Raw genomic sequence first — 59,096 nt, forward strand, 5'->3', positions numbered from 1 at the left:
GGCGACAAATTCACCTTTCAGTAGGATAATAACCTAAAACACAAGGCCAAATATACACTTGAGTTGCTTATCAAGTTGACATTGATTTGTGCCTCAGTGCCCTAGTTACAGTTACTTAAATCAGCTTGAAAATGGCTGTCTAGCAATGATCAATAACCAACTTCACAGATCTTGAATACTTTTTTTAAGAATAATGTGCAAATATTGTACAACCCAGGTGTGAAAAGCTCTTAGACTTACCCAGAAAGATTCTAAGCTGGAATCGCTGCCAAGGTGATTCTAACATGTATTGACTCAGGGGTGTGAATACTTATGTAAGGGATGGATTGACATTTAAAGAGTGGTTACCTGGAGGGAAATGGCGGAAGGTCATGCTTTTTCAATTTCCGTCAAGGGGAGGTTTAAGTAAAAAATAAAAAATATATAGTCCAGGGGAGGGTCATGTAATTTGTAATTGAAATGTTTCAAAATTCAATTTTCAATATTTCACAGTGTTTTAGAACGAGTTGCTTATTAGGCTATATATTGATGTGTGCCCAAAGGCATCTCTCATCTCTGATTCTCTGCTGCGCTCCCAATATCAAGTGGGCATAAGCTATTTAGTGTGGTTTCAATCAAATGATCCATAGCCTATATGCTACTGTATATAGCATGCGATGTGCATGCTCGAAGAATCACAGACCAAAGTTAGATTTCTAAGATAGCTGCTGGGATGTTCTAAATATAGGCTGCATTACACACTGCAATGGCTGTTCCAACCCTGAACCTCGGCCTGCTCTGCTCTTGCTGGTCAAATACATTTTGTGTGCTGCATAACCAATGGCTGTGCTGTGTTGGCCTACGGTGGCAGTTCAGAAGGAGAGTCAAAGGCTTCTTCCGAATATTTTTATTTATCAGGTCTAGTCCAAAAAATGCGAAACAAATATTGCGCACGGACTAGCCTGTAGGCTATAGCCTATGTTCTGTTCAGTTTGAGGAGAGCGCGATGATAAGGAGGACCGGAGGTCAACTTTGATAGCTTGCTACTACAATAATTGATTTAATTAAAAACAATATGTTTCTTGCCCATGATGTATTTATCAGAGTTATTGACCTCACAATAAGCCAGATTCGAGTGACTTACATTGTGGTGCTAAAACTTCAAGCAGCAGCCACGGCATGTACAATTGGAAATGGACAGCTTATGGTGCTGAAAGTAGGCACATTTAATTAGACTTTACTAACAACAAGAGGGCTTTGTGTTGGAGCCTATTTCTTCCTATTTAAAATAAGAGGTAGGCCTACCTGTTTGACAACCGAAATTAGGCTATAGGCTGCTATATCCATAGACGTGTCAATTCCTCCTTCCACCATGTACTCTTTAAAAAGCCCACTTCCGTGTCAGTGAAGGGCTGTTAAGACCAATACTTGAATATGAGATAGTATGAAATAGGTATACCATTTATCAAAGCAAATGACAAAAAGCAAAGGCCTTGTTAGCTTAAGATTTTGAGGAAAATAAAACGGGTCCGATTATATAAAGTGATCTACTGTATAACAACGTTTTGTTCCTCTATGCTTTATGCTAGAAATGAGCTGTAAAATACCCGGGAAAGACTTGACTCCAATGTATATGTGAATATCATTGTTACATTTCTTTGACAATCTGAAATACGACCTTCTATAGCCGAGTAGACAAAACATAGACTGTGCTTGGAAAGTAATTTAATTCTGTCACTATCAATTCATTTAAGCTTTTCATGTTCTGTACAATAGAAGATGTTTAAACCCAGACAGCTTTTAGGGAAACACCTCTCGCTGGGTTAAGGCACGGAAGAAGAGTAGCCAACAGTTAAACTTACATTTTTCTGTGTTGTCAGGGGTGTAAAGGTTGGCCTAACTTTTGAAAGTACCATGCTCAGATTCCTAATGACGTCTCATATTTAATTATTTGCGAACAGGGCCAGTTTCGTTGCAAACAAGACACACTGATTTTGCATTGGAGAAATATGAACACCTAGGCCTATCTCTTTGTCCTTTCTTAGCTTGTAATTTCGGTAATTTCTGTGGTATTAAAAAACATTCTGCTAATATGTTAAATTATATAGAATTGCATGAAATGTTTATAAAAGGCTTTTCTTTTCTCGGACCTGCAAATACAATAATAGATTCAAGCATTGCTTTTACTATAAAGGCAATATTTCCACCTCTACTCTTGTCCCCGGTGGTCTGCGAACCCACAACCTTCTGGCCCGCAGCCTTGTGCACTATCAAAATTAATACAAACCCATACAATGGTTTTATAATGAAGAACAGTATGTATAACTGCATATCTAAGGTTCTGGTCTGTCCAAGAAGTGAGGGTGAAAGGTAGACATGTTCTCTGCTATCCACTTTGTTTTAATCATTATTTTGAGTATAGGGGAGGGTCACATGTTTTTTTTTTTCAAGCGTTCAGGGAGGGTTCAGGGAAAATATATTTGCTGAAGGGAGGGCCATCCATTTTCATTTCAGAGAGGTCTGTTTTCTCCATGTAACCCTTATTATAAATAATGTTCACTCCCTAAATGAGATATCTGTATTTCATATTCAATAAATTTGCTAAACAAATCAAAAAATATAATTTGCCTTTTCATTGTGGGATATTGTGTGTGGATGGGAGAATGTATTTTTTTTTAAATACATTTTGAATTCAGGCTGTAATACAAAAACGTGCAATAAGTGAAAAGGTATGAATACTTTCTGAAAGCACTGTTTGCAAATTTGTTGAAAATGAAATACAGAAATACCTCAATACATGTTACAATCACTTTTGGCAGCTATTACAGCTGTGATTATTTCTGGGTAAGTCTCTAAGAGCTTTGCACACCTTGATTGTACAATATTTGCACATTATTATTTTTTAAATTATTCAAGCTCTGTCAAGTTGGTTGTTGATCATTTCTAGACAGCCATTTTCAATTTAAGTCAAAACTAGGCCACTCTAGAACATACAATATTATCTTGGTAAGCAACTCCAGTGTATATTTGGCCTTGTGTTTTAGGTTATTGTCCTGCTGAAAGGTGAATTTGTCTCCCAGTGTCTGTTGGAATGCAGACTGAACCATGTTTTCCTCTAGGACGTTGCCTGTACTTAGCTCTATTCCTAAAAAACTCCTTGGTCCTTACCGAGTGGCGCAGCGGTCTAAGGCACTGCATCTCGGTGCTAGAGGTGTCACTACAGACCGTGCTTCAATTCCAGGCTGATTGGGCGGCGCACAATTGTAGGCCGTCATTGTAAAAAATAATTTGTTCTTAACTGACTTTCCTAGTTAAATGAAGGTTAAATAAACACAAATTAGAATAAAAAATTACATGATGTAGCCACCACTGTGCTTGAAAATATGAAGAGTGGCACTCAGTGATGTGTTGTGTTGGATTTGCCCCAAACATAACACTTTGTACTCAGCACATATTTAATTAGGTTAGTATTGTGGAGTAACTACAATGTTGTTGATCCATCCTCAGTTTTCTCCTATCACAGCCATTAAACTCTGTAACTGCTTTAAAGTCACCATTGGCCTCATGGTGAAATCCCTGAATGGTTTCCTTCCTCTGCGGCAACTGAGTTAGGAAGGATGCCTGTATATTTATAGTGACTGGGTGTATTGATACATCATCCAAAGTGTAATTAATAATTTCACCGTGCTTAAAGGGATATTCAATGTCTGCATTTTTTATTTTCACCCATCTACCAATAGGTGCCCTTCTTTGAGAAGCATTGGAAAACCTCTCTGGTCTTTGTGGTTGAATCTGTATTTAAAATCTACTGCTCGACTGAGGGACCTTACAGATAACTATACGTGTGGGGTACAGAGATGCGGTAATCATTCAAAAATTATGTTAAACACTATTATTGCTCACAGAGTGAGTTCATGCAACTTATTATGTGACTTGTTAAGAACATTTTTACTCCTGAACTTATTTAGGCTTGCAATAACAAAGGGGTTGAATACTAATTGACAATTTAGCTTTTAATTTTTTATGAATATGTAAAAGTATTCTATGGTGTTTAGGCCAGTGACACAACATCTCAATTTAATCAATTTTAAATTGACTGTAACACAACAAAATGTGGAAAAAATAAAGGGGTGTGAGTACTTTCAGAATGCACTGTATACATTAACCCTAACATATTAAATTCATTGTTCTGTTATGTTATGTTATCTGTCAGTATTTCTCTGGTTGATAGTAAAGATATAAACATAAACACAGATTAAACCAATGTAACTCAATTACAATGCAATATTATATTGCTATATTGTTGCATATAAATTAGGAATAGAATGTGAGTGAGCAGCCCAATAGTAATACTTCCTCTAAATAGGCGAGGGTTGCCCCCGTGCACGTCCTGCCTGTTTGGTTGGGGAGGAGGACAGGTTTGCCTGTGTAGAAGGGTCCAGGGTAGACTGGGCCAGGGAGGAAGAAGCAGAGGGGGTGAAGTGCAGACACCCAGCCACCCAACACTTTGACAGGCAGCTCAGGTTTTGTTTACCAGCTGTATCCCCATCCATGCTGATGAGGACGGAAGACGGCAGAAATAATGCATAAGGAAGGCTACACACACACACACACACACACACACACACACACACACACACTTAGCTTTGCACACACACAGCTCCTCAGACAGGTATGACTGGGGTTAATGTAATACTTATGGAGGTGTTATGGGAGGGATGGGTACGTATGGGGGGATGATTTGGGTGTGTGTGGATGGAGGGATGGTGAATAGGGGGGAAGGATTTGGGTCTGTGCTGCCGCCTCCTGCCAACGAAGTCCCTGCTAACCGACTGAGCGCAGCTCCTCATCAGCCTGGATTAGCTGCATGTCAGGATGGAGGAGACATGAGAGTGGCACTGGGTTGATAAGACACTGCACCACCACTGGCAGCCAGACACATACAAACACTCACCTCCTATATATCCTCCTCCTCTTCCTCCTCTTCCACCACCACCTCCTCCTCCTCTCCCTGTTACAGGCTTTAGTCATGGGACTGCGTTAGGGGATTCCAGGAACGAGGAGACGCTAGGAAAATAATGATGGGATTAGATATCCTGGATGAGCTGTTGGAAGCCGTCATGTTATGAATGTGAATGATATGATGTTAGTGTCTGTGTCCCAAATGTTCCCCTATTCCCTATAGTGTACTACTTTTAACCGGCGCCTTATTGTCCATGGTCAAAAGTAGTGCACTTAATAGGGAATCGGTTTTAATTTGGGATAAAGCCTATGTGTGTGTTATTATCATGTCACCTTAGATGAAGAGCAGGTTATGTTGTAGCCGCTGGGTCACACTTATCCATTGTCCTTTATGTACAAATCCCTATCTTCGATATCAAATTAGGAGAAGCCAGGTATGTTTTTTCCGGGTACTGTAGGTTGTTAGTAACAAGTATGAGAGGTCTACAGTAATAGAGTTAGGCCAGGATGTCCTCTCTGAACAACTTGTCCAGTGAAAGCTGTCATCATTTTTCAATAGAGCAAAAAAATAAACATAATAGTAAAACCTAGAATTTATTGTGGCTTTTGGTAGCTAGAACATTGTAGCTACGCCCGAGGCTAAAGCTTACCTGTGCTTTTATACATACTTTATTCTTACCTGTTCTCTTGCTATGTCTTGGACCCTGTATGATAGCTTTCTGCTTCAATTCCCCAGCCACAGCAAGCTGTTTGAATTCACAAGGTTGTGAATAAAACAAGCCTGGCCTGTTTCTTCTGCTCGAGTAGCTTAGTGTATAATTCAGGATCTTGCCATTGGTTATAAATTGCCAAAGCCCACATAGAGAGCAACAATATCCCACCTCTCAGGTCTGATATGATGGCTAAAACAACACAAACAACAGACAACTAACTGTCCATCAGGCAAACAGCTAATAAAAAATGAATTAAAGAAAAGATAGGAAAAGTGGTAGTTATCCAATAAAGTGGAAGCATTTGGTGTGGTGATAACCAGATAATGAAGGTTGGTGTGAACGGTGGTGTGGGTGAGTTTGGAGTGGACTAACACCATGGCAGAGCTTAGCAATAGTCAATGGTTTGTGGTGCTAAGGAGAGGTCTGAGGAAGCTTGATGTAGACAGCAGTATGCAGCTAGCTGGCTTTCTGTAGCGAATGAAGGTTAGTGTGTATGGTGGTGTGGGTGTGTTGGGAGTGAACACCACACCACAGTTTGTCAGTAATCAGTAGTTTGTAGTTAAAAGGAGCACTGAGGACTCCTAGCATGGACAGCAGTATGCAGATAGACTCGCTGTGTCTCACCACAGCGAGCTATCTAGCTGCATACTGTTGTCCACACCACGCATCCTCTTTACCAATACCACAACAATTCACAAACCCCTGATTATTGCCAAGGTGTGCTGTTATGGAGAATGTAGCATGGACAGCAGCAAACAGTAAGCTACCCTTTCCATAGCGAGATAGAGCTGAGAGAGCAGCCTGGCTAACAAAGCCACCGCCACCAGCCTGGTCTGAGGGAAACATGGAGCCTGAATATTTTATGACTCCTCCGAGCACAGAGAGACTACAGAACTGGACTGGCTATGATTGGAGAGGTGTTGCTCAGTGCTCACCAAAGGTCAAGACAAGAACCAACATAGAGAAACAGAAGCAAAAGGCTTGTTTGAGGAACACCAAAACAATACATCTTCCTGATAAGTACTGTATACAATGCTGTAAAGCGCCACATATGTGGTTTTTCTGTACATTACTACTGCTCTATCTCTGTTACAACCAAACACATACCGGTAACTGCTAAAATAAAGGGAACACTTGAGTAAATGAGGGCGACAAAGTATATTGAAAGCAGGTGCTTCCACACAGGTGTGGTTCCTGAGTTAATTAAGCAATTAACAATCCAGCATGCTGAGAAACATGCATTACAATGGGACAGCTGGAAATTTCATTTGAATATTGAAACAATTTTGCAAATGTCAGAGAGACAGACAGCAAGGTTTATAGAGATCTCCGATGTTGAAAACTAATTGTTAGTCTAAAAGAAATGTGAGATAATGTCTAAATGCTTTTTATAGTGGAGATCATATTTATAAATTGCCTGGTTGGGCTGATGAGACAGTGGATTGCACAGTCAGATGGAATAGAGTAAATAGGCATTTTAACGTCATAGATTTAGCCGGTGGTAACTTGTGGAATAGACACCGGCTGGAATGCGGTTTTAACCAATCAGCATTCAGGATTATACCCACCCGTTGTATAATTGTTTGATATGTAATGACATGCTTTGACTATAAGTATATGTTCTTGATATGCTTAGACTTTGTGTCCCAAAATAGCAATGTGAATGCAATGTCATTCCTCACTGAGACCTCTTGCAATGTGAGCAGAAGGATATCGAGTCCTTTTCCAAATCAGTTCTCTAAAAGTGGACTAAATGTGCACCAACCTGCATCCATTACTGTCCGTCTCACAATTCTTCCATCACCGTATAGTTAAGAATAGATGGAGAAGACTATGGAGGTCCTGCAGAAATTTGATTTATATATTTTATTGTCGTAATCCCATCCAGTAAAACAAGAGAATTTATGGAGAATTGGTCAGTTTGCACACTCAAACAAACCACTATCCACAGACCCATGCCAGACAATTAGCTAGACTACTCCTCTCAAACCCATTACTGGCTACCAGTTTGCCTGTATGCTATCCAGCAGTGTTTCAGAGCAGCCTGCTGCCTATATGCCTGGCTGCCGACTGAGACTTGGTACTGGTCCAGTCCTGACCAGATGTAAGCCTGAGGGGAGATCTGTCCATGGTCATGCTATAGGTCAGGGTTAATGGTTGTTCCGAGGATCCATGTTAAGCACTGTTGAAGTCCAGCCTCTACAGTATGTCACCCTGCGAGAGCCCTGCCAGGTCCTAGTTCCCATCCCCGGGAGAGGTCAGAGGGCAGAGGGACCATTAGTCTCAGTCCTGCACTTCATTAGCCCTGGTTAAATACGGGTTTCCTCTACAGGGATGGTAGCAGCGTAATGGCTGGAACCTGCATTGGCTCTGTCTAGCTTTTCTCTAGTGCCATGGTCTGTCTCTGTGCTGTATGTGACCGTAATAACTGCCATATGTTTCATGTGGTCTGAGTGTCTCTCCTGTGAGAGGAGGCTATATCAGGTCATATACAGTAGCTTTGAAGGTGGCTGAGTTTTGTCAAGTAAACATATCCACAGTTACTTATATATCCAGTGACGTACGTATACAGCTTTCCTATCAAACTCTGGATGCACGTCCGTGTATGAACTTTCCCCTCAGATATGTTTGTCAGTTATAGACTGACAAGGAGGCCTAGAGTGTTACACATTGACAGGCCCTATTTTTCTGCTTTGAGAAAACACTCTTATGGGTCTTTTATACTGCCATCGATGGAACAGTGGCCTGCCACTATCCTTTTGGCCTTTCTCTCCACTGGAGAAGGACATCTCTCCAAAGTGCTACCAACCACTGATGGGCGACGCTGGCCGCTAGCTGCTGGGCTAGCTGTCTGCTAGGTGTCAGAGCTGTGATTGCTTTCTGACCTAGGCTGCCTCTATTATGTCCATAATAAAACCTCCTCTTCCTCTGCAGCTGAACTTTAAGTGGGAGAAGCCGCCTGCCTCGCCGCACGCCTTTCCCTTTGATTTCACACGGCCGCTGGCATTTGATCCATAACGTGTCTCTTCTTCAGCGACCATGCGTCGTGATACCTCCGGGACCCCCGGGACCCCCGGGAACTGCCATCATGGTACAGTAGCCTTGCTGGAAGGCTTTGGTCTCACCAACACTCATCCCTGGCCTTTATTACAACTCTTTGATGAAGGGCCTTTTGACCAGATACAGGAGGCCATTTTAAGGACCTTTAAGGACAATCTCATCTCTCTTGACAGAAGAACATGACCTTGATGATGGAAAACTAGCCTAACTACCGTTCAAAGTTTCCGTTCCGTTTCGCAAGGAGCGACAAGGTATTTGATATGACAAAAATGTCAGATGGGAAAAATGTCAGATGCCAAAAATGTCAGTTTATCAAAGTAATTACCAGAAGTTAGAGAGAAACAAATCACTGTCTTCAAATGGACATAACGTCTCTGGTGGAGGAATATTCCTGTGGATGGGCAGTCTTCTGTACCACTGTTATCTCCTTATTGTTTTGACAGTCTTTGGTCCTGATGTTAGCTCAGCAGCACGTCTATCAGAAAATGCAGCTGACTGGTGCAGTGCTGTAGGAGACGAACTAGACGGCAGGCCGATATCTCTCTTTACTGGGGGTATGGATTTGTCATCGGATGCTTTTGGAGGTGGAAGAAAGAGAGAAAGAGAAAGGGATGGTCACAGTGAGAGATGGGGGGGAGTTGTGGGGTAGGAGAAGGGGAGAGGGGTGAGAAAGGAGAGTTAGGGGGGGTCTTTTTGAAGAGCATGGATGCATCATCCTATAACTTGGCGAGTTGGCTGCACAGGCCTGTCTGTCTGAAAGGACCCATTGATCAGCCCTGAGTCTCGTGTTCAACTCTAACCACCATCCTTCATCCCAACTGTCACTAAGCCATCAACATCAAATCTAGCCGCTTTCACATTAATTCGGCAGGCCTAAGAGCAGAGGAGATTGGAACTAGCTTTCTCTCAGATTCTCCTACAACCCCAATGGGCATGGGAGCGATAGAAAAAGAGCCCACTAGACTAGAAACACCCTGAACTGCTGCCTGCTGCCACGTCTCTGGCAGCCATTACCGCCTTTCTTGTGATTTTGTGACAGTTTTGGATATGTCACCTTCTGATCTGATGCGGTCGAGGGCTCGAGGGTGTGGGCTGGAGTAGAGAAGATGGAGTAGAAAACGAGCACTTTGCATTCAATTACTCCCTTTTTGGTCATTGTTCCTCTGCCATGTGAAGAACAAAGACACACAAACAGACATCCAGAGGTGCTTTCTCCCATTTTTCATCCCTGTTGTCAAATTAATTTGGGTCTGTACAGTGTTTTCCTGGTTGCTGGATGGATGGCATGTGATTTATTGATTTATTTTTTCCTCTCTTCCATCTCTCCCTCCTTCCATTTGGAGGCTTGATGGAACAACAGGGAGGGTTTGTGTCCCAGAGGAGGGCTGTGTAGTGTACAACTCTGTACACGCCACTTTACACCAGCAGTCACTGTCGGGAACATACAGGAGAATTCAATTTACACTGCTTTTAGACAAATGTAAACATACCGCATGCAGCTGCAAATCTCCAGAGCACAGGGTCGTCAACCCCAAGCACGCTGGAATGTGATTTTGTGAATATGATTCCACAAAGGAAGTGTAAATTAGACCAGGTATATATTATATGAAAAATCTTGCATTATCTCTCCAAAGCCCCTTTGCTGTGAAAACACTTTATTTCACTGGTCGCCTTTAAAGTTCAAATTATGCCCGCGGAAAGTACTGTCAAACTCCTTTTGAAAACCCAACCTAATTATACAGATATATAACTGAAGAGAAAAGAAACGGTCACACATTCTGGGTTTGAAAATGCATGGATATAAGGATGTTTCCAGTCCTACTGATGTTACTGATATTTCCATGGCTGATGGTGTCTTCAATTAAAACGGTAGTTGTTTGAATTAATTTCTCTCCCCATGGAGAGAGACAGAGGGGGGTTGGAGGGGGGTCGTCAGACTGCGGCAGGCAGACAGACAGACTCAAGGTTTCTGGAGGAAAGTGATGTCTTGAAGAGGAGTGATCCCCTGGCGCAGAGCAGTGTCAGAAAACCTCCCTGACGCCACTAATCCAGCATACGGACTGGAAAAATAGTAGAAGCCTCTCCTGTGATTAGCTTCCTAATGAACATGCCCAAAATGGAGGGAGAGCAGGAAATAGGTCAGAGGAACCGCTCGTTAGCCAGTCTGAGGATGTATCCTAAATGGCACCCTATTCCCTATATCGTGCACTACTTTTGACCATGACCCATAGGGCTCTGGTCAAAATTAGTGTACTATATATGGAATAGGGTGTTATTTGGGATGCGACCACTTTTGTCCTCTAATGTTATGCAAATTATAAATTCTTTGGCAAGCAACTCCCCGAAGAAGATTAGGCCCAATAAAACAACATGGCCACCCAGCCCTAACTGGTGTAATAATCACTCCAATGTGTATCTCTGCCTTTTTTTTACAGGCTTGACAACACTTCAGTGTGCTTTAGATTGCTTAATTAACAGATGAATAAATCTCAACAGGACATCAGAAGAGAGGGGTGGAAATCAAGCTTCACTACGTCAACACAGGCATAGACAACATTATATCTTATGTCTTAATGGGAATTTGCAGAACCCACGGATACAATATACACTGCTCCAAAAAATAAAGGGAACACTTAAGCAACACAATGTAACTCCAAGTCAATCACACTTCTGTGAAATCAAACTGTTCACTTAGGAAGCAACACTGATTGACAGTGAATTTCACATGCTGTTGTGCAAATGGAATAGACAACAGGTGGAAATTATAGGCAATTAGCAAGACACCCCCAATAAAGGAGTGGTTCTGCAGGTGGGGACCACAGACCACTTCTCAGTTCCTATGCTTCCTGGCTGATGTTTTGGTCACTTTTGAATGCTGGTGGTGCTTTCACTCTAGTGGTAGCATGAGACGGAGTCTACAACCCACACAAGTGGCTCAGGTAGTGCAGCTCATCCAGGATGGCACATCAATGCGAGCTGTGGCAAGAAGGTTTGCTGTGTCTGTCAGCGTGGTGTCCAGAGCATGGAAGCGCTACCAGGAGACAGGCCAGTACATCAGGAGACGTGGAGGAGACCCAGCAGCAGGACCGCTACCTCCGCCTTTGTGCAAGGAGGAGCAGGAGGAGCACTGCCAGAGCCCTGCAAAATGACCTCCAGCAGGCCACAAATGTGCATGTGTCTGCTCAAACGGTCAGAAACAGACTCCATGAGGGTGGTATGAGGGCCCGAAGTCCACAGGTGGGGGTTGTGCTTACAGCCCAACACCGTGCAGGACGTTTGGCATTTGCCAGAGAACACCAAGATTGGCAAATTCGCCACTGGCGCCCTGTGCTCTTCACAGATGAAAGCAGGTTCACACTGAGCACGTGACAGACGTGACAGAGTCTGGAGACGCCGTGGAGAACGTTCTGCTGCCTGCAACATCCTCCAGCATGACCAGTTTGGCGGTGGGTCAGTCATGGTGTGGGGTGGCATTTCTTTGGGGGGCCGCACAGCCCTCCATGTGCTCGCCAGAGGTAGCCTGACTGCCATTAGATACCGAGATGAGATCCTCAGACCCCTTGTGAGACCATATGCTGGTGCGGTTGGTCCTGGGTTCCTCCTAATGCAAGATAATGCTAGACCTCATGTGGCTGGAGTGTGTCAGCAGTTCCTGCAAGAGGAAGGCATTGATGCTATGGACTGGCCCGCCCGTTCCCCAGACCTGAATCCAATTGAGCACATCTGGGACATCATGTCTCGCTCCATCCACCAACGCCACGTTGCACCACAGACTGTCCAGGAGTTGGCGGAGGCTTTAGTCCAGGTCTGGGAGGAGATCCCTCAGGAGACCATCCGCCACCTCATCAGGAGCATGCCCAGGCGTTTTAGGGAGGTCATACAGGCACGTGGAGGCCACACACACTACTGAGCCTCATTTTGACTTGTTTTAAGGACATTACATCAAAGTTGGATCAGCCTGTAGTGTGGTTTTCCACTTTAATTTTGAGTGTGACTCCAAATCCAGACCTCCATGGGTTGATACATTGGATTTCCATTGATTATTTTTGTGTGATTTTGTTGTCAGCACATTGAACTATGTAAAGAAAAAAGTATTTAATAAGATTATTTAATTCAATCAGATCTAGGATGTGTTATTTTAGTGTTCCCTTTATTTTTTTGAGCAGTATATATACAACAGTATGTGGACACCCCTTCAAATTAGTGGATTCATCTATTTCAGCCACATCCGTTGCTGACAGGTGTATAAAATCGAGCACACAGCCATGCAATCTCAATAGACAAACATTGGCAGTAGAATGGCCTTACTAAAGAGCTCAGTGACTTTTAATGTGGCACCGTCATAGGATGCCACCTTTCTAACAAGTCAGTTCATCAAATTTCTGCCTGGCTAGAGATGTCCCGGTCAACTCTAAGTGCTGTTATTGTGAAGTGGAAATGTCTAGGAGCAACAACGACACAGCCATGAAGTGGTAGGTCACACAAGCTCACAGAACGGGACCACCGAGTGCTAAAATGCCTAAATTCACCATGTGCAATGCCAAGCATCGGCTGGAGTGGTGTAACGCTCACTACCATTGGACTCTGGAGCAGTGGAAACACGTTCTCTGGAGTGATGAATCATGCTTCACCATCTGGCAGTCCGACGGACGAATCTGGGTTTAGCGGATGCCAAGAGAACGCTACCTAACCGAATGCATAGTGCCAACTGTGAAGTTTGGTGGAGGAGGAATAATGGTCTGGGGATGTTTTTCATGGTTCGGGCTAGGCCCCTTAGTTCTAGTGAAGCGAAATCTTAACACTACAGCATACAATGACATTCTAGATGATTCTGTTCTTCCAACTTTGTGGCAATAGTTTAGGGAAGGCCCTTTCCTGTTTCAGCATGACAATGCCCCCATGCACAAAGCGAGGTCCATACAGAAATGGTTTGTCGAGATCGTGTGGAATAACTTGACTGGCCTGCACAGAGCCCTGACCTCAACCCCATCGAACACCTTTGGGATGAATTGGAATGCCGACCTCACTAATTGAAGTGCCCGACCTCACTAATGCTCTTGTGGCTGAATGGAAGCAAGTCCCCACAGCAATGTTCCAACATCTAGTGGAAAGCCTTCCTAGAAGATTGGAGGCTGTTATAGCAACAAAGGGGGGGATCAACTCCATATTAATGCACATGATTTTGGAATGAGATGTTCGACGAACAGGTGTCCTCATACTTTTGGTCATGTAGTGTATGTGATTTTGTTGTTTTTAATGTGCATATAATTTAATGGAAACCGATTTTATACAAATATATATTTCTTGGCTTATATTGACTTTTGCTAATCTTTGTGTTGCTTAAGTTGTTTGTATCAACAGACTTTCCCAATTGAAGCCCAGTTGCAGTTAAGAAACCTTTTTTCTGGTTGCTTTTCTTAATCCTTTTCCACGGTGCTTTCCCCACAGCCTTCTTCCTCTTATCTACCAACCTCTCTGTTTGCTGACAATTGGCAGATCTGTTTTTATACTCTGTGTCATCAAAAGAAAATTAAACAGTGGGGTTGTTGCTTTTGATGTGAACAACTTAAACCATCAGAGATTTTAATTGTTGCTAAAACGCTTTCAGATCTTTGCTATTCCCTTTGCTGAGACTGGCTTCCATCTGTCTCCCAAACACTACACCAGGAAAGGAATATGGCACACACACACACACACACACACACACACACACACACACACACACACACACACACACACACACACACACACACACACACACACACACCACACACACACACACACACACACACACACACACACACACACACACACACACACACACACACACACACAGGCTAGGGGGTTTGAACATACTCTCAGATTGACTCAATGATGGAAAAACAGACAAGCAGTATTCAGTTGTGAGTTATAGAAACAGAGGAATGAGAGGACTTCTGTGTATCTGTGAGGGTCATGCTGTTACTGGCTGGCTAATTGAAGACGTGTATACTCTTTGCCTAAAGCCTGGGTAGGTGAATAGTTTACCTTACCCTAAAGAGTCTGTAGTAGCAGAGGGAGGCGAGAAGTGAGCTTCCCATGAGGTGTCAGGCTCCTATCTCTCTCTCTCTCTCTCTCTCTCTCTCTCTCTCTCTCTTTCCTACTACTACTACCACCACCACCCCTTCTACCTCCTTCCAAAATGAAAGTCAAAGTAGGATTTAAAATGGCAAAAGTTGCAGTAGTGGTTAGAAGTACCACAACTTCTCTTCTTCTCTACTCTGTGCCAGTAGTCTCTCTCTTTCGCTCGCTCTCTGCCCCAGTCAGCCTTGGCCCCGGCCTCAACCTCACCGCTTTTATATTTCCTTTGTTGGAGTGGCTGCACTGAGACAGTGGTTCTCCTACCCTCCATCCAACATCTTCCATAATCCTCACCCCTCCTTAACCATTCTTTACCCCTCCTCCTTTGTGCCTCTGAAAAAGATGACTGCCTATTAACAACCTGCCTCCCCCCTTCACCACCTCACCCCTTCCTTCCTCCCTCCATGCCTCCCTCTCTTTCTCTTTTTCTATCAGTCTTTCTCTCATACCCTGGCTTTATGCTTAGCAAACATCAAAGGGACCTATCATACCCCGATGGTTTAAATCTTTTAACAGGGAATAACAGCCAAAGAACATCCAGATCCCTGGCGTCCCACAGCCATGTCACTGTGTCGTCTTCCACCTACTCCCCCTGCTTCCCCCGCCACAACGCCACCATCTCCAGGGGAGGGCCTCCCACTCCCACCGACCAGGTGGAGATCTCTCCTCTCTCTAGTTGGTGCATGTCTCTCTACTCCAGCTCTGCAGGACCATGAGGGGCCCAGGCTCTCTATGTGCTTCACTGTGATCAGTGGCTGGGCCAAATTCTGTTTGAAATGAGAATGGGCTAATTTTGATCAGCCTCCCTACTTGTCCTCCGTGGCTCCGTGGCGGCTGGGGGAAGTCCCAGGTGTCTCAGCATGCCAAGGGTCATCATTAGAAAACGCATGCCGCCTTCAAAGAAAATGAAGAGAACAAGAGAAAAGCAAAGCAGACAGGCAGGCGCGCCCCCATTGCGTCTTGTGGCAATGTTTCTCTTTTATTTTTTTTCCCTTCAACTCCTCTCTCTTTGTTAAATGTATAAAAATTAATGAAGAAAATGTACACAACCCACGCAGGCTCTTTCCTTTCTCCCAGGCTCTCCCATGTCTCTAATTTTCTCTTTCTGTATCTCATGTTTTTTTTTTTCTTTCCTTCTCTTCTTCTGTTTAATTTCGCCCCCTTCTTCCTGGCTTTGGTTGGTGTGTGTATATAGTAAACAAACCAAATAGTTGCAGAAAAGGAGGAGACGACCTAGCAGAGGTATTTTGAGGGGGCTCATTTTTGAATTCTGAAGGATATGCCTGATCAAAGGGGGCTCAATATCTTTCAGCTGTTCAAAGGGACTGGTATAAAACAAATGTGATGTGACCAAGAATAGAGGAGCGATCATTAAGAGAACTGAAGCAGATAACAACAGGTAAGCAGAGGAAGACATAGCCACGTTCTAATTCTCTACCCTCACTGAACAGATGCACATTTGTTTGCTTTCGCCTAGCTGTCTTGTATGTCTTCCCATGTTGTTGATATCGATTAGGGAGGGAATATGTTATGTTGGAATCTCAGACAGAGACACCGCTATGCTATAGCCTGTCAGAGCCAACCGTTGAGTTGATTGTCATTCTGTGCAGTGCGGTGTAGTGTGTGAGCAGCACGGGAAATGGGGAAGGAAGGATACTTCTGCACACAGGAGTCGCTAGGATCTAAACGTCTCTTATGGGCTTGTTGAGTTTTATGTCATCTCTGTGTTGTTCTATAATGAGGATTACAGTATCCATGTGAATTTAACAATCTCTTATCCTGCGTGTGTGCATGTGTGTTTGCGTGTGCGTGTGTATATGTCATTATGTGTAGTCTAGGATATCACGATCCCAGAGCAGAAGAAGCTAACGTTATCAACACCTCCATAAACCTTCACCCGGCCTTAGCCAGGCAATCCTTTATATAATACATAATAACAATACATAATCGACTGTGTGTATGGTTCAGTGGAGGCTGCTGAGGGGAGGACGGCTCATAATAATGTCTGGAATGGAGTCATGGGAATGGTATCAAACACATGGAAACCACGTCTTTGATACCATTCCGTTGAATCCATTCCAGACATTATTATGAGCCGTCCTCCCCTCAGCAGCCTCCAGTGGTATGGTCACACTCTGAAGATAATCCAACCCCATAATCACATGTAAAGCATAATAAAAAGTCATACATCAGTATGGTGTATAAAAACACATGCTAGTCTGTGTATGGTCACACTCATAATCTCATGTAAAGCTGGAAAATATGCCAGTAATGTATAAAATCCATGGTAGTCTTTTGTGAGAAATTATTTGTACGATAAAGGACGCCTCTAGACTAACAGCAATTGTCCCACAGGAGAGAGCTGTATCTACTTCTGTGTGTAAATTAATTAATTAATTTATTGTATAATGCAACCAATGAAATTAATTAAGGGGTCCACAGCTGTTGTAGGTCAATGGAGGACATACATTTTCCAGTTCCACGAGTTCTCCCTGCTAAGATTTCCCGATAAATATTTCTGGAGGTCTTGGATTAATTTTTCATGTCTGAGTTGTGAAGATGAAAGGAGGGTGTCGGGTGGAGGGATTCAGGGGACGGGTAGAGCCGTTCCTCCGCTGCTCCACTCGGCTGCTTAGCCTGACACACACCACCGAGAGCTGCCTAGCTACCAATCTTTATCAATGACATCAACGCCATCCACCACCACATTATTGCTTTAATTACCCAACGCTTTGTTTGCGACCCAAATGGCACCCTATTCCCTACAGTATATAGTGCATTACTGTTGACCAGAAGCCTCTGGTCAAAAGTAGTGCACTGTAGAGAATAGGGTGCCATTTGGGAGGCACTCTTTGTCACGGGCCTCCACAGCGTCATTAGAGGCAGTGCAAGTAGGTAGTCTAGTGGTTAGCGTGTTGGGCCAGAAACCGAAAGGTTGCTAGATCGAATCCCTGAGCTGACAAGCTAAAAATCTGTTGTTCTTACATTTACATTTAAGTCATTTAGCAGACGCTCTTATCCAGAGCGACTTGAACAAGTTCCTGGGCTGTTGTTATACATAAGAATTTGTTCTTAACAGACTTGCCAAGTTAAATAAAAAAATATTTAAAAAAACAGAGAGGAAAGAAGCCATCCAGTTAGGTGATTAAGGTGCTTAGGGGGATCTTGTAAATTAGAAGCATTCACCTCCAATGTGATTTCCTGTCCACATCCTTTAAAAAATAAAATTATGTAATAGTGATCAAATAGAGCAGTAATCTATGGTACTGCTATTGGGCCCATTCTCCCTAAAGTCACAGCGGCAAATAACACTGGAAGCTCTGAGAGGATGATGTCATTCAGCATGAGGCTTGGAAAAACTCTATACTATATTGTGCCTTGAAAAAGTATTCACATCCCTCGACTTTTTCCACATGTTGTTGTGTTACAAATTGGGATTAAAGTGGATTTAATTTCAGTTGTTTGTCAAAGATCTACAAGCAAAATTATAACATTTGTAAAACATAATGAAAATAAAACACTAATATATATTGATTAGATAAGTATTCAACCCCCTGTGTCAATAGATGTTAGATTTACTTTTGGCAGTGATTACTGTCTTTCTGGGTAAGTCTCTAAGAGCTTTGCACACCTGGATTGTACAATATTTGCACATTATTATTTTATAAATTCTTCAAACTGTGAAGTTGGTTGTTGATCATTGCTAGACAGCAATTTTCAAGTCTTGCCATAGATTTTCAAACCGATTTAAGTTAAAACTGTAACTAAGCCACTCAGGAACATTCAATGTTGTCTTGGTAAGCAACTCCAGAGTATATCATGTTAAACACTCCTGAACTAATTTAACAAAGGGGTTGAATACTTATTGACTCAAGACATTTCAGCTTTTCATTTTTCATTCATTTGTAAAAAATTCTCAAAACATATTTCCACATTGACATCATGGGGTATTCGGTGTAGGCCAGTGACACAATATCTCAATTTAACCTGTTTAAAATTCAGACTTTAACACAAATAAAATGTGGAAAAAGTCAATAGGTCTGAATACTTTCTGAAGGCATTGTACATTCTGACTTTTCCAGACCGCCTTTCAAACACCTTGGTACATACAATTTACAGTATAACAGCACATTTATTTTCTTCTCTAACCGTGATCCATCAACTAGATTGATAGTGATCGATGGTCAAAACTGATCTATGTCAACATTATGATATCACCTTCTTTTATCTGCTCACAGATTTCACTCTAGTTCTGTATCGTTCCCTCCCCCACCCCATCCAGGGAAGAAGCAAAGCTAGCTAATTCAGGAGAAAACATCTGGCACAAGGGCAAGACAACAACAATATCCCACCTGGGATACATACATCCACCGTACAATCTTTCTAGAGCTCTAACCATCTCAAACAGCTTTTCACATGTCGAGGTTTGAAAACACCAACAATTAGCTTCATATTGAATCATTTTTCTCTATTCCCTGTTATTTTCAGTGGCACAACTTTCATGTTCTGCTTATGAATCCACTCCACAAGGCCAAACACTTACTAATTGAGATCAATCTGTGTGTAAATTGCAGGGTGTCCCAGTGTCCCACTCCCAGCACCTACACACAGACTCCCTGGAGAAGCAGCATATCAATTAACACTTAGTTCATGTTAATTGAATCCTCCTAAATAATAAGTAGAACAATATTTGACCTGCTTAAATGGAAGTCTGCCCCGAGAGAGAGAGGGATAGTCATGTGTAGTCCCTCCCTGTCACCTCAAGACAAACTAGGTTGAAACCAATTTGTTTAATCTTAATGGTGCTATTCTTCAAGGTCGCTCTGCCCTAATTTGGGTGATGATTTGTAGGTTTATTTGCTTGATCGTTTGTTTCGTGTGTGGTTTTTTGTGTTTGTGTTTTTTTTAAACTTCCGTAGTCACATGGAAAAGCAGCTTAACTTCACCAATAGCTCCAAACACTCAACACTTTGTTGGACCAATTGCTTAATTCCTTTGTATTCTGGCTGATCAATGCATTCACTTCAAAGAGATGGGAAGCGTCTGCATCCGCCATGGATTGATCAGTTCTAATACAAGTTATTAACATACAACTTGTTTAACAAGTCAGGCCTCTGTACTGTATCTGTGAATCAAGTGATGCATTGATGAAACCAGTCCAGGATTGTCAATGTTCTTAAACATTGAACAAACACTCCTTCTCTACTGCAGAATGGATGGGATTAACCACCATCCACCATATAATCGCTCTCTCTCGCTTGCTCTCTTCTTCCCTTTATATTCTATTCACTTCTCTCACTCTGACTCTCTCCCTCTCTCTTCTCTCTCTCTCACTCTCTCCATAGCTCTCTGTTTCTGTCTCTTTCTCCCACCCCCTCTTTGTCTCTCTGCCCCACTCTCTCTTCATCACTAGTATACTTTACTGAGGGGAACGGTATTAAACAACCTCATGAATAGCCGGGGGTTCCTACCCAGGCGGCATATCTTTTTCATCAACAAAAACAACTCTTCAGGTGCAGTAAAAACATGCTTAGAAACTAAAAGGCCATTTTTACCGATGAGGCTAAACACACACACAGGTGCACACACATACACACGCTCATGCATGCACACACCCACACACCACACAAAACACACACACACACACAAAGAGCTGGCATGTGGAAGCAATGCCAGGGAAACTAGACCAGGGCATGGATTGTTGTTATGCCTTGGTCTATGGACTGCTTACAGGGTAGGGAAACCAATATGTGATTCTGTAATTTACATGACCTATCCCTTTACACAGTGGACCATTTATTTTATACTGTTTTTCACACTGTGTATTCATATACTGTATTATACATATAGCTAATTTGAATATATCTACTACTGTACATTACATTTATTTTCACTGTTTATACACACCACATATTTATATACTGGATTCTTATTTACTGTATATACTGGATTCTGGAGAAATAAATTATGTTTATTTTTACCTTTATTTAACTAGGCAAGTCAGTTAAGAATAAATTCTTATTTTCAATGACGGCCTAGGAACAGTGCCTTGCCTTGTTCAGGGGCAGAACGACAGATTTGTACCTTGTCAGCTCAGGGATTCAATCTTGCTACCTTTTGGTTACTAGTCCAACGCTCTAACCACTAGGCTACCTGCCACCCCCATGTGAGGCAAAACACAGCTTTTTTTAAACATTATTTGAAGCTCCAATTACAATTTTGTAAGACACCTTTGTGGAATTGTTGTATAATTTTGTATAAAAACCATGGAATTTAAAAACAAAGAACAACATTTTAAGTGAGAAAAGAGATTGGCCTGAAGCCGAAAAAATAAAGGAAATTCACATGAGCACCACAAAGCCTACTCCACCAATGCTCTACCAAGGTTGTCCAGCACACACCTTTGACCTACTGTACTACAGTAGCTACTGTATGTTGGTATTGTACTTGGGTATGCAAACAATGGGAATGCAGGTTGCTTAGGATTCAAACCTTCTCAAACAGCCATATATCATATTTCCCAACATGCTTTATTGCAGGGTGATTTTCTAAATTGTTTTAATATCTGTGTTTTTGCATGTACATTAATTGGTTGATTATTTTATGCTACACAAGGATAAACGAATCCAATCTGTTAATAGTCGGACTTATTGCACCCATTACTGAGATGGTTGTTCCAGTTTAGATGGTTGAGGTAGTCTCAGTATTCAGTCTTCCCTACCCTGGCATTCATTCCGAATGCAGGTTGCTGGTGATAAAAAATTCCACTTGTTGGATATCTTAACTCTGTCTGGATTCCAATAGGAATTAAACATCACTTTGGAAGCCAGAATAATGTGAGTTGAAGGCCTGATGTGGCCAGGAGTTTCCTAACACCACTGTGTTAGGGTATTACGAGGCCCTCAAAGAAAGGCCTTATGGTATATGTCATGTATTGGGATAAATCATTTAATTTTAAAGGCTAATAAGGCTGGTGGAACCCTCCAAAGATAAAAGGGTTCTCAGTTAAATCCTTCATGGAGGGTTTTAGGCAGAATCCTTCATAGAGGGTCTACATAGAGGGTTTTAGGTAGAACACTGCAAAGAGTTCTAAGCACCAAAAAGGGTTTCCCAATGGGTACAAACCGAAGAACAGTATATGGTTCTTCTTAGCACTTATTTTTCTAAGAGTGCAGTGTTATTTGGGTTGTTAACTGGATTTGTTCTCACATTTGTGATTTCTAGTTTTTTCATTAGTATTTGTGTACTTGTTTGACATTTTTACTGCATTGTCAGGAGCTAGTAACACCAGCATTTCACTGCACCCACTACAATATTTTCGAAAATGTGTACGCAACCAATAAACTTTTTGAAAGCTAAACTATGCCTTGGAAAAACATACAGGGCTCTATTTTAACAAATCTAACGCAATAGTAAATCTTACAGCTGGCAGTAGAGGTATAGGTTCAGGGGTGTGTCAGAAATATTTTTGCTGCAACCAAAATGATGGGTGTAGTAGCTGGTGGTGGCGGGAAATGGCAGGGTTTTGATGAAGATATAAGTTGTGGGTGTGTCGAGACTTGGCCCCTCACTGGCCAATCAGAACGTGCACCATGGCTAAATATGTGGTTGCTTCAAGTTGTGTTGTGTACTTACAGTCTTTTATGTATTGCGTTGTCATCACCTCCAATTCAAATGTTAGCCCGTTAGAGCCTAGTTCATTAATAAATATCCCGCTCCATATTTGCTAAATATGTTCCAAAACATTTTTGCAGTCCACAGTCTTCTAATTGCATTGCTTCAATATGGAAATACATTGATAAACATAGGCTATTGCAGAGAGGAAGAGGTGAAGCGAAAGGTTTTACTCCCCCCAAAATCTGTCCAAGAAAATAATAATTTTTGTATGGAGGTAAATGAGTGTCGAATTCGGTCAACAACAAAAAATGTATTACTAATTTGCAACGTGAGGCTTATTTGTTCGAATGGAAATTCCGTAATGGTTAGGAAGTTACAAATACACTGATATGAGTGGACGCATGTGGTGTTTTGGCAACTTTGAAAAAAACTACTTTATATCGAAGTTGTGCCTGTTGTCATGAAGATAGACAGAGGACTCATCATGGATTTAACCCGTTTTAACATGGACATTGCCATTGATGGCTCCCCCATTTTAAAGTAGTCAACTGGGTGGGTATTCCTATGATTTGGGAGCAATCATCCAATGAAGAATTAGAAAATGTACTACTTTAAAATGGAGATAGCCTCAATGGCGCTGCCCATGTTGTCACAGATGATATAATGGCACAGATACAAAGATGAGTCCTTTATCTATCTCTATTGCCACTTGTTCATGCATGTATCTGCCCTCTCATTTGCTAGAAAGGTCCCACGTGATCTAACCTCCTCCATAGCCATGGGTAGTTGTTTGGGGGTTGGGGTGCTGCAATTTGCAGGAAAAAGATTGCCCACACTGAAGACGTCTATATCGGTCCGCTAATACAGGACTAGACTAGACAACTAAATGTATTTGACTGTTTACCAGCAATTCTAACTTGAGTCTGATAATTATCTATACAAAACTGTATGATAATACGATAATACTTGTGGAATATAAAAATACTTGATATATGTTTTCCAGTTTCTTGAAATACTTTGCACACAAAAAGTGGTTGTTTTCCATGTTATTTGATCAATATTTTATTTTTATTTGATGTGGATGTTTTGTGTCTTTGTCCATAACGTTGCACCTTTTGATGTAAATGTTTGAAGACAGGGTTTTGTTCTTTCTGGATTCCATAAGAATGACAATCGCAGAGAAAGGGACAGGGCAACAACTCTTACAATTCCAACTATTGAATCCTGCAAGATAATTAAGAACAGTATCTAACTACCTTTATTGCCAAAGTTGAGATGCTGAAGAAAAAAAAAATCCCCTCGTTACAGACATCTATATCGGTCCGCGAATACTAGTAAAGGCCCAGGGTACTGCTTTTGTGAAGAAAAGAAAATCCTACATATGTTTTGCCAGGGGGTGCTGCAGCACCATCAGCGACCCTACTTCCCACTGCTATGGGTAAATTGACAAACCTTGTGTTAGGGCTGGAGAATGCCAGTGCGACAGTTTTTACATGACGTAATTGCTAACCAACATGCGTTTGACACTTATGCCTACACCTCCTTAGCACCAGACGGAAATAGAGCCCAAAGTGTCTTAATTAATTCAGGCTTTAGTGGGTTTGAATAGCTTCTTTAGTTTAGAAATATGCAATCTCCTGATACAGGATCAGTCCCCAAGGGGTCTCCTCTTTATGGCCTGGACTGGTGTACATTTCCCGTTACATCAACAACCTGGGTTGTTCTTTTAGATGCACATACTGTACCTGCTGCATTATTACATCAAATGGACCTGGGCATCGTTCATTTGCATAGTTTAGTACTTTGAAAAATATCTAAATTGTTCTGGCCAAAACTTCTGTGTACACTGCAAACTACAAATCAATAAAATCAGTGCAAAGTTTTGCAGCATAGCAATTATTGCAGTTGACTAGCAGTTTTACTGGGGGTTTAGACTAACACAGAGTGTTTAATATTTAAATATCTATGCACCCTACACACATTTATATTTCATCGGGTTTCCAATGCAGTTTATACTCAAAGCAAAGTGTTGGACTGCGTAATTAGTTCAGTTTAGAACTTTTTCCAATCCATTACTTCCATAAATACAAGAATTTGAGATATAGCTCCACAGAGGGTTAATTTAAGAAAGGCATGTATTAATTAAAACAACCCTAGATGGAAAGCGGAGAAATCCCTAAATAAACTGTTGGTTGAATAAGATGATTTCTTTCCTTCAAAAGGAACAGGAACAATTATTGGAGGAAGCAGTGGTTATTTTTCTCCCTCTCGGCTGATTTAGTCTGCTACAAGCAGGTCTCTCTCTCTCTCTTTATTTCTCTCTGGACACCTCAAAAAATAAAGCTTCCATCAATCAGTGTGAACCCAGGCTGCCCATTCTCCTAGCTCAGAGCAGAGGGAGAGTAAGGAGACACACACACACACATACACACACACATGCACACACACACACACACACACATGCCCACACACACACACACACACACACACACACACACACACACACACACACACACACACACACACACACACACACACACACACACACACACACACACACACACACACACACTGGACAACTACACAGATGAGACCCCAATGTCATCTGTGGTCATTCGATGAAATTAATAGCAGTAATAGTCTAATAGTATTCTATCACATTAGATGAACAGTATTAGATAAATAGAATGTTGTATGTATATATTATAAAAGAGATGAATATTTGAATATTAATTTGTCTCTCTGTGTCTGTGTTATTAAATAATATGGTTTATAAGATTTTCAGTCATTTTTTGTTGTGTTGTGTCAATTCTTTTGTTGTGTTGTGTGTGCCCATTGTTGATCTCTGAATCCAGCATCTGGAATAATGAAATAAATATTGAGCTGTTTAATATTTTAGAGCCAACTAGGAGTAAAGTGGTAGTGTTTTTCTGCCAGACCTTGTGTTCCCCCCCCCCCCCCCCCCCTCTCTTCACAAATGCATTGTGTGCTGTGGCCAGGCTGATCCATCACTCTGTGTCTGGTGGGAAAAAAAGCACTTTCCCAGGGTGTGTTTTTTATTTCTGCCAGCGCTGCTGTTTCCGTGGCACCCGTGAGACCACGCTGATGGACACTGGTCATCACAGGGGGAGAGCTGGGGGACCCTTCACAACCTTCTATACACCCCTCTACCTTATCCCTATCCACAAACACAGAAACATGCACTTACACACACACACACACACACACACACACACACACACACACACACACACACACACACACACACACACACACACACACACACACACACACACACACACACACACACAAATAAACACATTGATATACACACACATTCCACACCTTTCCACCCAAGCCTCCAACATCACCCCTCCCTATCCCACCACTCACCTCATGTGTCCTGCCATCACCTTCTCCCATGTCCACCCTCTCCAGTCAAATCAAATCTTATTGGTTGCATACACATATTTAGCAGATGGTATTGCGGGTGTAATGAAATTCTTGTGTTCCTAGCTCCAACAGTGCAGTAATATCCTACAATACACACAAATCTAAAAAGTAAAATAATCTAATTCTATATATATATATGTATATATATATATATACTACATATATATACTACATATATATATATATATATATATATATATATATATATATATATATATATATATATATATATATATATATATATATATATATATATATATATATATATACATATATCTGAAGAATAGTATATGTACAGAAATTGTTAAATAGGACAGGCCTTGACTAGAATACAGTATATACAGGTACATATGAAGTGGGTAAAACAGTATGTAAACATTATTAAAGTGACCAGTGTTCCATAACTATGTAAATAGGGCAGTAGCCTCTAAGGTAGAGTAACCGGATAGTTGCCGGCTAGTGACAGTGACTAAAGTTCAGGACAGGGTACTGGGCGGAGGCTGGCTAGTGCTGACTATTTAACAGTCTGATGGCTTTTCACCTTCTCTATTGCGGCCCCGTCAATGTGGATGGGGGCGTGCCCCCTCTGCTTTCTCCTGAAGTCCACGATCAGCTCCTTAATTTGGTTGAAGTTGAGGGAGAGGTTATTTTCATGTCCTCTCTAGTCCTACCTAGTCCTCTCTTGTAGCCAACGTGACGAGGTCATCAGAGAAAAAGCATGTCATGATTAGCATGTCATCAAAACGTGACAGTAAGGATCATAATTAACAGGATTATTAACAGGCCATTATTAAGGCTGGAAGGTCACTGCAATTCCAGATAAAAGCAACAGTGAGGGTGAAATTGTAGTGAGGTAAGTAGCTTGTCTAATCATAGACAAGCTACTAAGGTGATTGTTTTTTCCATTCTGCAGTTATTCACATATTGGTTTGATATGGAGGAGGTGCATTGCAGGAGACATTACAGAAATTCATACAGTGTTTCATTTACCAACTGTGATGCCTGGTTTGCATTGTCGTTGGAGAGAAAGCTAGGTAGCTAGGGGAGGATGGGGGTTGTGTGTGTGTATATGTGCTTAGAACAATTATGTTGCAGTAAATATATTCAAATTGAAGTCTGCTCCAGTTTTACTCAGACAAACTGAGATTTGATTTCCAAAATGCTTGCTCGTCTCGTTCTACCCAAAGAAGCCAGCGGGGAGAGAGGGAGAGAGAGCAAGGGAGAGAGAGAGAGAGGGTGAGAGAGAATGAGAAAGTGAGAGCAAGTGAAAGTGAGAGTGAGAGTGAGAAAGGGAGAGCGAGAGAGAGAGAGAGAAAGAGGGAGCAATCACTGGAGAGAAGTGAAGAGAGCTGGAAGGCAAATCTAGGTGATGTGTATGTTCTCTGAGTGCCCCTGGGTCTATCCTGGATAGGTAGGATCTGACAAAGAGATCTGTACGGGGGGAGAAATCCTCCACTCTGCTAGAGCATGGGAAATTAAGCTCAGATAAAGATTCACTCTTAAACATATTCCCTTCTCTCTTTCTTTTTTCTTCCCATTCTTTTTTCTCTCCTCCGCAGTAGCAGGAGAAATTACTAATTGTACTATTTGATCAACCAAAACAGTCCTGGTTGATAAGACTTTGCCTGCATCCCAAATAGCACCCTATTCCCTTTATAGTGCAATACTTTTGACCAAGTCCCCATAGGGCTCTGGTCAAAAGTAGTGAAATATATAGGGAACAGGGTGCCATTTTGGACACATACGTGTAGTTGGTGTAGCAGTCCCAGCACTGGTTGTTAAGACCTCTAGGTGCTGGTTCAGTCCCAGTTTAGTCTCCCTGAGGTGTTTGTTCAAAGGGAACCTCTACTGAGCCTCCTGGGGATGTTTAACTCATTGCTATGTTAAGTATTTAGAGAGAAACTCCACAAGTTTGGTACTGTCTGCCAGATCCACAACTCAACTGTTACATCGCATTAGGTCACAAAGAATTCTGATTGGAAGGAATTACAATCTGACCAATCACATCATTTTGACAAACCCAGGCCACCACCAATGACAAGTGGGACATGGGGCTACTGTGTTTTTTTGGCACAGACATTTAATTAGAATATTAAACAACACGACACTAAGTGCATTAAATTAGATGATTAACTAAGATTATAGCTGCGATGGCTATCTGGTTCCCTGTTTTGATATCAAACAGATTTAGGCAGAGCAAACAGTGTTTTTTTTTGAGGGGTTGATTTATGAATAATTTAATAAAGTCAGCGGAGGATACATCAATAAAGTGGTACTGAATTGTGTGGAATTTCTAATTCAGAAATTGACACTCAGCAAGCATCTTAGCAAGTCTTGTGAGTAATAAGGCTCCCTGGTTCAAAATGCATATTATTATTATTTTCTGGGGACAATGATAGCAGTGAATCTCTTCTGACTAAGTGTAAAATATTGTGATGAATGTTGCTATTTTTTGGTAAAAGAACTCAATGCATACATTGCAGATATAGCAATGAGTGTTTGTAGTGACATCAAAGATGATAGGAATATGACTTTGAATTATTGTAATGAAATATCAAAATACATTTGATTCAAAACACATTATATATTCACTACAAGCAACAAAGATGATACAATTTGATGAAGCTCAAATTGACTGTAGGCTGTATGTTGATTGTTCAGTCAGTTAAATCAGGAGTCACTCTAATGTTAAGGTTTGAGCGCCCTCTAGCTGTAGATTTAGAACATAACATAAACACTGTTCACAAGTATTGTGAAAGGCCGGCTGACGGTTGACGGTGTACGAGGGAGTTGTGTACGTTGGTCGCATGAGGTTCCATGATTGGTGAAGCCTGTAGAGTTGATCCATTGTTCGGGGAATGGGAAATGGCGGAGAGCAGTGCGGACAAAATGGAGGAAAAGGAGAAAAAGTTGGTGAAGCAACAGCTGCGCTGGAATGCAAACAATATGGGTGTCAGTTATGACGGTATGGAGCGGGAGGATGAGGATCAAGGACCAGAATGGTCGGTAGTGGAAAGACATAGGAAGAAGAGAGATCATGATATAGAAAGCATTGGAGCATCTAGTAAAGGAACCATAAAGAGGGCCAAGGTAGGAAGCAAGAGAAGTGATGTGTTGGATTGGAAAGTGGTGATACTGTTTGATAGGACCACAGGGCCTCACTTACACCCTATCCGACTAACTAATGCGGTAGAGAAAAAGGTAGCTGAAGGGAAATTTGCCTGGTTTATTGGAAATGGTAGATTGTTAATATTGTGTGGTAGCCAGGCTCAGCAAGAGAAGATGTTGAATTCATTACGGTAAATGTGGAAGCAATGTGAAGGTTATGTGCTGTAATTGTGGGGGAGAACCCAATGCAGCATTTGGTGGATGCCAGGTACAAAGAGAGGCTAGAGAGGCTCAGAGATATTGGATCAGTCATGATGTATTGTATGCAGAGGCCGTAAAACAGAAGTTAGGGATTTATTTGGTTTTGAATTGTATTTTCATGGTTGTACAGAATTGGGCAGATCATGATTGATCGTACATTCCAGCAAAGTAGGTGGAGGCATGCACTTAAACGATTGTTTGCAGACCTCCATGATATCATAGAAGAAGAAGAAGAAGATTGTGAAAGGCCTGCTATCCACGCTAGAGAGCACCAGATTATTGTGATGATCTTAAGTAGGAAATGATTTCCCTTATTGTAAAATGTATGACTTAACTACCAAATATTTATCTCAGATTTAACACAGCAACAAGACAGAGAGAACAACAAGAAACAGTACTAGTCCAAAGAGAGCGGCCTGTAGACACTTACTTTTTCAAAAATAACTTTTGAAACGTGCTCTGCTGCTTCTTAAACGTTCACACTTTCAAAATGAATTATTCACACAGCGTTATTGAGTCATAGGGCCTGGTATTAAATCTGGTTATCTTGTTGCTCGAACACCTTTCCATAGTCCAATCTGTTTTCCTCACTGTTGCAGCTGATGTTGTGAGTGTCCATCCAGGCTTTTTCTGACCTTCTGTGAGGCAGCAGGCGTGTGGATAAGCTAGAGTACATTTTCAAGACCCGTAGCTCAAATCAAAACCTCATTATAGATTTTACCTCCAAGGGAACCCAGGTCTCACAAGGTCCTTGGCAATTTTACCTGTAGAGGAAGCTAAAAGGGTTAGAGTCTCTGAGGATGGGTGAAGGGGAAGGGGGAGGGTGTGAAAAGAGGGAGGATGGGGGTGGGAGACATAGCCTAGCCCAGGACCCCAACCCTCATCTATACTGTGCCAAGCAGGGGGGCAACACAGGTCCAGAATTGAGATTTATAAACGCTTCAACGTCAGTGAACCCCCGAACATCAGGGCCAGCACCACAGGGGAGAGAAGAGAGGAGAAAGCAGAGGAGAGGGGGATACATCTTCCAATCTAGGGCTATAGGTTGCGTCACAAATGGCGTACATAGTGCACTACTTATGGGCCCTAGTCAACAGGGGATAGGGTGCCATTTGGAACATAGAGATAGATATGAAGTGCTCTGAGTCGTTCACTATGTAAGGGGATCACCAGGGGAGTTATAGCTTCCTTCAACCCACCTTGCCATCCTGCCCTCCAAATAATATATTTAACAGTTATTAGAGAACCCTGGTCTCTCTGCGAGTCCCCACACCCTCCTAAACCATGAGTTCCCACACCCTCAGTAACCGTGTGTACTAACAAGAAAGACGGAGGCCAGGGAGGCAGCCAGATCGCATCAGGACATCTGTCACTTTATAGCCACGGTCTCCTTAATGAGGGACAAGGCTACCCATGATGCCCTGGGCACACGATCGGAAGAAGGGGAGGAGGAGAGGGTGGTTAGCAGTGGCTGGGGGCATTAACGGGGCGACACAGCCGTCAAAGTCATCCGATGCCCTTTTTCTAAAACAAGTTGTCCCAATTATAGCAAATCAGGGTGATCTGTGGCACTGAACTATCAGGCCGCTGTGGCCAGTATGCGGCAGACTGGAGACATCAAAGCTGCCAACCAATCAACCAACTGTGGGTGCCATGGTGGACTTCATAGAGCTTTCAATCAGTAGACTTCATAGGGGTAGTGTTCCAAATGCCACCCTATTCCCTTTTTAGTGCACTAAGTTGACTAGTGGCCATAGGGTTCTGGTAAAAAGTAGTGCACTACAAGGGGGAATAAAGTGCCATTTGGGATACACACAGAGAGTTTCAACACCAAATGTTTTCAAAATACTCTGTCTTAATTTGAAGTAGTAAGAGAGAGGGGTGGAGGGGGTAGGGGGTTTGCACAGAGGGGGGAGAAAGATGCCCTACAGAAATCATTAAAACATAATTACAGCTCATCAGCTATGCAAGTGCTTACAAAGTGCCATCACCGGAGATCTGTTCCTTATACCTCCGGGCAGAGAGGGAGCATCAGGCCACACACTCATCCAAATTCCCCTTCAAAACCAAGCCATGTCTCCATCCCAAATGGCACCCTAGCTATTCCCTTTATAGTGCATTACTAATGACTGCGGACCATTGTACAATAAAGGTAATATGGAGCTATTTGGGATGCATGCAGCAATGCAACCATACTTCCACAATTCCTGTGAAAGGTCTAGTCAAATAAAAGCATGCTCAATGGAGACTCTCCATAGAAATCTCAATCATTTTAGTCCAGGACTAAGTTTAGGCCTAGATTCAATCAGATCAAGCATTAACCAGCGATAACAGACACCCACATAGTGGATGTTTAGGTGGTGTTGGAGGTGGAATTGTGTTGCAGCTGCTCTTGCAATCATTGTCACACCTGCCCAACTCAAGTTAGAAGTTTAGACCAAGAAAGTGTAGACTGTATAGAAATAATTATGTTTATATTGGATTTGACAGCTCTAACCCAGTTCCACCTCAGACACCACCAAAACAACAGCTATGCGGATCTGATTGAATAGAGCCTTTAATCTATGCCCGGGAAACTGTCCCCATTTATTTGACATAAAACCCCTATATGTAGTATTGCTCAAGTTAGGGGCAAACAGGTGTGCAACCACAGACCTGGTCTTCCTTCCTATCTCTATGGTCAGAAGAAGTGCACTATAAACGGTTTAGGCTAAATGCACTACTATACTACCACACAGTGGCGGCCCGCCCATTAGGGCATTAGGGGCGGTGCCCCACTTGTGATTTGTTTGGGTTTAAAAACATTTTTTTATAGAAATTCATGGGTTATGATTTAAATGCTCATAAAAGTACGGTAAATGCGTACATTTTCCTGTTTCAAAAATATATTGTTCATAACAAGCTGTTCAGTTACTTACTACTCTGCCCCACAGTGACTGCCAGCAGAGGCAGCTCCGCCTCCGTGGGCGCATAGGCCATGCGAACATTGTTTGGATTGTTTTGCCAGCTATTTGCTATGAGGGGGAACTGCCCTAATGAAATTGCAGGATTTCATAGCATAAATTATAACAGTACAAGGTAAATGGACCGTCCTGGGGCTCTCAAATGTGCGTCCGTTCAATCAGAACTTCTGAGTCTCTTGTGCCAGAAGGCTTACTTCCGCACATGAGACTAGATCTACTCTATCAGGCACAGATAGCGCGAAAGCAAAAAGACAATTGCAATTAACTTGCAAATAAAAAATCATAACTCATAGGATCCTGGGACCTGACAAACCAGACAACTACTTCCAACAAGAGTTGAAGGACAGAGGGATACACTAGCTAAAACCTCCTCATCGCAGATCTGGTAGGATAAGAGAGCATGGCCAATTTTATTGTTTACCCCCATGTTGTTCATCAGGTTATACTGTAGGTGACAGGGTGATATGTGTGAACTAAAACAGCATAAATCTGGGTGTATCAAAAAGCATGATCAAATTAATTAGCTAGCTACAGTCAATTTGAGAAACATTGAGAAATACTGTAGTTTGGTCAATGACATTTTTTTGGTAAATATTTTTCACTCATATTGTAAGTAATTATCGGTCATATTTCATCAAAAGCTGGAAACACTGGACAGTTACTTTAACGTTCGCTACTTTGACTGCATTATTTGCTAATTATATCTGGAACATTACTTATTATACCAGAAAAAAGTATCTAAATAATGGGTCGCAGTAGTGCCAGTGTGAAGTAAGATCCATTGAATTATTAGAAAGTAAGTGGTTTTGCTATGTATGCAGGCTTATCTATGAGGAAATAAGCTATAGTAACACTATCTTCCCACACAATGGCACTCCAAGACCGTTCACCACTAGACCTACCATCTGGTCCTAAGGCTGTCAGGTGACATCACAGCCTCCAATAGGATATTAATACGTTTCATCCCCATTCCCAACAGAAAGCAGGGGGCGCGTTCAGCAAGACTCAATGTTTTGGAACGTTTAGATAGCATATTTCTATGTAGAACAAACATTGATCTCTGACATGTAGAATAAGGATTCACGTCGGCTCTATTTGTGGTATTTCTATCTGCAACGTTTAAGAACATTTTGCGTACTGAACATGGCCCAGAAGAGCACATCTGAGAACCACATTTAAACAGATACTAAAATAATAAAAAGTCAAGTTGGTAACTGTCAAAGATAAAACAGGTACAACATGGATATCATTGTCTTTATTGTTCATCAAAAAAAGATACCTTGCCTGTAATATATGATTTGAACATTTTATTTACAGGTAACCAAGGAATTTGATCTGGAGTTGTTTGAAAGTGCTGCAGGGATCACTGTTATCAACCGTCCTAATGGCATCAATCATTGTTAAGTAAACAGTGTGGTTTATATAATAACAATATTACACAATGCACAATTGTCAACACAAATAGGATTTGTGAATGCATAACCTGGGATGGTATGTCAGGAAGGAAGTACTGTGCCTATAGAAAGTCTACACCGCCTTGAACTTTTTATCACATTTTGTTGTGTTACAAAGTGGGACTGAAATAGATTTAATTGTAATTTTTTGTCATTGATCTATACAAAATACTCCATAATGTCAAAGTGAAAGGAAAATTCTAAAATGTTTACAAAATAATAATTTAGCAACTAAAATATAGTTGTTGCAAAAGTATTCATTACTTTTTTTAGGCAAGCCTAAATTAGTTCAGAAGTCAAATTTGGCTTAACAAATCACATAAATTACATGAACTCACTTTGTGTGAAATATTAGGGGTTGACATAATTTTTGAATGACTACCCCTTCCTCTGTCTCCTACACATACAACATATGTAAGGTCTCTCAGTAAAGTATTGAATGTCAAGCACAGATTAAACTACAAAGACCAGGGAGCTTTTCTAAAGCCTCATAAAGAGGGCAGTGATTGGTAGATGGGTAACAATAAACCATCTGACGTTGAGTACATCTTTAACCATGGTCAAGTTAATAAATATGCTGTGGATGACAAACTACCCAGACACATCAAAGATGCAGTCGTCCTTCTGAACTGAGCTGCAGGACAGGAAGGAAAGTGCTAAGGGCTGTCACCATGAGGCCTTTGTTGATTTAAAAAACCTAGAGTAAAATGGCTGTGATGGGAGAACTGAGGATGGATCAACAACATTGTAGTGACTCCTCAATAATGACCTAAATGAGAGTGTAAAGAAGAATCCAAATATAAAGAATAAAAAATATTCCAAAACATGCATATGTATGGAAAAAGATACCAAAGTCATACTGCAAAAAAAAACAACAGCAAAGGAATACACTTTTCTGCCTAAATGCAGTGCCTTATGTTTGTGGCAAATCCAATCAACACATCACTGAGTAACTGCCTCCTTATATTCAAGCATGGTGGCTGGATCATGGTATGGGTATTCTTGACATCGGCAAAGACTTTTTCTGGATGAAAAGAAATGGGATGGAGCTAACACAGGCAAAATCCTAAAGGAAAACCTGATTCAGTCTGCTTTACACCAGGCACTGGGAGAGGAATTCACCTTCCAGCAGGACAATAACCTACAACACAAAGCCAGATCTACACTGGAGTTGCTTACCAAGAAGACATTGAATGTTCCTGAATGGCCAAATTACAGTATTTGGTTAAATCTGCTTGAACACATAGGGAAAGATTAGAAAATTGCTGTCTAGCCATGATCCCCAACACCCTGACAGAGCTTGAATTTTGAAAATAATAATGGGCAAATAAATTGCACAATCCAGGTGTGCAAAGCTCTAATGAGACTTACCCAATAAGATTCATAGCTGTAATTGCGGCCAAAGGTGTTTCTAACAACTATTGACTCACTTATGTTTTATTTTTCATTCATCTTAAAAAATATATATAATTTTTCTTCCACTTTCACATTAGAGTAGTTTGTGTAGAGTGTTGACCAAAAAAATGACAATTAAATCCATTTTAATCCCACTTTATAACACAAAATGTGAAGAAATCCAAGGGGGTTGTGGACTTTTTATTGCCTCTGTATGTAGTGTACCTAAATGTATTTTTGGTGGTAGTGTAAGTTGACTCAAATTTAGCTTGTGTTAGTTTAGTAGATATAGAAGAGAAACATTAGAATATCAGATGGTTAAAATACAAAATATTCTATTGAAACGTTAAAAAGAATAATAAAAAAGATAAATCATGTTGTTCTTGTTATTTAGAAACTGTGGAAATACTCCCTTTTTAAAACTAACGTTATACCGTACTAAACAAAAACAAAAGGACAATGGCTTCATATGAGACCCCCTTATTCTTTTTGGTTTAGAAAACAATGTATTTTTTATATATATTGGAACTTAAGTAATAATTCCCTGCCACACACGCACACAATTTATGGATTTTCAAGCATTATCAGTCAGAAATCATGCTTTGACTTGAGATGGTGGAGAGGGCGCATTATAACAGTGAATCACACGTATCCCTCATAGCAGTCTTTTGGTTACACAGTCTCTCTACACATTATTCTCATGACTTCTACAATGCTAAAAACATGTTCTTCTAACATGCTAAAAACAAAATAATATAGAAATTAATATAAAATAAGAAACACACATTTCTCAACCAAAAAAATCTAAACAATCATGGAAAGAAAATAGTTATAATTTGGAAATGGGAATAATGGCATCAGTTTGTGATATATTAACACTCTTAAAATGTATTGCAGTCTATCAATAATGCATCAAATATGTACATGCTTTTATTTGATCATTCTAATATTTTGATGGTCCACATTGTGATAGTTTCTGAGACCAAAGCGATACACTTTGATTGTGGGGTTCATATAATTCAAATCTATACCTTGCAAGTGCAATCTACAACTGATGACCCCATGAGCTTGTCATCAAATCCATGCCAGACGTGACGCAATTGGTTTACTGTGCAAGTTAACGCAACTCCTTTATTGAGTTACAATTGTCATACCTTAACATTCATAATCTTTTAACTAGTCGAGACTGAACACTGTAGCATTTCAGATGGTAGCATTTTTCATTGGTTGAACAAAATTTCAAATTAAAGAAAGTTTACCCCAAATCTAAGTTTGTCAGATGATTCCATGCAACAAAAAAAGTGGTGTCAGGTTGAGGTGAATCCATATTCAACAGCATCTGCTGTGTAGATCAGCCTATAAGCATTAGGAGATATCGGCAGGTCTAAATCCTAAATGAATGGAAAAGAGAGGCACTCTATGACTAAATTAATTAGATGTGTGACACCAATGGAAGGCAGGAATATGATACTTCTGACTGATTGAAAGGTGCAAAACAATTCAAACTGACCTGGCATGCCCTGCACCACATGCTCTGGTAGCCTACAACCATACCAGTGAAGTTGAAAATGCTTCAAACATATTGTGAAATTGCTAGAGACATAGGGGAAATCAGATAACAGAGGAACCTCTGGTATATTTCATTCTGAATGTATCACAGAGGAACGGGCATGTTGAAAATGTCTATTGAAAGAGTTAAATACTTTACTGACACATTTATGAGTAAAAGGATAGTAAACATACACATGCACAATGTCATTAAGTGAGTAGCCAAGACCATATTGTTGATGCACATCAATGATGCAGAGCGGATGTCACCATACAATAGTGTTTTATAATTATCCTTGTTGATAAACTCTTCCTTGCTTTAGTCTGATTATAACACGTGGTTCTTACCACAGCGGATATAGTATGGGCATAGGCATGCTTGTTGACTGGGTTGTCACACTTGTTGGTACGTTTGGAGGTTCCTTTCAAACAACCACAGGTAATATCATCTAAATAATGACAACAAAAGATTGAAGTAAAAATCGTGAGAGGAATCCCTAAGCTGCTTCATCCTGGATTCAGGTAAAAAGTAGAGACATTTTGCTCTAAAACATATACAGTAAATAAAACAAAATAACAAAAGATAAAAGCTCATCAGTTCATACACAGTCCAGGGTTGGGCCCAATTCAGAATTCAACTCATGAGTTGACATTTTAATTGAATTTAGCCACACTCCACAGGATGTAGAATTAGAGTTTGAGTGACAGGAAGTATAATTTAATTCAGTGCAATTCAAATAAATTCAACTCAGTCATAGAACATGAGTTTCATTGAATCTGACTAGCCACACTTCCAGATACACTACCGTTCAAAAGTTTGTGGTCACTTAGAAATGTCCTTGCTTTTTAAAGAAAAGCTCATTTTTGTCCATTAAAATAACATCAAATTGATCATAAATACAGTGTAAACATTGTTAATGTTGTAAATGACTATCATTAGAAAACCCTTTTGCAATTATGTTAGCACAGCTGAAAACTGTCGTTCTGATTAAAGAAGCAATAAAACTGGCCTTCTTTAGACTAGTTGAGTATCTGGAGAATCAGCATTTGTGGGTTTGATTACAGGCTCAAAAGGGACAGAAACAAAGAACTTTCTTCTGAAACTTGTCAGTCTGTTCTTGTTCTGAGAAATGAAGGCTACTCCATGCAAGAAATTGCCAAGAAACTGAAGATCTCGTACAACGCTGTATACTCCCTTCACAGAACAGAGCAAACTGGCTCTAACCAGAATAGAAAGAGGAGTGGGAGGCCCCGGTGCACAACTGAGCAAGAGGACAAGTACATTAGAGTGTCTAGTTTGAGAAACAGACACCTCACAAGTCCTCAACTGGCAGCTTCATTAAATAGAACCCGCAAATCACCAGTCTCAACGTCAACAGTGAAGAGGTGACTCCGGGATGATGGCCTTCTAGGTAGAGTTCCTCTGTCCAGCGCCTGTGTTATTTTGCCCATCTTAATCTTTTCGTTTTATTGGCCAGTCTGAGATATATCTTTTTCTTTGCAACTCTTGTCTTTTGAATTTCTTAGAATTTCACTTAATTCAATTCTATTTCCTGTAATTTAAATTGCAATTCTTATCCTGTTTGATGCTTAAATTCAAATTCAACTCAAGAATTAAAATGGATAAGGTATTCTCAATTCAATTCTGAATTGAGCCCAACCCTGTAATACAGTCACCACCAAAATTGTTGACACCCTTAATAAAGATGAGCAAAAAAGACAGTATCTAATAAATAATACAAATACTGAACAATATTGCATGGCCTATTCAAAACAATTGGAAAATGATATATTATAATAATACAACTGCTCAGAGAAAAATATTTTGTTTAACAAGTTAAAAGAATATATATATATTAAGATACGTAAAAATGATTGCCACCCCTTTCCAATACGTTGTGCACCCTACCCATGCAAGGATAAGGGCACATATCCCTTTTCTATAATGTTTTATGAGATTTGAGAACACATTGGGAAGGATCTTAGACCATTCCTCCACACAGAACCTTACCAGATCCTTGATCTCCTTTGGTCTGTGCTGGGTTTCAAGTCCAGGGAATGAGATGGCCATTACAAAATGTGGATTTTGTTATCAATTAACCATTTCTTTGTGGATTTTGATGCATGCTTGGGGTCATTGTTTTGCTGAAAGATCCACTTGCGGCCAAGTTTTAGCCTCCTGGCAGAGACAACCAGGTTTTTGGCTAAATGTCCTGGTACTTGGTAAAGTTCATGATGCCGTTGACCTTAACAAGGGCCTCAGGACGAGTGGAAGCGAAACAGCCCCATATCATAAAAGATCTACCAACATATTTTACAGCAGGTAAACTGAGCAAAAAAAGAAACGTCCCTTTTCAGGACCCTGTCTTTCAAAGATAATTCGTAAAAATCCAAATAACTTCACAGATCTTCATTGTAAAGGGTTTAAACACTGTTTCCCATGCTTGTTCAATGAACCATAAGCAATTCATGAACATGCACCTGTGAAACGGTCGTTAAGACACTAACAGCTTACAGACGGTAGGGAATTAAGGTCACAGTTATGAAAACTTAGGACACTAGAGGCCTTTCTACTGACTCTGAAAAACACCAAAAGAAAGATGCCCAGGGTCCCTGCTCATCTGCGTGAACGCACCTTAGGCATGCTGCATGGAGGCATGAGGACTGCAGATGTGGCCAGGGCAATAAATTGCAATGTCCGTACTGTGATACGCCTAAGACAGCGCTACAGGGAGACAGGACGGACAGCTGATCGTCCTCGCAGTGGCAGACCACGTGTAACAACACCTGCACAGGATCGGTACATCCGAACATCACACCTGCATGACAGGTACAGGATGGCAACAGCAACTGCCCGAGTTACACCAGGAACGCACAATCCCTCCATCAGTGCTCAGACTGTCCGCAATAGGTTGAGAGAGGCTGGACTGAGGGCTTGTTGGCCTGTTGTAAGGCAGGTCCTCACCAGACATCACTGCCAACAACATCGCCTATGGGCACAAACCCACCGTCGCTGGACCAGATAGGACTGGCAAAAAGTGCTCTTCACTGACGAGTTGCGGTTTTGTCTCACCTGGGGTGAAGGTCGGATTCACGTTTATCGTCGAAGGAATGAGCGTTACACCGAGGCCTGTACTCTGGAGCGGGATCGATTTGGAGGTGGAGGGTCCGTCATGGTCTGGGGCGGTGTGTCACAGCATCATCGGACTGAGCTTGTTGTCATTGCAGGCAATCTCAACGCTGTGCGTTACAGGGAAGACATCCTCCTCCCTCATGTGGTACCCCTCCTGCAGACTCATCCTGACATGACCCTCCAGCATGACAATGCCACCAGCCATACTGCTCGTTCTGTGCGTGATTTCCTGTAAGACAGGAATGTCAGTGTTCTGCCATGGCCAGCGAAAAGCCCGGATCTCAATCTCGTTGAGCACGTCTGGGACCTGTTGGATCGGAGGGTGAGGGCTAGGGCCATTCCCCCCAGAAATGTCTGGGAACTTGCAGTTTTATTACATTTGTATTTATTTAACTAGGCAAGTCAGTTAATAACAAATTCTTATTTACAATGACGGCCTACCTTGGCCCAAACCATAACCCAGATGACGCTGGGCCAATTGTTCCCGCCCTATGGGACTGCCAATCACGGCCGGTTGTGATACAGCCTGGAATCAAACTAGGGTCTGTAGTGACGCCTCTAGCACTGAGATGCAGTGCCTTAGACTGCTGCGCCACTCGGGAGCCTGGTGATGGATGACAAATGGATTTTACATGTGTGTTCTCATTTTTACACAGGAAGCCATGGAAGGCCACAATATAGCTCCTTAAACTGAGATTCATTTTAAAAAGTAAAATAAGAATCTTTGGCGGTGGCAATAGTTTTGACACCTATGTTTATGAGATTTGTTTTGTTTTACTTGTTAAACCAAATCTACTTCTCTGAGCAATTGTATTAGTATAAAATAATAAAAAATTGCATACAATATTTGTATTTGTATTCTTTATTTTATACATTCTTTTTTGCTCATCTTTAATCAAAGGTGCCAATAATTTGAGGCTACTGTATCCCTGGTGTCTATGAATTCTACACCACCATTCTCTGTTTCATTAAGAGGAGCATCCCTTTTCCTCAGAACATTGACTAATCATTTAGTGGTCTAACACAAACATTGCTGTCATTCTACAACTAACTCACTCTGGAACCAGCTCCTTATTCTGGAACTAGCCCATCATTCTGGAACTTGTCTGTTATTCTGGAATCAACCCATGACTATGGAACTAACCTATCATTCTGGATCTAGACCATCATTCTAGCATTTTACACAGTACCTGGAATCAACTCTCCTAACTAGTTAGCACAGTGCCATTTTCTATAAGTTTAAACATCATCTGTTCGACGAGTCAGCCCTGAGCAAAAACCTTTATTCCAGTTCACATGCTTTAATTAAAAAAGTTGACTAGCTTGCTGTGTATGGACAGTTATTGCCACCTTTTTGTAATCTCATTCCTGTATGGGTAAAGTGACTGTCCTTCCACACTCACACCCCATTAGCAAAGGGAACGTTGGCTTCCTGATTGATACTCTCCTTGACGTCTAGGGGGAGTGAGTCAAAGAGGTGGTCCTCCACCATCAGGCAGTTCCTGCGGAGGAGATGACACTGGCCTAGCTGGGCTGGCAGGCGGTCCAGACAGTTTCCCTTCAGCTCCAGGTTTGTTAGCTGCCCCAGATTGCTAATCTTCTCTGGAAGGACAGAGATACAGTTGTGTCCCAGACATAGTGTCTTCAATTTGGTGCACTTGAACAGCTGCTTGGGTACCACCTCCACCTTGTTTCCTGTAATGGCAAAGTGCTGGAGGTTCTGCATGAAGCCGATCTCCAGAGGGATCACCACTATGGAGTTGTGGCTAACGTCCAGATACCTCAGCTTCAGCAGGTTAAACAAAGGTACGGGCAGAGACTCGAGTTTGTTGTGCGAAAGGTAGAGGGACTCAAGGTTTTTGACATGGCTTATGGACAATGGAATGGTGATGATTTTATTGTGCCACAGTTTAAGGCAGATCAGCCTATTGAGGTGCTGGAAGCTGATGACTTCCTCAATGGTGCGAATGTTGTTGGATTTCAGGTCCAGCTCCTGCAGGTTGGTCAAACTGAAAATAGCATGGGGAATCCTCTCCAGTTCACAATTGTGAAGCTCCAGTTCAGCTAGGTTCATCATTTTTTTCAAACTGTTCAGTACCAGGAGTTTAGTACCGTCATTATGTACCACCAGCTTGATCAGGTGTGGAGAGAGATCTGTTATGTTGGTCGGGACCTTCGTCAAGTTGCTTTTTAGATGCAAAATCTTCAGATGTCTCAGGTCTCTGAGAGATTCTAAACCAATCATCTTGTTGTTTTCAGAATTCAGATTCCCGACCAAGTACAGCTCCCTCAGACTTTTCAACAGGTACACCCAGGTGGGAATCTCAGCTACGTCGGTAAACTTGACATGAAGGCACCGGAGGTGGTCGCGAAGGAAACTGAACGCGGTCTGCTCAACTTTGGCAGGACAGTGATAGAAGTGAAGCTCCTGAAGGTTGATCATCTGGGAGATCTTGGCTGTTATCCTGGCCTCTGGGATCAGCTCCAGCTTTAGGATCTCCAAATCGGTCAGATCGAAGACAGCATCTGGCAGACCTGACAGCATGAAGAGATGGAGCTCCAGTTTGTCTTGAGTGTTGCGGGTTACGTGCTGTCTCAGTTTCTCAAAGGTCCACTCGTGATTCAAGCTGATCTCTCGCAGTTTATTCTCGCTGACTTCAGAGAGGAAGACACCAAAACGCTTCGAGTACAGCTGGTCATACTGATCGACCATGTGCAAGAGAAACGCAAAGTCGTTCTTCACGTCAGGAATGTCACTGAAACTACTCTCCTCTCTGACTTTCTCGAAAGAGTACTCCTTGAGAGGTCGTCGAAACAGCCAGAAGAGAGTGTATATACAGATGAGGCCATATATACAGACGAGGGAAATATAGCTGACAAGCAGCTTCCTTAACATGAATGCCATGTTATGTGTGCATTGGAATTTAGAGTATCCGGTTAAATGTTTTATGTCAGGCTCACACACATGGTCAAAGTCAATTGAAGCAACAAATGTCATTGTGTAACACAAGATCAAAATGAACTTCACGGTTTTGATCACAGTTTGAGCAACATAGAGCTTGTAGATCAAATCACTGTCTTCCACGTGGGCACGGAACTTCCTAACCTTTTCAAACAAGGCCTTGGCCTGCTCTCCATCTTTCTTGTCCAGTATGGTCATGCATGGGACTTCAATAACAGGCTTATCGGCAGTAAACTTGACCCCAGATTTAGCCAGCATCGGGGTGGACTGGTTAGGACTTCCCTCTTCACTGCTGGTTGAGAAATGTTTTGGTAGGGAATGGGCACCAGTGAGCCTTTGCTTATTCTCCTCTGAGTCCTCACATGCCGTCTCGGACAATGCCTTTGTCGTCCAAGGAGACTCAAAACACTTCCCCAGAATCCCCACAAAATGCTCTATTTTTGAACTAGTCTTTGGATATTTGAACCAAAAGTTACTGCTGACCATGAGGACGATGGTGTGTATGAGAGCAAGGTATGGGAAGTATTTTGAGTACCACGGCAGGGCAACGTGGTAGCACATCTGATTGACAAAAACATACTGCTGAAAGTCCAGGTTTGTCCTGACACCTGTTGGCGGAGGCTGCTGTCCAACACCACCAAACTGTGTGAAGTGGATCTCATGAACAACACTATCTGGTAGATCGTTAATCATTAGGGGCGCAGCGGCTAGAGTCACCCTACTTCCTCCGTTCCCTGACCCAGAACCAGACCCCTCCTCTGGCTGCGGTGTCGTGAAGCTGCTGGGGTCCTCTGGAGCAGGTTCCAGGACGGGAAGGCAAACCACCTGGTCTTTGGTTAATTGCATGGTTCCAGAAAATATGGCCAGCATCAGCATGACGACGCCCAGGTAGTCCATAAAGACGTCCCACCATGGTTTCAGGATTCGATAGGTCGGCTGGATGTCATTCAGGGCGGCTACCTCTGTGAGAGTAAACATCACTGCAACAGAAAACAGACATATTAATTAAACAGTGAATTGAAGATAAGGGGGGAAAATGGCAGTGTCTACCCCAGTACCTTTGTTATTGTTTTTGCATCGTGGATGAAAGGTTAGGTTCATCAAGCAGCGTGGTAAAAAAAAGCAGGATTCCAGCACTCCACTTACCAAGACCATTGCCGAATATGGCGCACTGTCACCTGGTTTTATCGTAAGCCCTGAGGTGGTACCACCCAGCACATCAAGAAGGGAGTGTATTTCATACCGAACCTCTCCCTTGAGATGACTACATCATGATTTCAATGGTAGAGTTGAACCGCTAAGGGGCAAAAAAAGTTAGATTTACTACAAAAATACCTAAATATATCACTTTGCAACGTACGGTCAAAATGAACACCAGAATTTACGTCTTTCACTATAACTATGCCTTAACCCTTTCACGCGAGTTCCAAATATCTCTAACGGTCGCCCCAGCGTGAGTTTTTTTATGCACGTGATGTTCGAACGTTCTCTCCATTCCAGGATGTGATTGTTACATAAACAACAACACTGAATGGCTCAGAGTGGGAGTGAGAGGTTACCGTGATTGACTGCCTAAACGCGCAATTTGTATCAATAAATCACTATCAGAAAATGTTTTGTGTGGTATTATTGATATATTTACTATTTTATTTACGTTTTTCAATTACCCGTGATAAATCATGCGTTCCGATTTTTGCATAAATTGTAAAGGGCGCATAGTATGTGTGTAAAATAATGTTTTGAAGGTTGTACTGATTATGATGAGCTAAGCTAATTCCAGCTTTGTGTATGGAGCCATGTTTACTTTCGATTTCTAGAAGGTGTTTTACTCAATTATTTTGATCAACGGTGAGCTCACCCGTGATGTGATTAATTGTACTTAGTAATTGCTATTAGCTAATTCATAGTGTAGTTTATGTCAGCCGATAGTTAGAAAATATGACCGCTTGTGTTGCGTCAATCTTTCCTCAGCGCTAGGACAAATGTAGCCTACATTTTTCCGGTTAGGATGATTGTGTTATGCTATAGATACTTCTGTGAATATCTGAACATTGCATCCAAAAATAAACTGCTCACATTATGGACATAACTTTGTAAGGACTGTGTTTGTGTAAATAGTTTCTGAAAAAAGTGTGGCCAGCTCAAATGTTGATTGTTGCGTCATTCGAAACTGGCCGTTCTAAATGACTGTTCTAAATGAGTGTTCTAATCACACGGGGTGTGATCGTACGCTTCTGGGACCACTGTAGAACGATCACACCCCGTGTGATTGTACGTGTGAAAGGGTTAAAAATGTGGTTTCAATTAGAAAAAATATTTTTTATTCAAAGTTACTCTTAAAAGTTATGGCCCATATTATACAAAGAAATTGGCATAGTAGGCAATGTAACCAATCACAGCCCTCATTTCAGTTGTATTATAGCAAATCCTACAAATCACCAGCAGAGGGCGACCATTTTGAATCCATTTTCACATTCACTCTGTTGGTAATACTTACAAATTGGATCCTAACTCTAAAAGTAGCAGAGATCCCACTCTGGAACTTTAATATGATAATGATTTCCTTTGTTTTACTTATTTTCTATTGATATTTTTTTGTATATACAGTGCCTTTGGAAAGTATGCAGACCCCTTGACTTTTTCCACATTTTGTTACATTACAGCCTTGTTCCAACAATTGATTAAATAAAAAAAATCCTCAGCAATGTACACACAAAGCATAAACCGTTTTTTAGACATTTTTGGAAATTCATAAAAATAAAATCAGAAACACCTTATTCACATAAGTATTCAGACCCTTTGCTATGAGACTCGAAATTGAACTCAGGTGCTTGATTGGAGTCCTCCTGTGGTAAATTCAATTGATTGAACATTATTTGGAAAGGCACACACCTGTCTATATAAGGTCCCACAGTTGAAAAACCAAGCCATGAGGATGAAGGAATCGTCCATGGAGCTCAGAAACAGGATTGTGTCAGGGCACAGATCTGTGGAAGTGTACCAAAACAAATCTGACCATTGAAGGTCTGCAAGAACACAGTGGCATATATATTTCTTAAAATGGAAAAAGTTTGGAACCACCAAGACTCTTCCTAGAGCTGGCCGCCCGGCCAAACTGAGCAATCGGGGGAGAAGGGCCTTGGTCAAGGAGGTGACCAAGAGCTCTAGAGATCCTCTGTGGAGATGCGAGAACCTTCCAGAAGAACAACCATCTCTGCAGCACTCCACCAATCAGGCCTTTATGGTAGAGTGACCAGATGGAAGCCACTCCTCAGTGAAAGTCACGACAGCCCACTTGGAGTTTGCCAAAAGGAACCTAAAGAATCTCAGACCATTTGAAACATGATTCTCTAGTCTGATGAAACCAAGATTGAACTCTTTGGCCTAAATGCCAAGAGTCACGTCTGGAGGAAACCTGGCACCATCCCTACGGTGAAGCATGGTGGTGGCAGCAGCATCATGCTGTGGGGATGTTTTTCAGCGGCAGGGACTGGGCGACTAGCCAGGATTCAGGCAAAGATGAACGGAGCAAAGAACAGAGAAATCCTTCATGAAAACCTGCTCCAGAGCGCTCAGGACCTCAGATTGGGTATGAAAATTCATCTTCCAACAGGACAATGACCCTAAGAACACAGCCAAGACAACGCAGGAGTGGCTTCAGGACAAGTCTCTGAATGTGAGTGGCCCAGACAGAGCCTGGCCTTGAACCCGATTGAACATCTCTGGAGAGACCTGAAAATAGCTGTGCAGCAACACTCCCCATCCAACCTGACAGAGCTTGAGAGGATCTGCAGAGAATGGGAGAAACTCCACAAATACAGGTGTGCCAAGCTTTTAGCATCATACCCAAGAAGACTCGAGGCTGTAATCGCTGCCAAATGTGCTTCAAAGTACTGAGTAAAGGGTCTGAATACTTCAATTAAAAAATGTAATATCATATTCACCTTTTTTAAATTTGCAAAAATGTCTAAAACCTGTTTTTGCTTTGTCATTATGGTGTATTGTGTGTAGATTGATGAGGGAAAAAAATAATTAAAACAATTTTAGAATAATCCGGGCAGCCGAGCAGAAATGGAGGAAAACTAGCCTCCCTGCGGACCTGGCATCTTTTCACTCCCTCCTCCGTTTCTGCTGCTAAAGCCACTTTCTACCACTCTAACTTCCAAGCATCTGCCTCTAACCCTAGGAAGCTCTTTGCCACATTCTCCTCCCTCCTAAATCCTCCTCCCCCCCCCCCCCTCCCTCTCTGCGGATGACTTCGTCAACCATTTTGAAAAGAAGGTCGACGACATCCGATCCTCGTTTGTTAAGTCAAACGACACCGCTGGTCCTGCTCACATTGCCCTACCCTATGCTTTGACCTCTTTCTCCCCTCTCTCTCCAGATGAAATCTTGCGTCTTGTGACGGCCGGCCGCCCAACAACCTGCCCGCTTGACCCTATCCCCTCCTCTTTTCTCCAGACCATTTCCGGAGACCTTCTCCCTTACCTCACCTCGCTCATCAACTCATCCTTGACCGCTGGCTACATCCCTTCCGTCTTCAAGAGAGCGAGAGTTGCACCCCTTCTGAAAAAACCTACACTCGATCCCTCCGATGTCAACAACTACAGACCAGTATCCCTTCTTTCTTTTCTCTCCAAAACTCTTGAACGTGCCGTCCTTGGCCAGCTCTCCTGCTATCTCTCTCAGAATGACCTTCTCGATCCAAATCAGTCAGGTTTCAAGGCTGGTCATTCAACTGAGACTGCTCTTCTCTGTGTCACGGAGGCTCTCCGCACTGCTAAAGCTAACTCTCTCTCCTCTGCTCTCATCCTTCTAGACCTATCTGCTGCCTTTGATACTGTGAACCATCAGATCCTCCTCTCCACCCTCTCCGAGTTGGGCATCTCCGGCGCGGCTCACTCTTGGATTGCGTCCTACCTGACAGGTCGCTTCTACCAGGTGGCGTGGCTTGAATCAGTCTCCGCACCACGTGCTCTCACCACTGGTGTCCTCCAGGGCTCAGTCTGCATGTCTGGCAGACATATCAGTGTGGATGACGGATCACCACCTCAAGCTGAACCTCGGCAAGACGGAGCTGCTCTTCCTCCCGGGGAAGGACTGCCCGTTCCATGATCACGCCATCACGGTTGACAACTCCATTGTGTCCTCCTCCCAGAGTGCTAAGAGCCTTGGCGTGACCCTGGACAACACCCTGTCGTTCTCCGCTAACATCAAGGCGGTGACCCGATCCTGTAGGTTCATGCTATACAACATTCGCAGAGTACGACCCTGCCTTACACAGGAAGCGGTGCAGGTCCTAATCCAGGCACTTGTCATCTCCCGTCTGGATTACTGCAACTCCCTGTTGGCGGGGCTCCCTGCCTGTGCCATTAAACCCCTACAACTCATCCAGAATGCCGCAGCCCGTCTGGTGTTCAACCTTCCCAAGTTCTCTCACGTCACCCCGCTCCTCCGCACACTCCACTGGCTTCCAGTTGAAGCTCGCATCTGCTACAAGACCATGGTGCTTGCCTACGGAGCTGTGAGGGGAACGGCACCTCCGTACCTTCAGGCTCTGATCAGGCCCTACACCCAAACAAGGGCACTGCGTTCATCCACCTCTGGCCTGCTGGCCCCCCTACCTCTGCAGAAGCACAGTTCCCGCTCAGCCCAGTCAAAACTGTTCGCTGCCCTGGCACCCCAATGGTGGAACAAGCTCCCTCACGACGCCAGGACAGCGGAGTCAATCACCACCTTCCGTAGACACCTGAAACCCCACCTCTTTAAGGAATACCTGGGATAGGATATAGTAATCCTTCTAAACCCCCCCCCCCCCCCAAAAAAAAGATATAGATGTACTATTGTAAAGTGGTTGTTCCACTGGATATCATAAGGTGAATGCACCAATTTGTAAGTCGCTCTGGATAAGAGCGTCTGCTAAATGACGTAAATGTAAATGTAAATCACGCAGATGAGCAGGGACCCTGGGCATCTTTCTTTTGGTGTTTTTCAGAGTCAGTAGAAAGGCCTCTTTAGTGTCCTACATTTTCATAACTATGACCTTAATTTCCTACCGTCTGTAAGCTGTTAGTGCCTTAACGACCGTTTCACAGGTACATGTTCATGAATTGTTTATTGTTCATTGAACAAGCATGGGAAACCCTTTTCAAAAAAGATCTGTGAAGTTATTTGGATTTTTACGAATTATCTTTTAAAGACAGGGTCCTGAAAAAGGGATATTTCTTTTTTTGCTGAGTTTATGATGGACTCAAGGACTTGAATACTTATGCAACGTCTGTATTATATTTATTTTATTTTGATTAATCTTTAGAAAATGTTAGAATTCTTCTTCCACTTTGACATTAGTGTATTTTGTGTCGATTATTGTCACGTAATAATAATAATGGATTAATTGTGTGTAGAGAAGAGGACCTTGTGCATTTCAGGTAAAATAACAACTCAACGTTTATATCCCAGGACAAATTAGCTAGCAACAGCAAGCTAGCTAAATAGGACAAATTAGCTAACAACTGCAAGCTAGGCTGTTTTCATGTTATCCATAGGTAAACAAATCATCGGCCAGAGCGTCAAGTGTAAGCTCTGAACGCTACGAGGGCGAAACAAGATGGGTGGGGCTAAAGCTTAAGAGGGTGTGAACTAGAGGTCGACCGATTAATCGGAATGGCCGATTAATTAAGGCCAATTTCAAGTTTTCATAACAATCGGTTATCGTCATTTTCGTACACCGATCATGGCCGATTACATTGCACTCCACGAGAACACTGCGTGGCAGGCTGACTACCTGTTATGCGAGTGCAGCAAGGAGCCAAGGTAAGGTGCTAGCTAACATTAAACATATCTTATAAAAAACAATCAATGTTAATTTATCATTGAATCACAGCCTACTTCGCCAAACGGGTGATTTAACAATAGCATTCGCGAAAAAAGCGCTGTCGTTGCACCAATGTGTACCTAACCATAAACATCAACACCTTTCTTAAAATCAATACACAAGTATATATTTTTAAACCTGCATATTTTGTTAATATTCCCTGCTAACATGAATTTCTTTTAACTAGGGAAATTGTGTCACTTCTCTTGCGATCATTGCACGCAGAGTCAGGGTATATGCAACAGTTTGGGCCGCATGGCTCGTTGCGAACTAATTTGCCAGAAATTTACGTAATTATGACATAACATTGAAGGTTGTGCGATGTAACAGCAATATTTAGACTTATGGATGCCACCCGTTTGATAAAATATGGAACGGTTCCGTATTTCACTGAAAGAATAAACGTTTTCTTTTCGAAATTATAGTTTCCGGATTTGACCATATTAATGACCTAAGGCTCGTATTTATGTGTGTTATTATATTATAATTAAGTCGATGATTTGATAGAGCAGTCTGACTGAGCCGTGGTAGGCAGCAGCAGGCTCGTAAGCATTCATTCAAACAGCACTTTACTGCGTTTGCCAGCAGTTCTTCGCAATGCTTCAAGCATTGCACTGTTTATGACTTCAAGCCTATCAACTCCCGAGATTAGGCTGGCAATACTAAAGTACCTATTAGAACATCCAATAGTCAAAAGGTATATGAAATACAAATGGTAGAGAGAGAAATAGTCCTATAATAACTACAACCTAAAACGTCTTACCTGGGAATATTGAAGACTCATGTTAAAAGGAACCACCAGCTTTCATATGTTCTCATGTTCTGAGCAAGGAACTTAAACATAAGCTTTTTTACATGTCACATATTGCACTTTTACTTTCTTCTCCAACACCTTGTTTTTGCATTATTTAAAGCAAATTGAACATGTTTCATTATTTATTTGAGACTAAATTGATTTTATTGATGAATTATATTATGTTAATATAAAAGTGTTCATTGTTCATTCAGTATTGTTGTAATTGTCATTATTACAAATATATATAATAAAAAAAGTAAAAAAAAATAGACTGATAAATCGGTATCGGCTTTTTTTGGGTCCTCCAATAATCGGTATCGGCTTTTTTGGGTCCTCCAATAATCGGTATCGGCGTTGAAAAATCAGAATCTGTCGACCTCTAGTGTGAACGATGCTGAAGGGGTGTAGACAAAGAAGCGCTATTCACTAGATACCAAAGCATTCAAAGGCCATTTTCTCAAAAGAGTTGACAAGTTTAGCAACTTTCCCATTGTTCCTCAACAATGCAGTATGATATACAATTTTGTAGCTCTGAGTCTCTACTGTCATCCAATGTAAAACACCATTTCAAATGTTGCTACATAAGACCGATTCCAAGTGGTGAGTCACATATGAAATCATGTAGTCACCAAAAAAGTGTTTAAACAAATCAAAATATGTTTTATATTTGTGATTCTTCAAAGTAGCCACCCTTTTCCATGATGACAGCTTTGCACACTCTTGGCATTCTCTCTACCAGCTTCATGAGGTAGTCACCTGAAATGCATTTCAATTAACAGGTATGCCTTGTTAAAAGTTAATTTGTGGAATTTCTTTCCTTCTTAATGTGTTTGAGCCAATCAGTTGTGTTGTGACAAGGTAGGGGTGGTATACAGAAGATATCCCTATTAGGTAAAAGACCAAGTCCATATTATGGCAAGAACAGCTCAAATCAGCAAAGAGAAATGACAGTCCATCATTACTTTCCACAGGAAAGGAAGACCCAGAGTTACCTCTGAGGTAGAGGATAAGTTCATTAGAGTTAACTGCACCTCAGATTGCAGCCCAGATAGATGCTTCACAGAGTTCAAGTAACAGACACATCTCAACATCAACTGTTTAGAGGACACAGTGTGAAATCAGGCCTTCATGGTCAAATTGCTGCAAAAAAAAACACTACTAAAGGACACTGATAAGAAGAAAAGACTTGCTTGGGCCAACAAACACGAGCAATGGACATTAGACCGGTGGAAATCTGTCTTTTGGTCCGATGAGTCCAAATTTGAGATTTTTGGTTCCAACCGCCTTGTCTATGTGAGACACAAGAGTAGGTGAATGGATGTTCTCCGCATGTGTGGTTCCCACCGTGAAGCATGGAGGAGGAGGTGTGATGGTGTGAGGGTGCTTTGCTGGTGACACTATGATTTATTTTGAATTCAAGGCACACTTAACCAGCATGGTTACCACAGCATTCTGCAGCGATACGCCATCCCATCTGGTTTGTGCTTAGTGGGACTATCATTTGTTTTTCAACTGGACAATTCCCCAAAACACAACTCCAGGCTGTGAAAGAGCTATTTGACCAAGAAGGAGAGTGATGGAGTGCTGCATCAGATGACCTTGCCTCCACAATCACCCGACCTCAACCCAATTGAGATGGTTTCCGATGAGTTGGACCGCAGAATGAAGGAAAAGCAGCCAACAAGTTCTCAGCATATGTGGGAACTCCAAGACTGTTGGAAAAGCATTCTTCATGAAGCTGGTTGAGAGAATGCCAAGAGTGTGCACAGCTGTCAAGGCAAAGAGTGGCTACTTTGAAGAATCTAATGTATAAAATATATTTTAATTTGTTTAACACTTTTTGGTTACTACGTGATTCCATATGTGTTATTTCATAGTTCTGATGTCTTCACTATTATTCTACAATGTAGAAAATAGTAAAAATAAAGAAAAACACTGGAATGAGTATGTGTGTCCAAACTTTTGACTGGTACTGTATATATTTAACTGTAACCTGCCGCTGCTGACTATCAGGCAGTGAGCAGGATGTGAGTGAGTGAGTGAGTGAGTGAGTGAGTGAGTGAGTGAGTGAGTGAGTGAGAGAGAGAAAGGCCAGATCGATGTGTGTGCGTTGAAAGCCCTGGTTGAGAGAGTACTGTAGCAGAGGCAGCTTGTGTCAAGGAGAAAGAGTAGCACACTCGCACATCGTAACAACTTTTTACCATTTGTGGGTAGACTATTTAGGAGACACCATTTTCCATAAAAAAATAAAAGCGCTAGAACTGATATAACGGTGACAAAGCATTGGAAAAGGACTTTAGGCACACTAGAGCTCTTTAGATTAAACCACCTCTGAACGAAATTAAGTAAACTGCATTCAAATGTCGACTTTTCTTATGGATAACCGTATCAAGCGAAGGGTTTTACTCATGCTCAGTTCTAGGGTCTGGAGCGCTGTGCAAGTGGAAATTTGAAATGGAAGTTATGGAAGTCACTCGTGTGCTTCTCTTAAATGGGAAAAAGTCCACAATTAAAATTATTTTAAAATGAGGAGAATGATATTTGCAGTTGTTGGCCATCAAAGGCTATTCACTTCTATGGCATTGTAAGCTACTGCTGCCTACCATATGATACAGTACAATAAATAAGTTGAAATGGCGATATCGTTTGAGTCATTGCAAATCAATTTGTGCCACTTGTGTAGCCTACCTGTAGCTGGGAAACAGATGTAATAAATAGCCTTTGACTCAGTTTTTAGTTGTAGCCTTGTGTTATTAAGCAATTGTTAATGGCCATGTTTAGTTAATTAAATTGGAAGTTATCAAATTGTGATCATGGTCACAGACAGCTCTATTGCGAATGTATCATTCTCCACATTTAATGTCAGTTTCATTGTGGACTTTTCCCTGAAATGAGATGTTGGCCTTTCAGGGGCTATAGCCTACCTGCATCTAGCTCAGCAAACCTTGGCAAAGTTGAATTGCAATTATAAAGCCAGATTTTTGTCAATAGCCTATGCCTATTGTACTAACAATTACATCACATAATGAAGGCACAATTGCCAGAAAATAGCCTAACATTCGTTTTCAACTTTCATCACTCAAACTCTCCTGTCGGAATTATCTATAGTTATGCACAGGCACAAACAGGATTTATTTAATATTATAAACTGGGTGGTTTGATCCCTGAAAGCTGATTGGTTGAAAGCCATGCTATATTGGTACCATGGGAATGACAAAAAAAAACTTTTACTATTCTAATTACACTGTCAATCAGTTTATAATAGCAATAAGGCTCCTCAGGTTGTGGTATATTGCCAATACACCACGGCTAAGGGCTATATCCAAAGAACAACCCTTTGCCGTGGTATATTGGCCATATACCACACCTCCTAGGGCCTTATTGTTTAATCATAGCAGTCAAAACAAGTTAAATCGACATTCATTGATGGAAAATGATCTTGAGAGTTTAATAAGGTCAATTTATCTTTTCTCTCGAAACAAATTCTTAAACTTGCAAGAATTATTATTTTGATGGAAAACCAACATTTTCTTCCTAGCCTACATCGTTAAAAATTAAGTAGATATTCCTTCTTAATTCGCTCGTTAATGTGATGGGAAAAAAAGGTTTCATGGATAAATGTGGCAACCCAATTTTTTGGGACTAGTTTTCAGAGGTCATTGGATAGAACTGTTTAGCTACACCTGGCAACACTGCCCACAATAAAAATAAACCATGTTTGTGGTAGCTAGATGCCCTTGTAGGCTTCTGTATTCAAACTGATGTACCACATGCAAATGCTGTAGGCTCGTCAGAGATTCATATATACCTGGTTTACATTGCCATATCCCAGTCAAGGCTAAAAACTACGTAATCTACACATCAACTACGCTATAGTTTATATGGACCTTATATTATTAACAGTTTCGGCTACTACTGTGTTCCAAAAATGATCAAGTACCCTAAACGTCATATGAAATTGCATAGGCTACCCACCACCTCCTAGATTGAACATAGGCTAGTGTCGTATTAAAAAGATGAGAACACAGTGTGATAAAGAATTCGCTGTTTTATATAGTAGGTCAAACTGGATTTTGCTATCCCACAATATCATCGACTGCGCACTGGCACAGGGTGCCCGTGAATGGGCTCTAAATGTGACACAGCATTTATTCTCGGTAAAGTCTCAACTGGATCCTTGAGACGTCTAACTCTGACGTCACCCCATTGACGTTGCAATTTAACACGGTTAGGATAAGGATGAGTTCAGGCCTGGATTTAGTTGGTTATACAAAACCAAAAAAATGTATAGGCTACAGTGGGCCTAGCCTACTCTTGATTTCTGGACAGCGTGTTACATATGGAAATGTAACACGGCCTTGCCTTCTCTATAGCAGCCTTATTGTAGCCTCTTACAGTACAACTTTTCTCAATGAGTGGGTACATATTATTTTGTGACAACATATATACACATATGGTGCCGCTATTTATACAGAAAAGCATTGCATAACATTCTTGGCGACGGTTTCTGAGACGAGATAGGCTACGCATACGCACCTTCAATTCATTTATGTGTCCCGTTGCCTCGATACTTCAGCAGAAAAATGATATTTATTGGTGCGTCCCATGATTCGATAAGGTAAACAAAGACGAAATGCTTAACATCTAGTCAACCGTATTGCTGAACAGACACTAAGCTGATTAGAAAATTGCTTTGGTTCTGCTTCCTCCATAGCGACATGCTGCGGCCATGAAGGTTGGTTGCACCATGGGACACAGGGTGCACAGGAAATAAATATTAAACGTATCCTGGGCTAGTCCAATAGCTTTACCGAACCATCTTTGGTATTACTGTATCAACCAATCATGTCTCAAAAACAAGACAAGGCTCAACTCTGCTGCCAGTCAGGCAAAGGTGTGAAGTGTAAACTAAAGCCTGTAGGGCACACACACAATCTATAAAATATCCTTATGCAAAACCACCCACTTATTGTAAACGAATTATAAAAGCTTGGTTGTATTACATTGTCATAACTAACACACACACACATACACACACACACACACACACACACACACACACACACACACACACACACACACACAGACACATATATATGCACATATTATATATGAGATTTGTTTTTTACAGAAAAGCTATTGCTGCATTGTTTATGTTTTGGTTTGATAGGAGATTTTGTTAACTATTTATTTTAGTCCTATATAGGGAAAGTAGTTACTCCACTGGATTATTTTGGTACACCACTCAAAATAAAAAGCTCTACAGATCCAGTAGCCGAATCAGCAACGATCAGTCCATGACAAGCCATGACATTTCAAAGCATTATTTTCTTACATCAGTTTCATGTTACAATGAATAACTATGACCTCTGAAACAGCTCTCTAAAAGTGGAAACAGAGAAATGGCATACATACTATACTGTAACAGATCACAGCAGCTGTGCTTTACTTGCAGTGTAATCTCGTGACCTCATGACAGACTAAACATTTGGTTCCTGGAGCCAATACTGGCTGTATATTCTTAGGTACTGTCAGACATTGCACCATCAACACATCATGTTGGTGTCAATATTTAACTTGTAATAAAAAATAAAAAAAACATACATTCAAAAGGGGGTCTTGAAATTATTGAAATATATGCTAGGGGACTGGAATTCTGTGCTTCTCAAAATTTGCGAGGGGTGGTTCTTTAGAAGACATTTCCATTTCTCATAAAATTGATAACTAATGTACTTTATCTATTCTGTTGATGATGATCCTAAATACTGTGTCTATGTGCCATTCAGAATGCCATTGTGTTCTCTGTAAAATGCCCTTCACAGAACAAGCCCTGAATTTGTGGGCCAAACAAATGCTAAATAATACAAATATAGCCATTGTCTTGGACTGGGCAGCTTGCCAGGAACATGGAACAGAGATGTTGGAGCACATATGTTGAACAAACAAAGGCCAAAGTTATGAATCATTTTATGTTGGATGATCATTAAAACGATTCAGTTTCATGACGGTCCTATTTATTTCTGTTAGGTGCAGCAGCCATGTAGCCACTGCACCTCCGATCAGTTCTTTGTCTCCTCCATCATGCCCCTCTGACTTAAAATAGTCGGTCTTGTCAATGATATGTCTATGGTCTTGTCAGATGAGGCTGATCTAGATAGTGACTATACAGTAACACAGCGGTAGAAATAGAATCTAGTAATTCTATACCTATGACCACATCTCTTCCAGTGAATTACAGCCACATCTTTCACCTGCCCTAACTAACCAGATACACTTGACTTCTCCCCCATCTATTTTTCACTTCATCTCAAAAGGTCACCTTGACTTATCTCCAGTATCAGGCACACCAACATGCTTATCACCAAGGAGAGGAGGCATGAGAGATTGGGAAGATCTCAATTGCATACTCCTCGTGTCCTCACTCTTCTCAAAACCATTGAAGGAGAAGGTCAGAGGGGCGGGACCTCTGACTTTCTCATCCAATGGGTTTTGAGAAGGCAGCAAGGAGATAGGCGGTCTGGAGAATGCAATTGAGATCTTCCCATGAAGTGTGGGTAATATACAGGTAACTGCCAAAATAATGGAAACACTTGATTAAATGAGGGATACATAGTATATTGAAAGCAAGTGCTTCCATACAAATGTGGTTCCTGAGTTAATTAAGCAATCTCCAATGTAAAGCCCAACAAGTAGGCTACCATTGTCAGATTCCAATACATTTTTACCTCGGCAAATTATTAGATCACCTGCAAAAAATGTATACAGTACCTGTCATAAGTTTGGACACACCTACACATTCAAGGGTTTTTCTTTATTTTTACTATTTTCTACATTGTAGAATAATAGAAGACATCAAAACTAAAAAAATAACACGAGTCATGTAACAACCAAAAACCAAAAAAGTGTTAAACCAAAATATATTTTATATTTGAGATTCTTCAAAGTACCCACCCTTTGCCTTGATAACAGCTTTGGACCCTCTTGGCATTCTCTCAACCAGCTTCACCTGGAATACTTTTCCAACAGTCTTGAAATAGTTCCCACATATCCTGAGCACTTTTTGGCTGCTTTTCCATCACTCCGCGGTCCAACTCATCCCAATTAGGTTGAGGTCGGGTGATTGTGGAGGCGAGGTCATCTGATGCAGCACTCCATCACTCTCCTTCTTGGTCAAATAGCCCTTACACAGCCTAGAGGTGTGTTTTGGATCATTGTCCTGTTGAAAATCAAATGATAGTGGGACTAAGCAGCGCAAACATGATGGGATAGCGTATCAATGCAGAATGCTCTGCTAGCTATGCTAGTTAAGTGTGCCTTGAATTGTCACCAGCAAAGCACCGCCACACCATCACACCTCCTCCATGCTTCACGGTGGGAACCACACGTGGACAACATCCATTCACCTACTCTGCGTCTCACAAAGACACATCGGTTGGAACCAAAAATCTCAAATTTGGACTCATCAGACCAAAGGACATATTTCCACCAGTCTAATGTACATTGCTCGTGTTTCTTGGCACAAGCAAGTCTCTTATCATTGGTGTCCTTTAGTAGTGGTTTCTTTGCAGCAATTCGACCATGAAGGCCTGATTCATGCAGTCTCCTCTGAACAGTTGATATTGATGTGTCTGTTACTTAAACTCTGAAGCATGTTTTTGGGCTGCTAACTAATGAACTTATCCTCTTAGCCAGGTAACCCTGGGACTTCCTTTCCTGTGTTTTATCATGGCGCTTGATGGGTTTTGCGATTGCATTTGAAAGTTTCTTCAAAGTCCTTGAAATGTTCGAGTGAATGACCTTCAGGTCTTAAAGTAACAATGGACTAATTTCTCTTTACTTATTTGAGCTGTTCTTGCTATAATATGGACCTGTCTTTTACCAAATAGGGCTACCTTGTCACAACACAACTGTTGGCTCAAACGCATTAAGGAAATAAATTCCACAAATTAACAAGGTGCACCTGTTAATTTAAATGCATTCCAACCTCATGAATCTGGTTGAGAGAATGGTAAGAGTGTCCAAAGCTGTCAAGGCAAAGGGTGGCTACTTTGAAAAATCTCAAATTCAAAATATATTTTGATTTGTTTAACACTTTTGGTTACTACATGATTGTGTTATTTTGTAGTTTTGATGTCTTCACTATTATTCTAGAATGTAGAAAATAGTAAAAATAAAGAAAAACCCTTGAACAAGTGTCCCAACTTTTGGCTGGTACTACATATTTTTAAGTCACTGCAAAAAGGAGAGTGGACCAGAACGTACACGCTCTCCCCACTTATTGTTTCTGTAGTGAGGATTCACCCTCTTAGAGAATTATTGAGTAACTTATTTGCATATAATCATTGTTTTGAGCTCACAAACCAGTAGTAACAGTATGCAAATCAGGAAGACAAATGAAGGGATCTTTCACCAATTCGATTCCCTTCATTCACCCCAAAAAAATCCATTCAAAAACAGCCTTTCGTTTGCGAACGACCGATAACTACAAAACACCAAATGATAGAATTTGTCTTGGAAAATGGTGTCACATCCCTCCAATGGAGTTCCAGACACATGAAGAATATATGCCAAGGTGCATTGAAGCTATTCTGGCTCGAGGTGGCCCAACTCCCTATTAAGACACTGTTGGTGTTTGTTTTGCCAGTTACCTGTATATGGTTAGCATCCCAAATGGAACACTATTCCCTACATAGTGCAC

At 41.5% G+C, this 59,096-nt stretch overlaps 1 protein-coding gene across 2 annotated transcripts; it reads right to left on the reverse strand.

The window, feature by feature from the left end:
- Window positions 1-33,471: 33,471 nt before the first annotated feature.
- On the reverse strand, window positions 33,472-55,152 carry LOC106584155 (volume-regulated anion channel subunit LRRC8D). Of its 2 annotated transcripts, XM_014169086.2 has the most exons (3): window positions 54,935-55,152; window positions 43,875-44,025; window positions 33,472-43,708 (listed from the first exon to the last, which is right to left on the reverse strand). In XM_014169086.2, the coding sequence occupies exon 3, from the start codon at window positions 43,704-43,706 to the stop codon at window positions 41,166-41,168; it is 2,541 nt and encodes an 846-aa protein (XP_014024561.1). In that variant the 5' UTR covers window positions 43,707-43,708; window positions 43,875-44,025; window positions 54,935-55,152; the 3' UTR covers window positions 33,472-41,165. The 2 variants fall into 2 exon arrangements, with proteins under 2 accessions (XP_014024561.1, XP_014024559.1); XM_014169084.2 differs by lacking the exon at window positions 43,875-44,025.
- Between the last annotated feature and the right edge of the window lie 3,944 nt (window positions 55,153-59,096).

This window comes from Salmo salar, chromosome 23 (assembly GCF_965601325.2).
Source record: "Salmo salar chromosome 23, fSalSal1, whole genome shotgun sequence".
Classification (NCBI taxonomy): Eukaryota; Metazoa; Chordata; class Actinopteri; order Salmoniformes; family Salmonidae; genus Salmo; species Salmo salar.

Bases quoted from the DNA above. Each gene is read 5' to 3' on its own strand.
- LOC106584155 (XM_014169084.2), bottom strand. From the start codon at position 43,706: ATGTTTACTCTCACAGAGGTAGCCGCCCTGAATGACATCCAGCCGACC.